This window comes from Sciurus vulgaris (assembly GCF_902686455.1).
Source record: "Sciurus vulgaris genome assembly, chromosome: 2".
NCBI lineage: Eukaryota > Metazoa > Chordata > Mammalia > Rodentia > Sciuridae > Sciurus > Sciurus vulgaris.
Window position 1 is genome coordinate 189,199,194 of NC_136462.1, and position 68,860 is coordinate 189,268,053.

At 50.8% G+C, this 68,860-nt stretch overlaps 1 protein-coding gene and 1 long non-coding RNA gene across 4 annotated transcripts; one reads left to right on the forward strand and one right to left on the reverse strand.

Moving 5' to 3' along the window:
- Window positions 1–625: 625 nt before the first annotated feature.
- On the reverse strand, window positions 626–25,393 carry LOC306653862. The gene is made up of 3 exons (XR_013761801.1): window positions 24,680–25,393; window positions 6,533–6,714; window positions 626–1,310 (listed from the first exon to the last, which is right to left on the reverse strand). It is a non-coding gene; the product is annotated as an uncharacterized lncRNA (long non-coding RNA).
- Window positions 25,394–28,955: 3,562 nt separating this feature from the next.
- Window positions 28,956–54,146, forward strand: HNF4A (hepatocyte nuclear factor 4 alpha). 3 transcript variants are annotated; one of them, XM_079126925.1, is made up of 11 exons: window positions 28,997–29,136; window positions 30,065–30,172; window positions 32,979–33,153; window positions 34,097–34,191; window positions 38,853–38,959; window positions 39,580–39,735; window positions 42,955–43,042; window positions 44,077–44,232; window positions 46,713–46,949; window positions 49,989–50,141; window positions 51,066–54,146. In XM_079126925.1, the coding sequence occupies exons 3-11, from the start codon at window positions 33,140–33,142 to the stop codon at window positions 51,206–51,208; spliced, it is 1,149 nt and encodes a 382-aa protein (XP_078983051.1). In that variant the 5' UTR covers window positions 28,997–29,136; window positions 30,065–30,172; window positions 32,979–33,139; the 3' UTR covers window positions 51,209–54,146. The 3 variants fall into 3 exon arrangements, with proteins under 3 accessions (XP_078983049.1, XP_078983050.1, XP_078983051.1); XM_079126923.1 differs by lacking the exon at window positions 30,065–30,172 and having other exon boundaries at window positions 28,956–29,136; XM_079126924.1 differs by lacking the exon at window positions 30,065–30,172 and having other exon boundaries at window positions 28,957–29,136; window positions 49,989–50,111.
- Window positions 54,147–68,860: the final 14,714 nt, after the last annotated feature.

Consider the following 68,860-nt stretch of genomic DNA (forward strand, 5'->3'; position numbering starts at 1 on the left):
ATGGGCAGGTGGATTAATGAGTAGCTAGGTGGGTGGGTGGTTATGGAGGATGGTAGACGGGTGGGATGGATGGAGATGGGGACACACGTGATAACTGAATGAGTAGGTAGCCGGAGAGATGGGTGGTTAGGGGTTGACTGAATGGAGTAATGAGTGGGTGGTAGATGAAAAGATGGATGGATGGGTGGGTGGGTGAGTGGGCGATTGACCTGGGATGGCTGAAACAGTAGCACTTTCAAGAGCTCAGGACAGGACAAGCCACTGGGCAACAATCTCGTCAAAAGAGTGCATTACTTTTATCTTTCGTGTGTGTGTGTGTGTGTGTGGTACTAGGGACTGAACCCTAGTTCAATCTACCACTCTACCAGTGCTCTCCCACTGAGCTTCTTCCCCAACTCTTTTATTTTATTTTGAGGCAGACTCACGAAGTTGTCCAACCAGGCCTCAAACTTGCAATCCTCCTATCTCAGCCTCCTCAGTCACTGGGATTACAGGTGTGCACCACCATACAAGGCTGGGACTTTAGCTGTTTGTAAGTGCCAGAGGAGGCTGGTTTTTCCTGGGTATAAAGACCTAGTTAGTCCCTTTGCCCTACAGCATCGACTTCGGGCCAGGTTCTCATCTGGTAAGTGATGCTTTGCCTTAAAGCAACGTGATGCTGGGCTCTTTGATTCACATCTGTTTCTCAATTTCTTCATCCATCAAATAAACCTTGTTTGTTGTGAAGATTCCGTGAGCTCATGAGGGGAGCAAGTGTTGTCATAGCATGCTTCGTCCCTGCGAAGGGTGGCAGGCCTGAACTGAGAAGGACCACAGGTGCTGGCCAGCCCCCCATCTCCCTCTCCACCTCATCTCCATCCCACCTGACTCAGCCTTCAGCCCTGAGGTCCAGTGGTTCACACCTTGGGAAACGTTCTTAAACCAGCCTATGTGGGGGCTGCACTCCAGACCTGGTGAACAGAATTCCTGGGATTTCTAAGCATCTGCAATTTTGTATTGAGTTCCACCTATGGTTTTGGGTATTGAGGTCGGCTGGAATATGGAAACAGTTGTCTCTTTTTGTCCAGTTTAGTAAAGGGAGGGATGTTCGGTCACCTGGAGAGCATCCTGTCTGCGCCCAGACGCCTCCCTGTTGATTGACTCATTATTGCTTGTTCGTTTCTTTGACAACGGTCCACTGGGCCGTAACATGCAAGACATTCTGGAAGGCCCTGGGGCAGCTTAGGAGAAGAAAGCTTGGTTTCAAATCTGGGACTGTGCTCAGTTTGGCGGGATCACAGACAAGCCAGCAACCACCAACACAGAGGACCCTGAGAGGGACAGATAGGGCACTGTGGGCACACAAAAGGGACCTTGAGGAGGAGAAAGGCTGGGGACCTCTTGCCCCTGGAGGAGCAGACTGAGCCCTCAGTTGAAGCCTGAAGGCTTAGCAGGAGTCATTCAGGAGAAGAGAGGAAGGGCAAGAGTATCCCCAGCCAGGGAGCAGCAGATATGAAGGCTACCTGGCCACATACTATGTGGACTTTATTGATACTTGAATGCAAGGAAGTCCATCATCTATGGAGAGTATCTGGGCACTGTTCTGGTTGTTTCCTTAGTCTTCTGTGCCTTGTGCTGTTCACCTGCTGACTTGGGGATACCGCCAGCATGCCCCTCAGGGGACACTGGCAAGGATTACTACGACTCATATCTGGAAAGTGCTGAGTATCTGCACACAGAAAGTACCCTGTACGCCAGGCAGAGTGGCACACACCTATTATCCCAGGTACCAGGAGGCTGAAGCAGGAGGATCAAAATTCAAGGCCAGCCTCAGCAACTTAGTGAGATCCTAAGCAACTTATGGTGAGACCCTGTCTCAAAATAATTTTTTTAAAAGGAAAAGGATGCAGTTCAGTGGTAGAGCTCTTGCCTAGCATACAGGAGACCCTGGGTTTAACAACTAGCACAACAATAATGAAAGAAAAAAATTAAAGATAGATGTATAAATAGAATAAAATAAGACAAAGCAAGAGAAAATTTAGCTTAACAGTAAAGTCTTTGAATTGTAACTCTAACACAGCGATTGGCAAACCTTCTCTAAAAGACCAGACAGTAAATATTTTAGATTTTGCCGGCCAGAGGAATCTGTGGCAAACGCTCTGCTGTTGTAGCACAGAAGCAGCCAATAGACAATAAGTAGATGAATGACTGCAGCTGTGTGCCAATAAAACTTTATTTACAAAACAGGCAGTGGGCCACATTGACCCAGAGGTTGTGCTTTGTTGACCCTTGCTTTAATACATGAATATTATTTACTAAAAGACCCTTGAAGCACACAGTTTTGTCTTTAAGTAGATATATTATTCCTAGAGTCCAATTCAGCAGTCTGCATTAGAAATTAGGGATATGTTACCATACGACCCTCCAAAACCTTACTGTGCAGGATGAAATCATTTCAGTCTACTTGCCGTTTGCATAATTTACTGACTTGCTTTAATTTCTTATAAAAGTACCAGTCTTAAGTAAAAATGTACTCATTTAATAAACAATTTTCTACCAAGTACATGTGACCTCTACAGCTGAAGACATGTATGAATCATAAGTGGATAGAACTGTATTCAATTGCATAAAAGTGACCATTTTCTAAAAAATAGAAAGATATAAAATAAAAACATATCATGGGGCATCCCATGTAGTAAGAGAAAGGTAAGAATAAGGTGCGTGTGTGCGCGTGCGTGTGTGACTTTTGTGTCTTCCGTGTGTGTCTGTGAGTATGTGCTTATGGTGGTGAGAACAGCAAAACCTGTAGACTGATGGGAAGACACGGAGGCAGCGCGAGGCTGTCCTGCGTGTCCTACAGCCAAAGTGACGTGGGCTCACTCAGGTGCCCGCTCAGGCAGGTGGGTCCTGGGGACACGCTGTCCTGCCCGCCTTTACCACCACTGTACCTGAAGTCTGGGGAGCAGAAGGTGCTTCATCCTGAGAGTCATGGTCAAAAGGCTTAAAAGCCACTGGACAGAATGTTCCCCCAGATTCATTTCAAGCTTAAAATTAGCAGACCTTCCAGTGGGTGCACCCACAGGGCACAGGGGCTGATTCTAAGTGGTAAGGCACAGACACTTTTAAATCTTCGTGAATTCGTCTTATTGTATGTTGGAAAAATGCATAGCCAGCATTTTAAGGCAATAGTAGGAAATATCCTTCAAAAATTAACAAACGTCTTCAAGGAAAGAAAAATACCAAGTAAATAGTTTCTGGCCCATAGCATACAGGTTCAGCATCTCTGGACAGAATGGCGGAGAGGAGTGCGCAGCTGGCCTGGGGCAGCCATGGACTTGCATCTGGCTCCTGGCTCATCCAATCCCCAGCTTTTGGGTCTTGTTTGTTTGTTTTGTGAATGTGTTTTCCTCTTTCTTTCATTTCTCACTTTTAAAAAATCACTCTTGCAGTTCTCCAGTCCTTACGATGGCCAAACACTGTTCTAAGAACTTTATAAAAATTAACTCTTTGGCCAGACGTGGTGGTGCCTGCCTATAATTCCAGCGGCTCAGGACACTGAGGCAGGAGGATCACGAGTTCAAAGCCAGCCTCAGCAAAAGTGCGAAGCAACTCAGTGAGACCCTGTCTCGAAGTAAAATAGTAAATAGGGCTGGGGATGGGCTTGGTGGTCGAGTGCCTCTGAGTTCAATCCCTGGTACCAATAATAATAATATCAACAACAACAACTCTCTCAGGCCTCACAGCTGCTCATGGAGGGAGTCATCAAACCATTTCTCAGGAGAGAGAACAGGCTCAGAGAGGTTACATAGCTTACCCCAAACCACACAGCAAATGGGAGGCAGAGCTAGGACTCAACCCCGGACACCCTAGTAAGGGTGACTCTAGCTACTGGAATGAACGAGGGGGAACTGCAACATGAGCGTTTCTCTCCTCCACACAGCCGCCTGGGCCCCAGCGCCTTCCTCCCTAGCTAGAAGGTGGGCTTTGCTTTAATCTCCACACCGCACCGTGATCAGGGCGATTTTCTTTACACTCTGGGCTCTGTTTCCTTCCTCTGGGGTGGACCATGCAGTTCTGCTGTCCCCGGGGACAGCTCTGAGATGAGGAGATGGATGTTTGAGTCTTTCGCAGGCTGCTAAGAGGCGCGCTGGACACGCTGACGTGGCCACGGTGAGGGTTGGTAGAGATGACGTCTGGGGAGACGCTGCTTCAAAAAGGGTGAGGGAGGAGGACGTGGACAGGGAAACGTGGACAGGGAAACACTGATTTATCCCCAGACTGGGGTAAACTTACACAAGATCCTTCCGAATGGCAAGTTCATGCATTCCATCTAAAACTGAAGAGTCAGGAAGCAGCCGGCCAGCCATGACGCTGAGAGATGCGGAGGAAGACCCAAGGGGAAGGGCCAAAGGGCTGCCCTGGGTGGCCAGGCTCAGGAGACGCAGGTGCGTGATCGCTGCTGGAGGCCTGGGGGGACGGCGCCTTCCCAGTTGCGCATATGTGTGGCTTCGATCAGGAAGGAGAAGGGGAAACGGTATTCCAGTACCTTGGAATGTTCCTGGAAAGGAGCTGGGACAGGAAGCCCTGGAGGGAAGGGCAGAGTGGGAGCCCCTGCCGAAGAGGCCAGGGCTGTTTCAGGCCTGAGCTCCTTCCTTCCACCACCAGGCCACGGGCTCACTCCTCTCCTCCCTGGGCTCACTCCTCTCCTCCCTGTGGCTTCTCCCTCCAGCCACTCTGGCCTGCTCCCTGGCTCTTCCCGGGGACGATTTCTTCTCATCCTTTGGGTCGTGGCTCAGATGTCCCCGACTAGAGGTCACCCACATCCGTGACTGCCCGCCCCATCCATCACCACTGACCCCATTGTCCTGCAGCTTCGAAAATTTCCATTCCGCCCTCCGCTCGCCCTCTCTGTCCCTTTCACTACAACTCAGGGACGCCAAGCAAGGGATCAGGCTATCTTGCTCCCTACTGCGTTCCCAGCCTGGAGAACAGGGCTCAGCACACAGTAGGTGCTCCATAAATATTTGGGGACAGTTGAGTCAGGCTGCAGCCCAACTGGATGGCCAGTGGTCTGGGGAGGAAGCGGTGGCCTCTGCCTGGGCCCTGCCCTGGGTAAACAGGCCTCCCTCCTCCCAGACAGTCACTGTTTGACAACTGTCTGCCGTGGCACCAGCCAGGCCTGGCCGCCACACTGCCAAGGCCCCAGGATTCCCTGGGACAAGCAGCGGAGGCAGCCACACCTCAGGGAGGGCTTGTGGAGGAACAGGTCGGAAAGTTATCCAAACAGGCCTGAGGAGGGCGGAGGAGGCGAGCGGCCCGGACCCCACCCGGAGGAGCTGCGAGGCGGTGGCCTAGCCTGGGGCAGCTCCCAGGCAGGACCCAGCTGCCTGTGTGCTCAGCACCAGGAGCCAGGAGCCCCAGGGTTTAAGGACAGTTGTGGCTTTATTTATTTTCCATTTTTTAAATAAAATTTAAATTGTTAACTTCTAAAAACTTTCCATTTCTTTCAAAAATTAGAAGCTCTAGTACCCTGATTCCCCATACCCATGAGACAATGGTCTATGGAACTAATTTTGATTAGTCTCTCTCTCTCTCTCTCTCTCTCTCTCTCTCTCTCTCTCTCTCTCTATCTCGGTGGTTGGGGGGTGGTACTGGGCATTGAATCCAGGGGTAATTAACCACTGAGCCACATCCCTGGCCCTTTTCATTTTTATTTTGAGATGGTGTCTCTCTTGCTAAGTTACTGAGGTTGGCTTTGAACTTTCAATCCTTCTGCCTCAGCCTCCTGAGCCACTGGGATTATAGGTGTGTGCTGCCATGCCTGGCTTTGTGCACTTTCTCAAATTTTCCACAGTCCCCACTCTTCCTTAGTGTCTCTACACTGAAGTTATATTAATGAATGCAAACTATTATGTTTACTGCATTGTTTTTCTTATCAGGAAGGGTGAAAATTGCCTATACCCTTCTTGTCCACATGTTACACTTAACTATCCATGCACTGAGGACTCTTGACTTTGGGACCCCTGATTTAAAGACCAAGGAAAGCTTATTATTATTATTATTATTATTATTATTATATCACAGATTGAACCCAGGGGCACTTTACCGCTGAGCCACATCCTCAGTCTTTTTTATTTCTTATTTTGAGACAGGGTCTCGCTAAGTTGCTCAGGGCCTCACTAAGTTGTTGAGGCTGGCTTTGAGTTTGAGATCCTCCTGTCTCAGCCTCCTGAGTCCCTGGGATTACAGGCGTGTGCCACCGTGCTCAGTAGAAGCTCACTGTTTGTAAAAGCAATCTCCTGCTTCATAGAATCACTGTTTATTTTTTATTTTTTAATGTGACTACCAGAACATTTAAAGCTACATTTGTGGCTCACTGTTTCTGCTGGATGGCGCCGGTCTGGTCCCTTGGATTCCATGGCAATGACCACTGACCTGTACTTCCCTCTTCCATTCTTGAATGGACCGGTCCCAGCCAAACTCCTTGGGCCTGTCCCCAGCTGGGTCTCCCCACCCCACACTTATCTTTGGTGTCTCCACCCTTATTACTTACCTGGCCGCCTACTAGGAGGATTCAGGCTCCAGAACTCCAGGTTTGTCTTCTAGAATTCTCCACTGTGGGAAATCTCACTCCCAGCTCCCACCTGGCAGCCTTTGTGCTTTCCTTATCAGATATTCACATAAAACAATAGTCGATTTGAAACTTAATTACACATCCATTCTTCTGTCTCCAGCCTGTGGAATTAATGAAAAATCCAGTGATTTGGGCGGCGGAGTTGGGGAGGAGAGAGGATTATTTTTTCCCTTCTCCGGGGCAGGTCAGTGTTTTCCTGGAGACTCGCTAGGTTGACTTTGGGGGAGGGACTCCCGTCCTTCAAGGCATTGACTCTGTTTACAGAAAAGACAGTGTCTGTAGCTCCTCTGAGGAGATAGCTTAGGAAGGAGGGAGGGAAAGGAATCTTGGGAGAGGCGGGGCCACTTCAAATGAGAAGGCCGGTGATGGTAGAGGCTGAGAGGAGTCAGGAAGACCTGGGTTAGAGTTACACCAGCTGTGTGAGCTTCCGTAGGCGACTTTACCTCTCTGACCCTCAGTCTCCTCATCTGTAAAGGGAGGCTGAGAACAGAACTCCCACATTATCAAGGTGGTTGACTTCACTGTGAACATGGATGTACTGCCACTCGGTTCTGTCAAATCCTGCTAGAGAGTCACACTTTCTTTGGGCTTATTTTTGTTTTAATGAGAAATGACATGTGACACAGAATGGAAGACCCTGTCCCCACTCTGATCCCTTCACCCTTCCGCTCAGCTCAGAGGTGACTGCTGTCCCAGACTGGTGATTATTGTCACCTGACATGTTTTTGGACGTTTACGTAGGGTAGGTGAGCAAGAGAAGCATCATTTTGTGTGTCTGGGAAATGTATTCGAACGGCGTGCTGTGGGCATCCTTCAGCAGCGTCCCGTGATTCACCCCTGCAGTGACTTCTGGGCTTCCCCTTATCGATCCACACAGTGCCATCGCTCATTTAAAAGGGCACGTATCTTTATTTCACTTTGTGACAATGGAGTTGTTTTAAGTTCGTCACCACCTTTTTTTGTTCTTGGTTCTGGGAATCAAACCTGGGCTCTTAACCACTGAGCCACACCCCCAGCCCTTTTTCATATTTTATTTAGAGACAGGATCTCACTGACTGGTTTAGGGCCTCCTTAAGTTTCTGAGGCTGGCTTTGAACTTGCGATCCTCCGCCCCGGGGCCCAGCCAGTTTATTACTATCTTAGAGCCACAAAGAACATTCTTAGGCCTGGGAACGAGAGTTTCTCTAGGGCATCACGCTGAAGTGGGATGCGGGGGTCTCAGACGGTGGGTATCTTCCTCTCTGAGGTCACCGTACATATCCCTCTTGCCCAGCCCTAGCTGGTCAGCAGTGTTGGGGAGTTCTCCTTGCCCCGTGTCCCCCAAGCGAGATGAGGTAGATAAAATGATGCTTCATTTTTTCATTTGCATTTCATCTATTGCTAGAGAGGAAGCAATTGCTAGAGAGGGAGGGGTTCTCTCTGTCTTGTGGTTTCCTCCACTAATGTGTTTGTTTATATCGTTTCCCACTTTCTTATTACATTATTTACCTTTTCTTATCAATTTGTAGGAGTTATTATTTTCATTACTGGGGATTGAACCCAGGAGTGCTTTACCACTGAACCACTTCCCTCATCCTTTTATTTTTTATTTGAGATAGGATCTCACTAACTTGTTGATGTGGTCTCCAGTTTGTGATCCTCCTGCCTCAGCCTCCTGAGTCACTGGGATTGCAGGCCTGCATCAGCACAGCCCAACAAGAAATGCCTTTTGTACATGTGTTTTTGAATAGTGCACTACATGTACTTCAGTATGGCCAACATGTCGTTCACCGAAATGACACTGTTCTCTTTTTTTGATGTGGAGGGTGGTACTGGGGACTGAACCCAGGGGCCCCCAACCACTGAGCCACATCCCCAGCCCTATTTTGTATTTTATTTAGAGACAGGGTCTCACAGAGTTACTTAGCACCTCGCATTTGCTGAGGCTGGCTTTGAACTTGCGATCCTTCTGCCTCAGCCTCCTGAGCTGCTGGGATTACAGGTCTGTGCCACTGCACCCGGCAATGACACTGTTCTCAACATAGTGTGTGAGTTATTCATTCTTTTTTTTTTTTTTTTTTGCCGTGCTGGGGATTGAACCCAGGGCCTTATGCTTGCAAGGCAAGCACTCTACCAACTGAGCTATATCTCCAGCCCTCATTCTTGATACTAATCTTTTTTTGGTTATATTAATGGCAAATACCATTGAGCCATCTATAGCTATTCTTCTCACACCATTTATTTATTTGCTTATTTATCTATTTATTACTTGTGCTGAAGATTGAGCCCAGGGGCGCTCAACTAATAAGCTATACCTTCCAGTCCTTTTTTACTTATTATTTTGAGACAGGGCCTTGCTAAATAGCTGAGACTGGCCTCAAACTTGCAATCCTCCTGCCTCAGCCTCCTGAGTGGCTGAGATTACAGGCACACAGCATTGAGCCTGGCTAGATGCTTATAATTTTAATGTAGTTGTATCTTAGTTAAATTATAAAGTCATTAAATATAACATTTTCCTGTAGGGTATGTAGTTTTGTGTCTTGTCCATTAAATCTTACAGAGCCCTGAGATCAAGAAGATATTATCCTAAATATTTTCTATAGGTATGTAAGCTTTATGTTTCATAATTAGGTCTTTATTTCATAGGAATTGATTTTTGTAAGAATGTTATCTTACTCAATTTTCTGTTGCTATAATAAAATACCCACAACTCAGTAATTTATAAAGAACAGAAGGTTAGTTGGCTCATAGTCCTGGAGGCTGGGGAATCCAAGGGCGTGGCACTGGGGCCTGCGGAGAGCCTCCTTGCTGTGTCATAATATGACAGGGCCATCGCATGGAGGGGCAGAGGGAGTGTGCTTGCTGGGGCTTCTCCTTCCCTCATAAAGCCACGAACACCCACCTGCATGACCTCATCTAACCCTCCATCTACCGTCAGCCTGTGAATTTCCACACAGGAATTCCTGGGGGACACATTCAAACCAGAGCAGAGGATGTTTCTGTCGTTTGGAAGGCCACTTGGTCCCCGGTCCTTCACTGAATAGGGCCGCCTTTATTGGCCGGTTTGCAGCACCGTGGCTTTTGCCTTCAGTTTTTAAACGTGTGCAGACCTTCCTGGGGGCTCTCCACACGGCTCCACTCACCCATGTCCAGTAGCCACATTTAGACGACTTTTTAAAAGGAGTCCACCTACAAGAGTACCGAAACCAAGCTCAGTTTTAAAAGAACTAAAGAAACAGTTGAAATTAATTTTAATGATCCGTATTTCTTTAACCCATTCTAAATATATCATCTCAACATCTAATCAATAAAATTGATAGTGAGATATTTTCCACTTCTATGCAGGCCTTCCACGCGTTTCACACTCGAACGCCCCTCCTCCTCTGGGGGGCGTGTGGCTGCCATATTGGACGCCGTGGCTGGAGCTCTGTGGACTGTGGAGGCCTCCCTGCCTTTCTAGAGTTATTCTTAAAACCGGCCTGTCTGTTCCCTTTGCCCATTGACATAAATTTTCAGACTGAAGGAGGCAGAACAAAGTTGGGAGACTCCTGGTGTATTTGCCTCCTCCACTGAATTTCAGTGACAATAATGACCGTCTTAATAATCTGCAAGCTCTGTGCTGACTTTGTCCTGTTAGGCCTTTAAGTGACATTTCATCGAGTTCATTGATTAATTTGGGAAGAGTTGACACCTCTATATAATGAATCTTTTAGCCATAACCATCGGCACCTTTGCATGTCTTCCTTTGTATAGATTTTCTTTTATTTTTTATCTATTTGGCACTAGGGGGTGACCCAGGGGTGCTTCACCACTGATCTACATCCCCAGTCCTTCCTATTTTTTATTTTAAGACAGGGTCTTGCTAAGGTGCCCAGGTTGGCCTCAAACTTGTGATCCTCCTGCCTCGGCCTCCTGAGTAACTGGGATATAGGTATGAGCCACCAGGCCCAGTTCTTTCATGTTTTTTAAATGAAGTTTGATCATTTTAATACATACGAGCTTCTTGTTAGATTAATTCTTAGATAACTTATCAGTGTTACTGTTATAACTACATCTTTGTAAATATTTTTGTTAACTGCATCTTCTCATTTGTTGATACTTGTATATACAAACCTACTGATTTTAATATATTGGAAATGTATCCAGAAACCTTGCTAAATTCCCTATTAGATCTGTTTTTTTTTTTTTTTTTCTCATCTTACTGCACATTATTAGGGTTCCCAGTAAAAATATTAAATAGGAGCAGTAATCAATTCATAATAGCTAAACTATGGAACCAACCTAGGTGCCCTTCAACAGCTGAATGCATAAAAAAATGGTGTGTGTGTGTGTGTGTGTGTGTGTGTGAATGATGGAATATTACTCAGCCTTAAAAAAGAATGAAATTATGGCATTTGTCAGTAAATGGATGGAGCTGGAGTATATCATGCTAAGCAGAATAAGCCAATCCCCAAAAAACCAAAAATTGAATATTTTCTGATATGCAGATGCTAATTCACAATGGGGGGGTACTAAGAAAGAATAAAGTTACTTTAGATTTGGTAGAGGGAATTGAAGGGAAGGGAGGGGGTATAGGGATAGGAAAGATAGAACGAATCAGACATAATTACCCTATGTACATATATAACTATAAGACCAGTGAGATTCTACATTACATGTAACCAGAAGAATGAGAAGTTATACTCCATTATATATGACATATCAAAGTGCATTCTACTGTCATGCATAAGTAATTAAAAATTTAAAAAATAGGAGCAGTAATAGTGGGTCTAGGGCGGGGAAATAGCTCAGTTGGTAGAGTGCTTGTCTCACAAGCACAAAGCCCTGGGTTCAATCCCCAGCCCAGCAAATAGTAATAATAATAATAATGGGTCTATCAAATAGGGCTTCACTTGTCACAAGTAGCTGAGATTCAAAATAGCAGCAGCTTAACCAGAGAGAAGGCCACTTCTTAACTTCTGTAAAGTTCCAGAGGTCAGCATCCTAAGAGCAATATGGCAGCTCTTCCCCACTGCAATCTCAGGAACCCAGGCTCCTTCCGGCCACTGCTCTTCCATCCACTTGAGGTCTTCCTCCTCACAGTACAAGGTGGCTGCCAAAGCGCCAGTCATACACTCATGTTCAAGGCAGAAAGATGGAACAAGGGGGGAAAAAGGTAAAAGTCATGTTCCAGCTCTCTTACATTCCTGAGCCTGGCGTGGTGGTGCAGGCCTCTAACACCAGAACTCGGGAAGCTGAGGCAGGAGGATTGCAAGTTCAAGGCCAGCCTCAGCAACTTAGCAACCCTGACTCAAAAAATAAAAAGGGCTGAGGATGTAGCTCAGTAGTAGAGTGCCCCTGGGTTCAGTCCCCAGTATGAGAAAAGAAAAAAAGAAAAAGGGAAAAAATTTCCTGTAAACTTCACAACTACTTTCCTGATTATATTTCAGTAGCTGAACATGTCTGTGTGGTCATACCGAGCTGCGAGCCTTCAAGGAATGTTGGAGATGATTCTCTGGGGGGCATCCCTGTGTCCAAATGAAAATGAGAGGGTCTATCACAGAGGAAAACTCCTGTACATATATAAACACACATATTACCTAATACAGGACAACTTACAGCTTCTGCCCTAGTGGGTTCCCTTGTTTTATTCTTGACTTTAAAAAGAAACTCAAAGGTCTGGGCATGTAGCTCAGTGGGAGAGTGCTTGCCTAGCAGGTTCAAAGCCCTGATTTCAACCCCAGCACCATCAAATAAATAAATAAATAGATGGACACTTTAACACTTTTAAGTATATCTGCTTTTGACCTTTGGGCAGTCAAATCCATTAAAAGTTTCTTTCAAGTAAGTCAGAAGTTTGTTCCTTTTCTTTCTTTTTTTTTCCATTTATTCATGTCTTAATCGCAATGAATATGGAATTGTCTTAATTGCTTTCTATGCATCTACTGAGATAACTGTATTTTTTCCCTCCCTTAGTCTGCTAATTTACAAATAGATTTTCTAGGATTAAACCATCCTTGCCGTCTGGGAATAAACTCAGTTTGGCTCATTGTGCAGTATATGTATTTTATACATTGCTGAACTATTTAAAATTGTTGTAAAATGTAGGGAACAAAATTTACCACTTCAACTGTGTTAAAAGGTACAATTCAGATGCATTGAGGCTGTTCATGTGGCTGGGCAGCAACCGCCACCAATCCTTCCCAGACTGGGACTGAGACTTCACCCATTCTTTTTTTTTTTTTTTGGTACTGGGAATTGAACCTGGGTGCTTTACACTGAGCCACATCCACAGCCCTTTTTATTTTTTGAGACAGTGTCTCGCTAAGTTGCCGACAATCTAAGTTGCTGAGGCTCACCTTGAACTTGTGATCCTCCTGCCTCAGCCTCTGGAGATTACAGCTGTGCACCACAGTGCCAGGCTTCTACTTTCTACCTCTACCGATTCGACTACTCTAGGTCATGTAAATGAAATCGGCAACTCCACCCCACATAAGGGGGATCATCCTTGCTTGTCCTTTTGTGACTAGTAATTTATATCCTCAATGACTAGTAATTTATATCCTCCAGCTTCATCCATGTTGTAGCACGTACCAGAATTTCCTTCCTTTATCAGGCTGAATAATACTTTGTTGTGTAGAGGGACCACTTTTTACTTATCCAGTTGTCTGTTGGTGGACACTCGGTGGCTTCCACCTGAGGACTTTTGTGAATGGTGCTTTGTGAGTGTGGTGCACAAATAGCTCCTCCAGGCCCTATTCTCAGTTCCTTGGGACCTTTACTCACAGATGGAATTGCTGGATCATAATTCTTGGTTTTTTGAGGAGCCACCATCCTGCTTTCCATGAAGGCTGCACTATTTTATATTCCCAACAGTAGCACACAAGTGTTCCAGTGTCTCCATATCCTCACCAACATTTGTTATTTTCTGGGGGATTTTGTTGTTGTTGTTTCATAATATCCATACTAATGGGTGTTTTTGTTTGCTTTTCCTTAATCATTGGTGATGTTAAGCATCTTTTTATGGGGCTTACTGGCCTTTTGTAAAAAATTTTTTGAAGAAATATCTATTCAATGACTAAGTGGTTTATTTAAACTAAGTGGTTTATTTTGTTGTTGTTGAGTTGTAGGAGCTCTTTATATATTCTGGATACTAACCCCTTATCAGATATATGACTTGCAAATATTTTTCTCCCATTTTGTGTCTAGTCTTTTCACTCTGCTGATAGTGTCCTTTGGTACGGAAAAGTTTTGTATGGTAGAGTCCAATTTATCGGTTTTTATCTGTTGTGGCTTGTGTATTTGATGTCACACCCAAGAAATTGTTGCCAAAACCAATATTGTGAAGTTTGTCTTCCATATTTATAACTTTGGGTCTTTAATCCATTTTTTGTTAACTTTTGTATACACTGTAAGAAGCGAGTCCAACTTCATTCTTTTGCAAGTGAATGTCTAATTTTTCCAGCATGGATTTGGTTTCGATGGTGTTTAATTGAAGACTTTTGTATCCGAGAGAGGCTGCTTTGCTGGAATCCCCTCACCCTCCTCCTGGACAGGTGGTCATTGTGCCTGAGCTTGATGTGTCCTTCCAGTGACTACTTGATACAGCAGTTTTTGCCCTGGTAGAACCATAGTAACTGCTAGAAAGGTCTTCTTCATTCAGAGCCCCAACTTTTCTCTGTGTGGCATCTATTGGTCCTGGTTTGTCCACCAGGGCTGTAGGAATCCATGAGCACTCTTTCCCCAGAGAAAGCACTTTGCACATTCAGAAAATAGTGTAACCGCATGCCTGCCAACTACGTGCCATGTCAGAAGGTTTATTACATTTATTCCATGAAGCAATCAGTAATAAAAGGCCTCTTTATTGATTCCTATATTGTAGATGAAGCAAAGAAGACTTGCAAAGCATTATGTATATATTTTTGCATTGCTGGAGAAGGAACCCAGGGACTTGCATGTGGTAGGCAAGTGCTCTACCCGTGAGCTACATCCCCAACAAGAGCTTATCATTTGGGGGGCGGGTGCCAGGAATTGAAGTCAGGGTTGCTTAACCACTGATCCACATTCCCAGCCCTATTATATTTTATCTTGAGACAGGGTCTTGCTAAGTTGCTCAGGGCCTGACCAAGTTGCTGAGGCTGCTTTGAACTCGAAATCCTCCTGCCTCAGCCTCCTCAGCTGCTGGGATTACAGGCGTGCGTCACTGCGCCCAGCAAGAGCTTCTAATTTAATAAGGTCAAACAGCTATATAAAGGGGGCCACTGCTGTATTTTAATGGCAATGCCTTTGCCCTCTCTGCTACACTGCATCTCTCCTCTTCCCCAGGACCCAGCCCAGATCGCCTTTAGATCTCTGGTTGTCCTTCAGAGGGCAAAGCGTTCCCACCCTGTCCCATCCTAGGAAAATGTTACATGTCTAATTTTAAATTAGAACCAAGTGCAACCGTCCCTCTCTGGTTCTTTCTGGGTAGAATGCAGGGGCCTCAGCTCTGGTGACATGAGCACTATGTCCTCGTCACTAACACCTGAGTCTAGTGGGCAGCAGCTGCAGGGTGCAGCCTCTAGGCTGCTGTCACGTCACCTGCTGCTAAGGCAGCAGTCCAGTCACACTGTCAGGTGATTTATTTTTCTCCACTGAAGAGGATTTTTTTGTTCCTCTCCAGCAAGTTCAAACCCTTCTCCTGAGTCCCTTGGCTCTCGACCCTGCCTTGTCTCATAGCTGAGACCTCCATAGCAATCACTGTGCCAGGCCAGTTCCGAGCCCTTTATGTAGATCAACACCTATAAACTCACACACCCAATCCATACTCATTATCATCCCTATTTTGAAAATAAGAAAACAGACACAGGGCTGGAGGTGTAGCCCAGTAGTACAGGGCATACTTAGCATGTGCGAGGCCCTCTGTCTCCAGTGCCAAAAAGGAAAGAAGGAAAAATGAAGAAGACAGACACAGAACAGTCAAGTAACTTGGTCAAGGTCACACAGCTTAGTCCATGGCAGAATCAGAATCCAAGTCTAGGAAGTCAGGTTCCACAATTTGCAAACTCAGCCTTACCCTGTGTTGCCTTCAAACATTCTGACTATATCAGTCAGAGTCAGGGGCCTCTTGCCTTTTTAACAAAAAGAGAACAGACCGAGGGCTCACAGGCTTTGAAAAGCAAAAGATATTAGGTCAGGATATAATACAATGGTGTATTTCTGTTTATTTTTCCATCCTTTCTACCAACAATATTGATATTTCATTTGGTAATAATAACACTTCCTCCTAAAAGCTAAGTAAGACAAAATGAGTAGGTGTGGGGAAAATGTTATGTCAGTAAGAGGATGGGTGGTTTTCAGCTGGGCCAAGTCACAACAGACTTAGGAAAATCCTTGTGAAGCTTTGGGAAAACTATGTTCAATCAGGTCAGGTGAGGTGGTGCTGCAACAACAACAAAGCCCCAAGTCACAGTGCCTTCACAGAGTGGCAGTTTATTGCTGTCTTATGTACATGGCCCCCTTGGGTCAGCGGCGGGGATTTCCTCACCAGGGGGACTGCCCGTCTACACTTGTTTCCACAACAATTGCTGCACAGCACTCTTAAGCTGCTGTCCACCTATAGTCTAGCTGGGGTTTGCTCACATCTCATTGGCTGAGACAAGTCACATGATCATAGCTACCGTCAAAGGAAGCAAAGAATTGAAAAGCTCCCACATGCTGGAAAGGAGAGAATTAGAATCACTGAGAAGAGTCCACAGATAGACCATGAGTCAGGGGCCTGAAAGGCGGGCTGGGAAAGGTGGGCAGAGTAATGACTCACTGGATTTGTCTGACTCTGACTACCAGGACCAACCCCTTCTGGTGGCCTTCTGCACCTTCTCCCAGACAAGGAACTTGTTCCCCAGGAAGCAGACCATCTGCCCACACCTTGTGATAAGCAGATCTCCCAGGAGCAGCTCAGGATGTCTTTGGTTGGGGGACTATCTTTCCACAGGTGGCTTCCACTGAACTGTGGTCAGTGTGTGCGTCTGCTCTGAAGGGAGACAAGCAGTGTGGGCAGGATTCGGTCCTGTCTCTCCTTGGGAAAGTCATCCAAGGAAGGGGAGCTGGAAAGGAGAGGAAGTCAAGAGCAGGATCCCCGTGGGCGGGGAGCCTCCCACGGTGCCTGCCTCTCAGGTTATCAGGAGAATTTGGAGGAGTTTTTAGAGTGGAGTCTGAGAACATCCTGCACCAGAAGCACCTGGAAGCTCATGAAGCATCTGCTGCTGGGGCCCACTGCTGACCGCCCCCGGCCTGAAGGTAGGACCCCAGGGGTTTGGATTTTCAATAATGGCCCCAGATGATTTCTTTGGAGACTAAAATTTACTGGAAGAAAAATTTCTTGGTGCATCTAAGAGGTCTAGCAAGGTGGTTCTCCATCGGGGAAAATTTTGACCCCCACAGGATGTTTGTAGATATCTGGAGATATGGGGGGTGCTCACACCTTGAAGGAGGGGCAAAGTGCTACTGACCTCATTAGAGTTGAGGCTGGAGATGCTGTGGAGCAGCCTGCAAGCCCAGGGAGCCTCCTCCATGTGTCCATGCATGAAGTTCACAGTGCTGAGGTCAGGAAACTGGTGGACAAGCAAGTGCTTCTCACCTCTTGAGCCCACCTACAGGTAGAAGCATCTTTGATTTTAATCCCCACCTTCCCAAACTTCTATAAACATGAACTCCTTTCTGTTGACTGCCCTCCTTGCTATTGACTACCTACTGTACATGAAGCCCTTCATGCACACGATTGGCAGTTTCTGCCCCAGAATCTTTTTAGACATGTGTCCAACAAATATCTATTAAGTGCCTATGATGTGTTTCATTCTAATTTGTTCAAGTTGTGCGATCTACCGTGGGGGAATACAACACAACAGGGTCCTCTCTTTAATGGAGGATGAAGAAATGGAAATAGTTAATATACAAGTAACCAAACATTGTGCCACTTCAAATTAATATAGAGTGCTAAGAAGAAATAATAGGTACAGAGAATAAAGAGGTGAAGGATACAGAGACCCCGCATAAACATGTAGGAAATTCATCCCAGAGACAATGAAAATTAAGTCCACATCTGAAGGATATATTTTCCCCCACCAGGAATGTAAAGGACCCAGGAATCATTCCAGGCAGAGGGGAAAGAATGTGCAAAGGCCCTGAGATAGGAAGGAAAAAAAGGTTGGGGTGGGGGAGTGGGATGAAATAAGGTTGGAGAGGTAGGGATATAAAAAGGAGGTTGTGCCCTATCTCAGTCTATGGCAAGAGTTTTATTTTTTTTTATGTAAATGCACAGAAAGTTGTGAAAGTTTAAGTAAAGGAGGATCTGATCCATTGTAGGCTTGTACAAGATCACTCCTGGTCCCTGACTGAAGAGTGGGTGGTAGGTGAGCCCAAGTGGAAAAGAGAAATGAAAGATTTTGCAGATAGTTGTCCAGAGATGATGGTGATTCTGCCACGGTTGGTTCCGTTGGTGATGAAAAGATGATGAAAATTCTAGATACTGGTAGAGGTGGCAAGAATTGGGTTTTCTTGACTTGGGTGGGTTACAAAGATAATGACTCCCAGTATTTACCCTTGCATTATTGAAAGAGGGAGGGGTGACAGGTATTTCGTGTAGGTATTACTGTTGGAAGGGGAAGCACAAAGCTCCCTGCTGCACAAAACTTCAAGTGTGTCCAACTCCAAAGGTCATCTGCCCCATACCCGCCAATTTCCATAATGGAGGATGATATTTAATGACAGCAATATGTCATTCAATATGCCTCTGAATGCAAACGTGGGCTTCCGCAGGGAGCCAGCACAAAGCCTGGGACCTTCCTCAACGGCGCCTGCGCACTGGCACCAGGTGCCAGGAACTGAAGTTCACAGAGGGTGGAAGGGCAGCGCGGAGGCGGCTTTGGGAACCGGTTTTTAAGTCTTGCATCCTGATTGGTGCAATGGCAGCGAGCTGTGATTGGCGATTGTGTTGATCTGGCTTCCGCGGGTTTGGAGAGACTTAGACCAACGGAGCCTGTGATTGGTGGGTCTGTGGCGCGGCCCCGCTGGGATCCGTGACGGCTCGATGACAGCTACGAGCTACCTGAGTCATTCTGAGCGCCAGTTCCCGCGCGGGCCACTAGGCGGAGCCCGGGAAGCGCGAAGCGCGTCACAGGTGCGTCGCGATCGCCTCCTCCCGGACGCCCTCGGGCTCCGTGCGTCCAGCTGGTTCCGCGGAGCCAGGGGTGGGGCGGTCCGGGAAGGGAAAGTGTGTCAGGGCTCCCAGCTCTGGCCAGGTGGCCACGCTTCTCTGCACAGCTCCTTTGGCCTCTTCCCCTGGCTCCCAGCCCCGCAGAGGACATTGGCTGACCCGAGGGGTGGGGCTGCGGGTTCGCGCAGGTTCGCGAAGGCCCAGGTCCAAATTGCAGGACCGTGGAGTCTGTGGAGTGAGATTCGGCAGCCCCTCTCCCCAGCTGGCACCTCTGTCCCCTCGGAGTCTCCCCCGTGACCTTTAATATCCTCAAAGGGCTTTTCCTAAGCAACACCTCACTGGGCTTAAAAGTGTCCCCAGCAGGTGACAGCCTGCAGTTCGATCGCCATCCAAAGACGCCCCCTGCCTGTCGCGCTGTGCTGTCACAGCGTGCTGTGTCATTGTTTAACCACTATTCCAGATGCGCCTCGTTGTTTATTTACATGCTTGCGGTCTCCACCCGACCCTCCCACCAGGACCTATGCTGTGTGCCGGGGGCGGGGGAAGAGGGCTTCCAGGTACAATCGGGGACTCTCGTCTGGGTTTGAGATAAACCACAAACTTTCAAAATCTGAGTATGTCCACATGCACATTATTTGGGACATACTTATACTTTACAAAATCACTGCGTTTATCGGAAACTAAAATTTGGCCGGGCAATTTGGCTGGATCTGGTTTGCTGACTTTAGCAGTGAGGCAGGGCTCTTGCCGGTGGCTTTCGCTGCGGCACCTGCAGCGCCGCTGTCGCTCCCAGGGAGGGGCTGAATCCGTGCTGAAGGCTGGGGGGCGGCAGTTCCTTGGTTCGTTCATCCAGCCGCCGGGTTGTACTAAGCTCCAGCTGGGTCCTGGGAGTGCAGTGGTGGAGGGGACACGTCCAGAGGAGGAGGCAGGCGAGCACCGTCTGATTAAACTGTGATGATGTAAAGCTCTGGGGGCTGTGGGAAGATGGTCTGCAGGACTTCCCCGAGGCAGATGACCAAGATGGGACTTGGAGGAAGAGCAGGTAGGCAAGGAGCAATGTGACTGCTCTCTGCCAGGGACGAGGGGGACTGGTGGGGGGCAGCAGAAAGAGGTGAGGACACTCACATCCGCTGAGTGTCACTATCCACCACTCAGACCCGAGTGACACCAGGGTGGCATTACAGTGCCCGTCCTAAAAATGGGGAAACTGAGGCTCAGAGAAGCACAGTGCCTGGCCTGGGGCAGTCTGGAGGGAAAGGATGAGCTTCAAACTCAGACTCAGAAGTAGCACCCTTCTAGAAAAGCTGCCGCACGGAGGCTCAGCACCCCAAGTGGAGGACGGAGGACCTGACTCAGAAAGGTGACAGGGCTCACAGGAGAAGCAGGAGAAGCAGAGCGCGGGGGGGCCAGAGCCCGCCTGCCACTCTTTCGGTTGGGTCTCTGGGGGCCCCTGGGGAGGCCTGAGGTTAATTCCTTCTGTGGGTCCTGGGCAGGTCTTCGGTTTCCATGGAGACCGCCTCCCACCCCCCTGAAATCTCATTGTGACCAGTATTAAGGGATTAGCTCTGCCCAGCAGTGCTTGCAGGGCTAGGGTGCCAGGCTGGCAGCAGGGCCGACTCAAGGATGAAGTCTGCCCACTGTGCGGGACCCACGGCACCCGGAGGAGCATGCCGGACGGGGGCCAGGGCTCCCCCCAGGACCTGCCAGGTAGGGTCCTTCCCCTGCGTTTGCCTGGAGGGAGCACGGGCAGCAGGAGGGAGCCCCAGAGCTTGGGGAGGAGGCTGGACTTTGGAGCCGAGGCGAGACCTGTGTCGCCAGCGCCCATCCCGGAAGGTCAGGGGCCCTGATAGGTGAATGATGTTCTGGTCAAAACGGGCTCCAGATCCCCTCAACAAGGAGGGGGGCCCCGCAGACTCCTTCGGGGGTGCTTCAAGGCTGCCGTCTAATCTTCATTTTGCAGCTGAGGCCTGACTTGCCCAGTCAGTGCCCTGCGCAGGTCAAGAATCCAGGGGGCCCGAGCTGGCCTGCATGGAAAACGCTGGCTAAGCTCTCCTGGTCACTTCTGTCCTGGATTCCAAATCCTGCCCTCAAGGAACGGGTCCCCAGGGCTTTGCCTTGGCCCTCCCATTGGCCAGGCTTCCTTTCCTCCCTGCCCCTCCTCCTCGACCTTGCTGCTGCCAGCACACTGGCAGATGCTGGATGGCAGGGCCACCAGGCCCTGACCTCCCATCCAGGGGACACCCCTCACTGGGTCCTTATTTGGATGACTTATTCCATACTTCAGACTCTCTTTGGGTTTTCAGGACCCAGAAACGGGATGGTTCCCTGACAGCCCACCCACCCCGCCCTCCCTGGTGCCTGGGAAGGCCAGGCCTGTGCTGTGCACGTCCATGCCCTGTGGCTCCGAAGCTCTTGAGGCCTCGTTTCCTGGAAGGCCATAGGGGAGCAGGGGACAAACACGGCCTCGGACTTGGCTGAGTGGGAAAACAACGCTCCCCAGAGCCCGTTTCCTCCCCGTCAAAGCTGGCTCAAGGGCTATGGGAACATCTGAAGCCATAATGGTCAAGGAAACAGGCAGGAGGCAGGACCAGGTAGAAGGTGGTGTGACATCGCACGATCTCACAGGGTCCCTTCCTCCATGAAAGCTTTTCAAGAAAGTCAGAAAGATCCATGAGAATGTCAGGAAAATGAGTTTGGGGGAGAGAGAGGTGGGGAGCGCAGGCAAGCGGCAGGCAGGGCGGAAGCGGGCTTCTCAAAGGACACCTTTTCACGTTTGAGTCCAGGCCATGTGAAAGTCATAATGACTCAGAAATAAATGTAAAGCGTTCAACGAATCAGATCATCATTGTCATCGTCATCACGCATACTTCCATAATAGGACAGGTGTGCGAGAAGATGGGGACCCAAGGAACAGAGAGAGCTTAGCTCCAAGTCACTGAACTCTTGGCCTGCAAGGTCCTTCTACTTTACTGACAATAACAGTAACAGTCATTGGCACCAAGTATCGGGAGCCATCTCATACCAACTCAGAGGGCGCCATCCACTGACTCAGCGTACCGACACTGAGGAAGTTGTGGGTCCATTTTACAGATGGGGAAACTGAGCCTCCCTGAAGTTCTGACTAGTAAGCTACACTCAGAAAACCTGGACCCACGTCAAGGCCTTTCCGCTTCCAGATTTCAAGCCGTCTGTGACGACTTTGAATTGTGGTTGCACATCAGAATCATGCAGGGAGTTCAAAAAATATTGATGTCCAGCACCACTCACTGCAACCCTAAGATTTGATTGCTGGTGTATCATGGGGCCTGGGCTTCAGTGTTTTATTTTGGGGCCACGTATGGCACCAAGGACCCTCTGCATGGTAGGCAAATGCTCTACCACTGGGCTACCCAAGCATCCAAACATCTATATATATTTTAAGTTCCCAGATGCTTCTGTTTCACTATCTGAATTGAATCTCTGCTTTATGCCAGCCAAAACTTCCCAAATGGTAAACCAAGACCAGGGAGGCAAGTGACTTTATCCAAGGTCACACAGTGGCTGGAACCAGAGCTGGGGCAGAGCTCCCAGTAACTTACACAGATTCTTTGTGCAAATAAGAAAAAGGCATCCCCCTCCGGCCAAGCAAAGTTCATGGGCTTTGGAGCAAGGGCTGGATTTCTACCCCCACTCAACCATCTTGGCTAGAGAATATTTGTGCAGTGAGCAACCTGTACAATTGTACACAATGATCCTGGACTAAGTCTCAGGACTTCCAAATCTTTCACCTCAGTGACCTCCAGACAAATCCCTGAAGCCCCTCAGGACAGGGACACAGGGAGGCTAAGGGTTTCAGATTCATCCCTAATCCCTAAGGCCAGGGCTTGGGCCAAGCTGGGGCTCCCTGTTACCCTTCAGGCCCTACTAGAGCAGGATAGGATCCATCTAATTCCCAAGGTCACCCCTGCAGATAAAGTCAGGAACGCAAACAGGAGAGATGAACAGAAACAGGAGCAGCGACGCCCACCTGGCGGGCAACCCGCAGGCGGCTCCGCCCACGTGGACCTGCGTCCTCCTGACTTTCTTCCTGATCGCTCTCTGGTCATCCTCTCTGTCCACCTCTTGTGCCTCAAAGTCAGCAGCTCCCAGAATGCCTTGCTGTCTGACCAGAGGGACTTCCATGCCCCTCTGCTGGCCAGCTTTCCTTGAGCACTTACTATGTACATTCCTGGAAAGGCAGGGTCAGGAGCGCAGATTCTGCAGTCGGGGTGGACTTGAATCCTACCTTCTTATCAGCTGCGTGGCTTGAGCACATGACTCGATCGGTCTGTGTTTGTGCGCCATAAAACGGAGATGAAAACCCTGCCTGGGTCAGAGTAAGACTTCATGGCCCGAACGCTGCCCACACATGGCCTCACTGTCAACGGACGCCTTTACTCCATTTATCCTCGAGGCGACCCTAGGGGTTAGGCATGGTTCCCCATGTACAGGGGGAGAATCTGAGTTTCAGAGCCATCGCGAGTCAGGGCAGGCTGTAGCTAAGAGGGATGTGAAGGGAGTCTGGTTGGCAGCTTATGCTGCTGGTCCCGCGCCTCAGAGGGCCGCAGAACACCGTCCAGGGGAAGTCGCCTGCCCTGGGCCCTCTCGGGGGCTCTCAGGAACCTCTCTGCTTACTCCACCCTGGGGGTAGAGGGTGGCAGGGGAGGACGTACATACAGCCACCTGGTTCCCTGATGTCCTTCAACATAGCATTCGGGCCCAGAGAGTGCCTGTTACCCTGTCCCTACTGGAGACCCAGGATACTTGGGTGGCCTGTGTTCTTGTCTGAGGCGCTCACCCCTGCCCCTGGCCTCCACTTTCCATCTGCACACCGAGGGCTGAGGCTGCACCTGTGGTCTCCCCGCTCTCAGTGGAAACATTAAGACAAATCACCCCTAAGAGGACATCACCAGATATATTCCATGGGCTCCCGGGAACACCAGAAGCTGCTTTGAGGAACAAAATCAAAATCAAAAGCCCAAGCCCACATCCTGCCAAAGGTTCTTGTGGCCCTGACACGGCAGGATTCTAGAAACCCAAGCTCAAAGCTGCTGCTTCACATCCCCATTTGGAAAGCTTCCCCCACCCCCATTCCCCACTGTTTTTATCTCTCTTTGGTAACAGAGCAAATTTGCTCAGGACCCGGCAGGGGGACAGGCAGACTGTTGACTCTTGAGCAAAACTCCCCTTTAGAGGACGGCAGAGGAGGCCGTGGGATGCGCGTGAGGAGGCCAGCGGCCTCTTGCATAACCCAGGCGGCGTCCTGCCCACCCGGGTCTTTTCAGGGTTAGGGGTGAGGCAAACCGCAAACTCATGCCCAGTTAATTTTTTAAGGCAAAATCAACAGTCTCAGCAATGATTAGCAGGCAGGTAAGTTCATCTTAATCACGCCGAGGAGAGGGAGGGAGGAAAGAGGCCTGTGGAGGCCCAGGGATGGGGCCCAGTTATCAGTTAACCATGTGAATGTGGTTTTCTTCCAAATCCACTGGCCTTCAGCCCCAGCTCCCTCGTCTTCCTCTCGGAAATGCTCCTGGGGCAGCCCAGTGGCCATCAGTCATTAGGTGGACAAACACACAGAGCCATCCACAGTCTGTAGGAGAGGAAGCTGAGGGGACCTCCTTGTTCAGACCAAGCTTACCTGCCACCACCGAGTGGCCTGGAGCAAGTCCCAAGTCCCTTCTAGCCTCTGGGGCTCAGGGAGGGGCCCCAGGTCTATGGCCCAGCTCCGACTAAAGTGCAGCAGCTTCCATTGGCCGACAGCCGTGGCCTCTCCATCTGCCCAAGGAGTGGGTCCCCTCAGGGCTGAGCTCCTGGGGTTCCTTGGGATTAAGCCATGGCAGCATGAGCAGCAGGGGCTCCAGGAGTTGCTGAGAGGCCCAGACAGCCAGGTTGCCTACCTGCCTTGTGCAGCCGGGACCACAAGTGTCAGATCCCAGCTCCGGGCAAAGAGCGATCCTCTCGGGTGGGAGGTGGGGGTCCCTGGCAGACCCCAGTTGCCCTGGGCCTCCGACCCCAGATCTTGGGAGCTGTCAGGAAGCAGCCAGGCCAGGCCAGCCCCGGGCCAGGTGGCGGCCAGACTGGAGTTTGGTCAGGCAGTTGGGGACCTATATTGTGAGATAGTTAGGACTTTGTCCACAAACTGGAATTTGAAATTTCAAAGGGGCAAAACTGAAGGGCCCTACCCAACAGGGGAGATGGCTCTTGGCCTCTTTCCCCCACGACTTTTGTTCCTTTTCTTGATAAAATTCTGGTTTTCCCTGCCTTGCGCCTCGCGTGGCAGGGGGAGGAGAAAGAGTAGGGGTTAGCCGAGTGGCGAGTCCCCAGGAGCAGGCAGGCCCCAGGTGGCCCTGGGGTGGCCGGCCACCTGGGAGATGCCTCTCAAGCTCCACGCGCCTGGGGACCAGGCCTTGACTCCTCAGGTCCTTGGGCACCCCAGCTGTGTCTGGAGCCAGGTCTGAGCTCCAGGCTTCTGAAGTTCTTCTGGGGACTCAGGAGTGGGGCCACAAGGAGAGGGCAAAGCCCCTGAGCTCTAGAGCCACTGCGCTCTGTGGCCTTGGGCCAGTCACTTTATCTCTCTGAATCTCGGTTTTGCCAGCCATCAGGGGAGGAAGTCTGGGGACATCAGATAAAAGGAAGAGTGGAAGGTTCACCCATCTCTATAAACACTCGCCGTTAGTGTAATTAAAAGAAAAGTGCTTCTGTCTGGAGTGGCAGCTCCTTACCGCCGCACAGCGGAGGCATGACTTCCGGGCCCGCAAGAGGCAGCCTCTCCTTCCCTTCTCAACAGGCCCTGTTAGCTCCTGGAAGCTGCTGCCCTTCGGGGCTGGTCCCTGACAGCTCAAGAGGAAGGGACAGCAACTGCCACATCGATGGCATCGAGGCCAGGGCTCATTCAGGGCCAGGCAGGCCCTACCTGGGCACTCTCCAGAAATGGGGTCCCAATTCCCAAAGATCCTGTGGCCAGCAGCTCATGGAGTCCATCGCTAACAACAGCGATCCCTGCTGTTTTGGCCTGCAGGGGATTGGTCCCTGGACGTCCTTCAGACCAAGATCCTCAGTGTTTCAAGTCCTCCATATAAATTGCTGTAGTATTTGCACATGACCTACAGACATCCTCCCACGCACCTTAAATCACCTCCAGATAGGCTACCCAATATTGTGCGAAGCCTACGTAAATAGTTGTTATACTGTAATGTTTAGGCAAGGAAATAATGGCAAGAAGAAACCTCTGTGCTGTAGCCAGGCATGGTGGCACACGCCTGTGGTCCCAGGTCCTTGGGAGGCTAAGGCAGGAGGATCACTTCTGCCCAGGCCTTGAGTTCAAGGCCAGCCTGGAGAACATAGTGACACCCCATCTCAAAAACAAACACTCTGCACACGTTTAGCTGCAGACACAATTTTTTTCCCCAAGTATTTTCCATCTGAAGTTGGTTGAATCTTCTGACACAGAAACTGTACCCAGTGGGCCTAGACTAGGCCATTTAGTGCCGGGCCCCTCCCTCTGAGGAGGGGATCAACCCCATTTTTCCGATGCTGAAAGTAAAGTCAAGAGAAGTAGAACCTGGATTTTGACCCAGATCTGTCTGACTTTCAAGATCTATGGTTTATATGCCCCTAAAGGGAAATGGTGGGGCAGCAAAGCTGCAAACCATATCGTATTTTCTCATTTAAACTTAAAAAAAAAAAAAGCTATAAATTAGGCCCATTTTCTGGAAGGAGAATCTAGTGATTCAGAATAAATTGCCTGAGGCGCAGAGCTAGGGGATCTCATGGGTGAAATGTCATTTATAGGAGGGAAGCAGATCTGTAGGATGCTGTTCCAAGTTGGCTGAAGGTGGAGTAGATCGTGTAGCTGCTCAAGGATGCAATTTGAGTTGATGAGTGGATAGATTTACTTCTGGGGTAGGTGGCATGGATCTGGCATGAGTCTCACAGGTGGTCCCCTGTGCTGTGCCGTGGGTAAGTCACGTCTGCCGTGGTTGGTGCACCTTATAGCTCCTGGCGTCCCCCTGGAGTCCCTGCTTGATGGTAGACCTCATGTCATTGAATCTGACCCGTCATGTATGGGAAGATCATGGTTATTTTGGTTACCTAACTAAACTCCAACTTGCCAATGATGACATTCCATTTGATCAATCACTGGACATGCAGGACAAGTATCACTGGGCTGTGTAAGGAGAAGCTGCGCATGGGATGTCACAGGGGGAAGACAGGTGGGCACGGACCCCCAGGCCCCTGCCAGAGCTGCTGTACGTCTCTCCTGTGTTTATCCTCTGACTGGGTCTTTCCAACTTCCCACCCAGTCCAGTTGCCCCAAAGGCCACTGGAGCTGGGACCAGATGTTCTGTGCTGGAGCACAGAAGGAACCCACTGGCATCTGAATTCCAGGTGTGGTTTGGGGGGAGCCTCTCTCTCCTTCCCTCCTGGAGGGTTGTGTCCTAACCAAGAAACAACTGGACTAGGATTGCCTCCCCATTTTACAGATGGGGAAATGGAGGCCCTGGGAAAAAATTTTAATGTAAACAAAGCCATCAGAATAGCGTCAGGGCTGATTTCTAAACCCCGGTCTCCTGGCATCCAACCCTGCCTCTGTTCTACTCCTCTTCTTTTTTGCCTCCTCCTGCACCCCTACCACCTCACCTCCAGGGGTAGGAGGGAAGGGAGAGAATAAAGTTAACCAGGGCAGAGGAGGGGCTTCTGGTGGTCAAAGAACATGGAGACAGTGCCCCTTCTGCCCGCATCCCTCTTAGGTTCCCCTGCCCAAGCGCTCACCCCCAGCTCCCCCACGCCAGACTTCACCCACTGCAGGCTCTCCTGGGCTGGCCCTGCCACCTGCCTGTCCTCCCACTCTTTCCCTGTGTTATTACCACGTCCCCCCGACCTGCCTTCTGGCCAGCAGAGCAGGACAGGCCCAGGCCTCCCGAGTCTCTGCATTGCAACCCTACCTCCCCAGCTGGCTTTGCAGCCCTTGAACGTGTCTGCAGAGAAGACACAGAGGGCTGCAGGTCTCGAGAAGGACCTGGGAGCCCTGAGCTGAGGACAGTCAGGGCAGGCTGCAGGATTCTGAGAGTCGATCCAAAACAGAAGTGCAGGGCACCTTGTTCAGACATCACATGAGGTGTCCAAAACAACAGCACAGCGCTGACCACACGTGGACCTTTCTGAATGTGATCACACAGCGGGTACATCCACGAAGCCCCCGCTGCACGGAGGAGCTGTGACCAGAGGGACGGGGAGACAGGGACAGGGATGTAAAAGGGGGAGAGGAAGGACAACAGGAGGGACACCGGCCACTTGGTGTCCATCTCATTTAAAACTCAAACCGCCTTTTGAGGTTGATTGTACCTTTTACAGAGAAGGAAACTGAGGCTCAGCAAGGAGAATCATTTACCTGGAGTGACGACTAGCAGGTGGCAGGCCGTGGGGCTGCACACCTTGTCTGTTCTAGGAAGGGCTGGGGCCCAGGGAAGCAGAGGACCAGACCAGGAATCTGTGGAACTGTGTGCGGCTGGTGACCACTGGGAGTCACAGGGAGCTCAGGAGTGGCCTTGAGTTGAGCTCTGTCCTTCCAAACTTCCAGTCTATTCTGTTCCCAGGACCAGTGGGAAAGTGGAAGAGAAACGGATGGGAGCTCCCAGGATCCCCAGGACTCGTGTTTGGGCCGGGGACTAGGTTTCCACTCAGGGTCCACAGGGAGTTTCACCTCTGCAGAGCACGGAGGGTCGCCGTCGACGCTTTAGGAAGTGACTGAGTTAGGGTGCCCTAGAGGTGGGCAGTCAGTGCCTGAGCATCCCAGGCTTGAGGCCCCACTTGGGGTGACAGTGACTATGGAGTGGCCGAGTCAGGGGTCAATGAATGCCAGCGTGTGTGGCGCCTGCCTTGCAGAACCGATAACTGAATTCTGGCGAGTGAGGGCCCGGCCTTGTAATTAGCACCCCAGGTGTCAGTCAGAAACCAACAAACAACCAAATCCCTGGGGCCCCGCCCAGCCTATCCGCCAGCGGGGGACGATTAACCATTAACCCCCAGCCCTCCCCAGCATAGCCTCCACCCCTTCACAGAAGCTAGGCCAGACTCCAGGCTGAGCCTCCCAGAGGACAGTTTGAAAGGAAAGCAGGCAGAGAGGGGACCTGGGAGGAGACAGGGGGAGGGTGGAGGGCGGGGGCTGGGCTCGGCCCAGAATCTTCGGGGTGGGCATCCTGGGTAGGGCGGGTGGCCGAGGTGTGGAGGCAGGTGAGAATGCGCCTCTCCAAAACTCTCGTCGACATGGACATGGCTGACTACAGTGCTGCGCTGGACCCGGCCTACACCACCCTGGAATTTGAGAATGTGCAGGTGTTGACCATGGGCAACGGTAGGTGGGCCCAGGTCTGGGAGCGGATCTTTGGCACTCCACTTTGGGGTGGGAGGAGAATGGTAGAAAGCAGTAGGTGGGTCCTGTGGGCTGCACAGGTGTTGCCAGGTGAGGTCCAGGTACCACCACCAGAGGCATCCTGGGTGAGGGCAAAAGTGGATCCCAACATCTCCCTGCCCCAGGCGCCTCCACAGTCCCTGCGACCTCAGAGCTGTCCTGCTCTCCTTGCCACTGGCAACACAGACGTAAAGAGGAGCTCCTTTTTGGTGTCCAGTTCCAATACTTCAAACCAACACAGCCCCCGGAGGTCAGAGAGATGGAAAGCTGCCTGTCCCTGGTTGGAAGTACAGCTGCCTTTCCAAGTGTCTTTGGGACTTGCCGGGGGAATCAGTGTAGAAGGGAGTTCTTGGGCAAGATTAGCTAGCCGAGAGGCCAGCTCAGCTGCGCGTTGTGTGTTTCTGTGTGAGAGCCCAGGTTTCTGTGTAGTGCATGGGTGCGGCAGATGCATGCCTTGAAAATACATTTGCATACTTGTGGGCCGGGGCCTGTTCTGCATCTGTTCCCACTGGTGTTTGTTCCCCTCGTGGTTCTGTTTGTGTCCAAGGGCTGTCTGCGTGTCTTGTTTATGTAACGTAAGCAGCCTGAGTGGGTACGAGCGTCCGTGGGTGTCTGGACACCTGCACCATATTAACCGAATACATCTGTGGAGGTAGCACCAGTGCGTGCCCTGTGCCCTGTGCTGCGTGTCCTGTGTGCCAGTCTGCCAGGTGCCCCTGCCTGCACCTGCCGTGCGTCTGTGCACATCCCCCATGTGGAGGTCAGCCTTCTCCGACACGCGTGACCTTGCAGATCCATCGTGCAGATCTCTGCTGTTGCCCTTCACCAAATGAGAGTCACACCAGCAACATCTCCGTCTGTCTCTGAGCAGGTGTCGTTGCCCACGTGTGACTCTCTGGGTTTTTACACCACTGAGGACATATCTGCAGGGGCTGGGTGTTTGTCCGAAGCAGGAAGATCTTGGAGGCACAGGGCCCTGGTAGGTCCCAGGCCTGCCTCTGAGCAGAGATGGCAGCTGGCCAAGGTCATCCTGCCATTGCTCTGAGCCTCTTGGTGTCAGGCCATGGCTCTGGCTGACGGCTGGAAAGGGCTGGTCCATGCAGCTAGGAAGAGGAGGAAGCCGCCGGGCACTGCCCAGGGTCTGTCTCATGGGTGCTCACCCACCCCTTCCAACCACCACTGTGCAACCTCGGGCGTGCCACCTCCTCTCTTAGCCTCTTCTGAGAAGTGGGCTTCTCCACCCCAGGAGAAGCCCCTCCATCTTTTAGAAGGATCTGGGGATAACGTGAGGCGCTTGAGGGGAAAATGCTCTGGAAAGAGCAGACATGCTTCTGTTGTGCTGGACAGGATGTCGTGTGACCCCTCAGGGACAGTGTGTGCTCTCACGCTCCTGGCCTCTGCCCAGCCCCATCCAGAGCCCAGGAGTGATGTGTTCCTGAGGCAGAGGCCAAACCCCTTGCCTGGGTGTCCCCAGGACACAACATCTCCAGCTCTGGAGCCCAAAGGATTGGAGCTCAAATCTGGCGGTGATTCTTCCCACCTATGGGAACCCAGCAAACTATTTTCCTCCCTGAGCCTCAGTTTTCTTATCTATAAAATGGAATAGTAGTAGTGCCTGGCTCCCAGGGCTAACCAGAGGATACATAAGATAAGGTTCCTGAATGCTTAGCCCTGGCCCCAACACGGGTCATCTCAAGGACTCTGGGCATCTGTAAGCAGGATCTGTCTTCTCCACTGGAGTTTGCAGTAGTCTGGGAGTTGGGGTTATGTGAGGTTGTCCTCCAAAGATTTGGGGGTACATCCTGAGCTGGTTGCTCAAAGGCTCCAAGGATACACCCCCCACTCCCCACCCCAATTCAAAAGCAGCAGCAGAAGGGATCCTTGTTTCTTTTTTTTTTTTGTTTTTTTTTTTTTTTTTTTTTTTTTTTTTTTTTTTTTTTTTTTTTTTTTTGCAGTACTAGAGATCAAGCCTAGGGGTGCTCTACCACTGAGCTACATCCCAGCCCTTTATATTTTTATTTTGAAGACAGGGGTTCATTAAGTTGCTGAGGCTGGCCTCCAACTTACAATCCTCCTGCCTCAGCCTCCCAAGTCTTTGGCATGTGCCACCACACCAGCTGGGGTCCTTGTTTCTTGAGACTCCAGTGGGCAGTGCGGTGGAGCAGTTCAGCACACTCACACCATAAAATGGCCCCTCTACTTAGCATCAGTGTGATGGCACTGGGCAAGTCACTTGTCCCCTCTGAGCCTCAGTGTCCTCACTGGGAGAATGGGGGTGGTCAGCTGACTTCAGGGGGAAGATGATCTTCCTGGGCACCCAGCCCATCCTGCCCAGGAGGGGGCCCCTTCCATCTTTGCCTGAATGACAGGGGAGTTTCGGGGTCAGCTCTCCCTGGGGGTCTGGAGAGGAGAGGCTGAGGTAGAAAGGGCACCAGACACAGCTTAACAATTATCCCCATCTCCAGGAATAATTCACCAGGTGCAGGGTCCGCACTTCTGGGCACACTTGGGAGTCCTAGGAGATGTTCAGTCAGGCGACGTCGGAACCGAGAGCAGGCTCAGGTCATCTGCTGTGAGAACCCCCTTCTGCAGAGAAACGTTTATTGCACAGTCACTGATACAGCGCTTCCTGTGTGCCACGCACTTCACATGTATTGATATGTGAATCCTCAGAACGACCCTACGGGATTTTATTAGGCTCCACGGTTTACAAGTGAGGAGACAAAGGCAGCCAGCATCACAGGACCAAGTGGGCAAACTGGGCTTTGCTCCTGGACCATCTGGTTTCAGAGCCTATGCTCTGGACTACAGCACAATGCCCACCTCCAGTCCTTAACCGGAAGTCCTCTTGGGAATCCAAGAGCAGACTCAGAGTTTCTATGGAAACACTGTGTGTGTGAGCTCTGCCTGTGAGCATGATGGTGGGCTTCTGGGGGAGGCTGGTCATGAGTCTTAGCATCTTCTCTGAAGCCTTGATCCTTGGTGGAAGATTTGCTTATAGAAAAGGAGGCTGAAGGCCTGAGATTTTTTTTTTTTTAAATTTTGAAAAGAGCCCGCCGACCTGTCGAACAGCTCCCTTTTGTAGTTGGGGAAACTGAGGCCAGAGGAGATTAAAGCAAGGAAAGGGAACTGGCCCAGGGCTGCCTCAGCAGGAGGGCTGGGACCCCCGTGCCACACGGGCCCAGGTCTCCTTCACCTGCAGCCCCAACCTCCCCTCTGCGCTTTTACACGGGTGTGGCAGCTTTTGCCCCTGGGACAGGAGGTATTTGAGAGGTACCCAGACCCTGGCCAGGACCCTCCCAGGAGGCAAAGGAGTGAATGTCCTCAGTGTGTGTCTCCCCTGCTCCTTGGGGGTGTCTGCAGGGTGTGTGGGCACCAAGCCGAGATGCACCCAGCCCTGGTCACTTGGTGAGGAAGAGGGACAGGACCTGGTTCTGGGGAGAAGGTGGGAGAGTACTTGTCCCTTCCACGTCCCCTCTGCCCAACGAGGAGCCTCTAGGGGTCAAACCCACCTCTGGAGTGGCCAGGTGTCATTCCTTCCTGGCTTCTGGAAAGCCAGACTAGCAGCTTCCTTGTGAGGGGACAGCAGCCCCCACCCACTAGACGACTCTGCAAAGTCAGAAGTCAGTGGATGCAAAGTAATGTTCCGAAAGGCCAAGGCAGGGCGTCAGGGTGGAAATAGCCTCTGAGTCTGGCCTGGGCCGAAGCCTGGGAAGATCCCCAGGTTCCTGTGGCTTCTGACTCTCCACCCCTCCTGAGGCCTCACTCCTTCTCTTCTGGTGCAGACACATCCCCGTCAGAAGGCACCAACCTCGCTGCGCCCAACAGCCTGGGTGTCAGTGCCCTGTGTGCCATCTGTGGGGACCGGGCCACAGGCAAACATTACGGTGCCTCGAGCTGTGACGGCTGCAAAGGCTTCTTCCGGAGGAGTGTGAGGAAGAACCACATGTACTCCTGCAGGTGAGGAGCCCTTCAGCCTTCATTTTCCCAGCTGAGAAATGGGCACACTCGGGCTCATGTTCCCCTGGGTCCGTCCCCTTCCCAAGTGGGTCCCAGAGGCATCTGCCCTTTAGGGCCTTTGAGGCTCTTCTGGGTTCTTAGGCAGGTGGGAACATCTACTCTACCAACCTGGCTTATTAACCATAAAGAGAGGGGACCCACCTTCCCAGGTGACACCATTTCCAGGACAAATGGGGCATTAGCCTTAGGCCTTTCTGCCTACCCTAAGGGCTTCCCCAGGCTTTGGAGATCCCTCTTTTGAAAGCATCTCTCATTTTGGAAAACAAAAATGATAAACTCACAGCCATGAGTAGATCCTGTGCCAAGCCCCATCCGGGTATTAGCTCACTGTCTCCTGCCAGCTTCCCTGTGAGGTGGTTACTATTGCTTTTCCCATTTGATATGTGAGGAAGCTGTGCTTTGGAGGATTCCGAATTTGCCCAACATCAGCCAGCTTGAATCAGTGATGGAACCATGGTTGACCCTCAGGTCCCCACCCATAATTGCTGTGTGGCCTCACCTTTACCTCAGATCCTCCTCCCAGAGATGCTTCTGTGGCCCAAGCATTGACTGAGCCCTAACGGGGACCCTGCTGTGGGCTCTGGGCTCTCACGGGATGTGGAAATAGCCGTGCTTGGACACTCGAGAGACTCAGGTTCCCACTCAGCGTATCTCCAACCAGCTGGGTGACCCAGGGCCACTGCTGCCCCTCTGAGCCTTGGTTTCCCCGTGTTTGGCAGGATGGGCTGCACGCTCAGAAAACCCACAGGACCCCTCCCTCCATGTCATGAGCATTCCTAAAGTGCAGAGATAGGGCTGGGGTGGCCAGACGGTCAGGGTCCCCATTCTGTCCTAAGATGGGGAAGTCGTGTCTTCTCCATCCAACCATCGAAGTCCTCTCCAGATTTAGCCGACAGTGTGTGGTGGACAAAGACAAGAGGAACCAATGTCGCTACTGCAGGCTCAAGAAGTGCTTCCGGGCGGGCATGAAGAAGGAAGGTGAGCCTCGGCCCTCCCCTCCCCGCTGCCACCCCACCTGCACCCATGGCTCCCAGACCGTCATTTACAACTGTAGCCACACTTTATGGCTCAGTGACAGGCCCCAGGGTGACTGGCTAATGGCTGAGAGGAGGGAGGGCCTGGAAGTCTGACCATAGGGAGCGGCTGGGCTTGGTCTTGAGAAAGATTCAGAGATAAGCTCCCACTCAGGTACTTGGGCTCCCAGCAACCGCCACCTCTGCTTTCCCGTCCCACCAAGAGGCAGCCAGGCTGGCTGATTTTTCTTAATGTAACATTTCACGAAAAGTGTGGAGGGTACTGTTACAAGCATCTAAGGACCCACCACCCAGACTTCACTAATGTGCTCACTATTCCTGGGCTTCTTGTTTGAGGGACAAGCGCCCCAAGTCCCTCGGCCCTCATTCTCGGGTATCAGGTGATCTCTAAAGTTTCCCCACTGTAGACAAAAGGAGCAAGGGGCCAGACTCCTGGACAGAGGAGGGGGAGGAGCAGGGCACAGCATCTGTGATGGTCTCGCCAGGCTCCGCCCCCTGCGAACACCAGTCACTGGGCTGACTTTTCCCACGTTCCACAGCTCGCTCAGGCTCAGGCGCACTCTCTGGCTGCAGCTGTTCCTAACCCCTCTTCCTGGATGAGGGAACCGAGGCCCCCAGTGGGGAAGCACTTGCCTGAGGCCCCTCAGCCGGTCCGTGGGAGGACCCAGGTTTGCACCCAGGCCTCGTGCTGTTTGGACAGCCCCTCGGTACTGCGGCCCCCCCACACCCTCCAGGTTGAAGGGATGTTTTAAATGAGTTCCATCTCAAACTCAAAAAGCAAAAATCTTTTAACTGCTCTTCAAAGTAACTGGAGGTCACTTTCAAATCTCTTTGTTTCCTTCTCCTCTCAGCTCAGCCTTTGCAGCTCTGGGACTAACCTCAGACCTTCACGTCCGGTCTTGTACAGGATGAATCTAATCCTGTTCACACGCACACACACACCACCCAGAAGCAGGAACCTGGGACCCAGACTGCCCCAGGTCAAATGCAAAGGAGTGAAGCTCAGCCTGGGTAGCCTGCTGTTCCCTGTCTCTGCCACTGAGACCTTGTTTCCTCTGCCACCTCCCTCAAAAGTGTCTCCTATGGCTCATCCCTACAGGCCCTTAGTCTGAACTCGAAAGTTCTGTTGGAAAATCTGGACTTATCGTTACTGCGCCAGACCCCATGATTCTAACACTTAGTGGTTCTCCAACGCAGGAGGGGTTTTGCAAACTGCCAACATCCCCTCTTCACCCCATTCCACAGTTTTCCCTGGGGAGTAAGCTCTCTGACCCTCTGTCATCTCCAAGTTGAGAGTCATTTTATGGAATGGGGGATATTATGAACGGGGATGTGGTACACGTGAGTTTTGGCGAGGAGGCTGAACTACAGGCTGAGGGCCTCACGTTTTAGGGTTCTGATGGACAGTGATCCTAGGCCCCAACAGCCGAAGATTTAAAGCTCTATGATTCTCCAGAGGTGATATTCTGAGGACATCATGTCTGAGAGAATGAGTCTCTCGTGTAGAACTATCAGTGGGTGGGACAGGACTGGCAGCTACCTGAGCTGAGGTCACCTGCTTGAGCTGTTGCTGTCTGTGACCTGGTCCTGCCTGTGGTCAGTCTTTATATATGTCTCTTGTAAACAGCCAAAGTAATTTTCACCTGTGTAGCTTTAGGGACATTTCCACCTCTTCTGGGCTCCTAGGTTCCCACCTATAAATTTAGGGAGCTGAACCATGATCCAAAGAGCCAGTAATCCCATATCCCAGTTCCTGGGAAAAAAGTGGGCCCCAGTCTTAGCTCAACTTCAAAAATAGCTCTGCTTCTTGGACCAGGAAAGCAGACATTTTCCAGGAGAACAGGAGCTTCACCAATGGCCAGTGAGGGAGGGTGAGCCAGTAAACGCGGCTGCTTATCTGCATGCCTGGGTTATCTGGAAGACCATGGGGTGTGCTTGTTGCTTTGAGAACGGGACAGGAAAGCAGCTGTGGTCAGGGCCTTGGAAATTAGGGTGTTGCTATCTCTCCCTGGGTCTTTCAGCTCACGATACCGCTTCTCAGGCTGATGAGAAATTCCCAAAGCCAAGTGAAAGTCAGTGCAAGCTCACTGAGCAGGAGAGCTGGGGGAAGTTTCCTTTTCCTTGACGTCTGTAGGAGGATTGGGGAACTGACACCCAAGAAAGTCCTTGAAGACCCAACGGTAGGAGCTGGAGATGGAGGGTTTAGGGACTAGGGGGGTCTAGAAGAAGTCATCACATCCACCCGCTCCTGACTGCACAGGTGGGAAAAGTGAGGGAGTCAGGGTTAGAACTCGGGCCCCCCAGGGATGATCAAGCAACAAGCTCCCGAGGCTGAAATTTGGAGTGATGTGTGTGGGAGGCATGTTCTGGTCCGGACCCCTGAAACTCCCTCTGGACCAGAGGGAAGAGCTGGAAACCTCACAGGCCCATGAGCCTTGGTCAGAGGATAATTCCACAGCGTCTAGAAAGGGGTTCCCTGGTGGTGTGAAGACTTGGGCGGGGGTGGGGGAGAGGCAGAGGATCAGTGCACCCAACAGCAGCAGAGAATGGCATGTAGTCGTCCAGGCTGGAGAGAGAGAGGGACACCGGCCTGACATGTGCTCGAAAGCCCAGGACAAACATCTGGCTCCTGGCATCAGAAACCCAGGCCAGAAAGCAGGACCAGGGATTGCAAGAGGGGCGGGTTGGTGATGGGCTGGGGCCATCTGACGGACCTTCCCCAGAAGCCCGGCTCAGCCCCTCCCCAGCGTTCTGTAGGAAGAGGGCTCATCTCCTCTCTGCCTCTGCCCTGGTTGGTTAATATTCAATGGAAGTTACATTAGGTCCCGACCCTGCTAATACTGAGCAAACATTTGGAAAACATCATTCCGTGACTGAGCTCGCGCCGGGCACTGATAAGGCCAGCCTAACCTTGAGGAGTCCTGTCCGCAGCTGCTGACGGCAGCCCTTTCATTGCGCTCGCCTCCCATGGCGCCCTGCTGGGTGCCGGCTGCCAGGGAGGGGTGCGGTGGCCCGGTGAGACCCACGGGACAGGGATGTGGGTTCGAGGAGCTTTCAGGATCTCTACTGTACCCCACTGACTCCTGGGCTCAGTTTAGACTGTTTGACTTTCATCCTCAGATGTCAACACTGTGAAATCAAGAGGAAGTTGAAGAGTCCAGGTTGTCCATGTTCCATGGAGAAATAGGGTGTTAGTAAGAATGAGAGCGATCTCCCCAACATCTTCCACTCACTCAACAAATATTTATTGAGCACCTACTGTGTGCCCGGCTGTGTTTTTGGCGACAACAGAGAACAAGAGGAATAAAGTTCTGGCCTTCTAGAGCCTTCCATCTCATAGGAGGTGGATAATAAAGAACTTAAATAATTCTATAATAAGTGCCTTGAAGAAAAATAAAGTAGGGTAAGGGGGCAGGGCCTGAGGAGGGGACACCGCATTGGACAGGGGATTGGAGGGGTAAGGCGATGCTCTTATGGAGACGTGAAGGAAGTGAGGAAGTCACTAAGCCACAGGGAAAGGGGACTCCAGGCAGTGGGCCATCAGCAGAGGCCTGAGGATGAGTGTGGTGTGTCTGGGTGTCTAGAGGTGCTGCAGGTTTGGTAGGACTCGAGGGACAAGGCCAGGAGCGGGGAGGCCCGTGCAGAGGGGAGGGAGTGGGCCTGCTGTGGGCCTGTGTTGAAGGACTGCTGACAGCAGGTGGCTGAGTCAAGGTGGGTGGGTGTGAGCAGTGTTTAGAAGCCTCCCAGGGTTTGGCCTGAGGGGCTGGGAGAATCCACCTGCCGCTTTCTGAGATGCAGGGAGCAGGCTGAGGGGGCTAAGCTCTGGAGGGGAAACTGAGGCCTGAGCAGGGATACCATTCCTACCAGCACAGAGAGCGAGGAGGAAATTCCAGATGGGAACCCAGGTCTCTGCAGCCTCCTTTCCTGCTTTTCCTCCTTCCTGCTTCGGCCAAGCCTTGCTCCACAGGGAGGCCTCTTAGACTCCAATGAATGTGTTTGGGACAGTGGAAGGACCATCTGATATCTTAGGCCTGTACTGACTCCTGGGGTGGGTGGTGGGCTTAGGCCTGGATCCTGGTTCTGGAGGGTGGCCAGCACGGGCAGGAGGGAGGCAGCCTCGCCCTGCCAACTCTGAGGTCAGCTCAGGGGCTCCGGCTAGTGGGGCCTCTGGGGACCCTGCCCAGGGCTAGGGCTTAGCCTGGTCTTCAGGAATCCCTGGCCATCTCTGGGTCACCTGGATCAACTCATTTTGCTCGTTTCCCACACTTTTCACTTGAAAATCTGTGATCTCATAAGACCCCTCCCCAGCACCCCAGACCCATCTTCGGTCCTTGCCAAGTCTCCACTGTCTCACAGGCCCCTGGGATGGGCACGTCACTCCTGCAGCCTCCCCTTGCTGATTTAGAACCCGCCTCCCTCCCCCCCACATGCTGGGCTGGGCCTCGTCCTCTGGACGTCCCTCCACCACTGCCCCCTGAGCCCCAGATGTGCTTCCTTCACCCCGGGGCAGCCTGAGTTGAACTCTCCCCTCTTGCACCTCATGGGTCATGGGATGCCCCCCCCCCCACGCTCCCTGCTCTCTCCTCACGCTCTGCCTCCTCACAGCTGTCCAGAATGAGCGGGACCGGATCAGCACTCGGAGGTCCAGCTACGAGGACAGCAGCCTGCCCTCCATCAACGCGCTCCTTCAGGCTGAGGTCCTGTCCCAGCAGGTAGCCACCTGGCATGCCCCACACTACACAGGAGTCTTACTTCCTCCGCCTCTGTCCTCCCCGCCTGGCTCTGGAACAGCAGATGGAAGGGGCTTTAGGTGTCACAGAAGGGAAACAGTACAATGTCACCCAGCCTGTTTCATAGCAAAGGCAGAATTGGAACCCGATCTGGTACTGCGGGGCCCTCTTTAGATCATCCCACATTCCACAGGCCAAGCAGGGTCTTTGCTCTCACCGAGGGCTTGAGATCAGCCCCAGGAGAACAGAGGGGTGGACTGCCAGACCGAGGTGTCACACTCGGGCTCAGTCATTCCCTGGCTGTGTGACCTTAAGCAAGTCACAGCCCTTCTCTGGGCCGTGGCGGCTTCCTCTATGAGATGAGGCGATGAATCTTTCCCAGCTTCTCCTCTAGAGCTGAAGGATTCCTGGGGCTCTAAGGAGCTGGAAGAGGAGGAGGCAGGCACTGGCCACAGGTGACGGTACAGAGGGAGCCCTGTCCCTCCTCTCTGTGTCCTCCCTTCCGTCCTTCTGAACTGGAAGGCACCCATGGTCCAGTGCCCTCCGCAGGGAAGCTTTATGGGGAGGGCTGCTGTCCTCAGCAGTCCCTTCATCTCTCGCAGATCACCTCCCCCGTCTCCGGGATCAATGGCGACATCCGAGCGAAAAAGATCGCCAACATTGCCGACGTCTGCGAGTCCATGAAGGAGCAGCTTCTGGTGCTGGTCGAGTGGGCCAAGTACATCCCAGCTTTCTGCGAGCTCCTCCTGGATGACCAGGTGAGGGCCGAGTCCTGCGGGTCCACTCACGAAGTAGCCTTGGATGGGCTCGGTTTTGTTAAACAAAACACACAGCGTTCATGCGTGCCCAGAACTGTTCAAATCACTCTGTGAAGAATGATTCATTTAATCCCTCCAATGACGACGAGGTAGGTACTATGATTCTTCCCATCTTTAGGTGAGGAAACTAGGGCACAGAAAGGTTAAGTAACTTGCCCGAGGTCACACAGATGGACTCCTGCTCAACTGGGATTAGAACCAGCCAGGGAAACTCCAAAGTTCAGGCTCCTAACCACCATAGTACACAGCTCTCCTGGGGATGGTGACAGGGATTCAGAGAGAGAGAGAGAGATCAGGAGGTTTGGGCTTAGGACCAGTTCCCTGGGTGATCCGAGATAAATTACTTCTTTCTCATCCTCAGTTTTCTTATCTGTCAAGTGGGAATTACTCACATCAGACTGTTGTGGAGAGGACAGAGGATGTTACTGTTTGAAAAGTGCAAGATAGCGTAACAGCCCGTACCGCTGGGCCACGGCCAGCCTCCCCACCGTTGGATTCTATCTTGTGTTCAGCAAGATGGTTTCAGTCAGCATTTTATCTCGGAACACTGAAAATCTCCCTTGGGTGTAAAGGGCTGAGGAAGATGGCATGTGTCTGAGAGCAAATGACTTTCTGAGATGCTACCTGCACAGCTCCCACCAGAGTCCCCCATCCCTCCGCCAACTGCATTGGCCTCACAGACAGTTCCTGGGGCCTGGGAGAAGGGAACTGGGCCCCCAGCACAGTTTCAGAGGAAGCAGCCCGTGCTTTGCCCAAGACTGAAGTCTTGCAAGCAGGCAGGTCTTTCTCTTTGTGGAAACCAGGGCTCACGGAACTTCTTGGACCCATGACTCTAAGGAACACTTGTGAGACAGCCCCATGGGGTGCTCTTTGAAACCCCTAGTTTGGCTATTCTGTAGCCTCACCAGGGGCTGGACCAGAAGCCCTCTCCCCTGGGTTCCTCCCTCCTTTAGGAGAAGGGTCAGGCAGGGATCTTGTCCAAGCTGCCCCTGGCTTCTCCCCTAGGCCCCAGGCTCTGGCTGAAGTCCCCCTGCTGGAGTGTCTGCATTAATGTTTAACCCCCTGTTCCTTCCCAGGGGCTTAGCAGGGCAACAAGATACCCCCAAGCTGAGCAATTGTTAACCTCGATTTCCCACCCAAACCTCTCTGGCTGGGGCTCAGAGCATTCTCAGAGGGCAGTGATGGGTGGCCAATAACACCAGACAATCATTAACCCCCAGCTGCCTGCCCCCAGCACAGCTGCCACATCAGGGTTGGACCTGGGAACCCATCATGGTGGAAAAGGAGCCCATCTTGCCCAGTACAGGCAGGACCCACCTGGGAGCGTCAAGGACATTGTCCACCAAAGGACTTGGCATTCCTGTTGATGTTGCCCCAGGAACCAGCTTCCAAGTTCATGAGTTTCCTGGCTTCTTTTGGACATGAATCTGCTGAGCCCTAAAGCCACAGATCAAGCTGGCCACAGAGCTGGGATCTGAATCCAGGTCCTCCGCCTCGCAGTTTGAGAGCCACTGGCTGATTGATATAAGCCCTGCCCGGCGCCTGGCGGGCGGGCGGTGCTCAGTGATGGGCATCCTTTGCCTCCTTCTTACTGGTCTTGGAAAGTGGATTCTCACGGTTTGCCATTTTTCCTCTTTTTTGGTTTTCCTGCTGGCCACAGGGGGACAAAAGAGGTTAGGACAGGGGTGCCCAGGAGGGGAAGAGGAAGTTCTTTGCACACGTGCCTGCATTCCTCCACCCGTTCCTTCTTTCATTCATTCAGACAAATGTCTACCGGGAGCTTCCTATGTGCCAGGGACCTGCCAGGCCTCGCTGCACCTCACCTCCTTGGAGGGGCTACACATAGCCCTGACCACCCAGTCCTCGGTCTCCTTTTCTCCCCCTCCCCCCTTCCTATGAAGCACTATGGCCCACTGTCCCATTTCCTTCTCTTCTACCTTATTATCTGGCCCTCCAACAGAGAGTTAGCTCTATGAAGCTAGAGATCTTCCCCTTGGGTCCCCATCATCTAAACGCATGTCTGGCACTTAGTAGGACCTTAACGCTTAATAACTGAGAGAATGAGCAATGCAATGAGCGCATGCGTGACTACACGTCACCCTCCCAGCAAGGCTTGCTGTAGCGCCTACAGAGCCCCAATTCCCACTTTGAAGACAAGCTCCTCAAGACAGCCAGCCTGCCACTGTTTTTCCAGCCATGTTTTGTCCTCATGCAGAGCACTAGGACAGGTGACTTTGAAAGACCGACGACGTCCTGTGAGCCAGCTGGGCCCTGCACTGGACTTCCACCTTCACAGGCTCTGTCCTTCCTGTAGGGAAGCAGCCTACTGGTTGACCCGGCCACACACTTGCCTTGGGTTGACCGTCTTCTGAGAACCAACCCCTGCATCTAAGTTCTCCTAAAGCTCTCTCAGAATCCTAGACTTTTCCAATGTCAAGTGGACAGATGTCCTGGAGATCCTCCAGGCCAGGGATTGCCAAACTCAGTGGAGCTTCTGAATCCTCTGGGGAGCATATTTAATGCAGACCCCTGGGCCCACTCCGTACATGAAGAATCAGAATCACCGGGAGTCAGGTCTCAGAATCTGCACTTCCACGTAGCAACTTTCATGATTCTTGGAAGTTGGTCCATGGGTAGGAACTTGGGATCTACCATTTTAGAACATTTGGGGCAATAGACTTTTCTGAAAATCTGATGAACATCTGCTCAAGGGGGATGCTGACAGGATGAGCCATAGGGAGAGCAGACATGATCAAAGCAGGATATACCATTTCATAGTCAAACCCATTAACTTGTACAGTTAATATGTGCTAATAATTATAATTTTAAAAAGAATACACATAGAATTTTGCCTCTAGTTACCTCAGGCACACAAATGGGGAGGGACGGGGGAACAGCTACCTGTTCAATGACACAGCAGTTCAAGGGCAGAATCAACAGCTGAGAACCTGTTCTTTCTCCTTCTGGGTTTCTGCCAAACCCCAATCAAGCCCCTCATCTGTCCATCAGAGAAGGAAGACAGCGGTTTCATGATGCCCATTTCATAGTTCAGGCAAGTTAAAGGCAGAAGGAACACTAAGCTACCTGTCCCAGGGTCACTGAGTTGGCCAGGAGCAGCCACGTACTCAGATGCTAGACGCCATCCCTTCTCCCTTCCAGGTGGCCCTGCTCAGAGCCCATGCCGGGGAGCACCTGCTGCTCGGAGCCACCAAGAGATCCATGGTGTTCAAGGACGTGCTGCTCCTAGGTGAGAAGCTGCCTATCCCCACCAGGGCTGTGTGCAGGGGGGCCCACCCAAGCAACAGACAGCTCCGTGGTGGGGCACTTGGGGCAGGGAGGCAGACGGAGCACGGCCGGGTTATCTCTCCAGCTTGCTTTCTGCTGCACACCCGACTCAGACACAAGGAGCTGTGGATGTGAACAACGAAATCTCCCAGGTCTCGAAGCTGAAACTCCGTCAGGGCGACCCCTGGAATTGCCCTTGCATTCTGACATTCTTTCTGGACTAGGAACAAGAGGAGCCAGGAATGGCACAGGCCCCAGCCCATGTTGTCTGTGCCTTCGTGACCTACTTATTATTTTAGATGCTTTTATAGAACACTTCCTATGCCATGGACTATGCCAACTACTTTACCAACTTAATTTTATTTATTTATTTACATATTGGGGATTGAACCCAGGGAAGCTTTACCACTGAGCTACATCCCCAGGACTTTATTTTATCTGATTTTTTATTTTGAGACAGGCTGTTGCCAAGTTTCCCAGCCTGGCCTTGACCTTGCCATCCTCCGGCCTCAGTCTCCTGAGTCACTAGGATTATAGGCACGGGCCACCGTGCCCGGCTCATTACCTCTTTTAATAAAAAAACTCTGTGAGGGAAGCTCTATTATCTATCCCTATTTTATAGATGAGAAAAGCGAGTCACAGAGAAATTGAGTGACTTATCTAAACACAGCCAAGTGTGAGTGGCAGAACCGCTCAGCCAGGACACCCAGCTCCAGGATCTGGTCCCTCAGCCTTGACATGCCTCCAGATGGCCCTCGAATGGCCTCAGTCTTGAGTCCTGCTGGCAAAGGGAGCATGGGTGATCTGAAAGGGGCCCTAAACAGCCCGTTCCAAGCTCAGCCTGCTGCCTTGGGCACCTCGCCCTCTCACTCTTACTCTGTGAAATGGGTGCCTCCTCCCGGGGCACCACTTGCCTTGCCACCTACAAACCACAGCTCCAGGAGAGGGTCAACCCAAGGTGATGGCCCCATCCTCTCTCCCTCCCAAACCACTCAGGCAATGACTACATCGTCCCTCGACACTGCCCGGAACTGGCGGAGATGAGCCGGGTATCCATTCGCATCCTGGATGAACTGGTACTGCCCTTCCAGGAACTTCAGATCGATGACAACGAGTATGCCTGCCTCAAAGCCATCATCTTCTTCGACCCAGGTACTACCCCCACTTCCTAACCGGTCCCTGATGCAGCAGGCCCTCTGTCAGACTTCCCGCTGGGTTCCTGACCTTCCTCGTTGTCATGACAACTGGGAGAGATACTCCCCATCAACCCCACTCAATAGATGAGGCAAGTCAAGGTTCAAAGGGATGATGGGACTTGGCAAGGCACACTGACTCCTAAAGACAGGTTTTTTTTCCCCCCTCTCTCTTCCTTTCTTCCCCTCCTCCTTTCTCCTGATTTCCTCTCTTTCTTTTCTTTGCTTCTTTTCTTTGAAAAATTTTTGAGATAATATCTACATGTACTAAAAATGTAAATAATTCTTCCCATCAGACCCCACTTTTCCCAAAGCCCAGTCTCCAAGAAAAGCATTTCTGCTTCTTTTAGCTGATCCTTCGGGCAGTCATCTAGACAATTGGAAATAAACCACTAAGTTATATTTCTGGTATTGGTTTTGGTTTCTCGCAGTCTGGGAAAAGAACCCAGGTCCTTGTGCATGCGAGGCAAGCACTCTATCCCCAAACTATATTCCTATCCCCATATTTCTTGCTTTATTTTTAAAAATAATTTTATAGATGTTGATAGAACTTTATTTTATTCATTTATTTATATGCCATGCCAAGAATTGAACCCAGTGCCTCACACATGCTAGGCAAGAGCCCTACCACTGAGCCACAACCCCAGCCCCTATTTCTTGCTTTATGCATTGTAGATGGTATTTCTCCGCCCAGCCTGGCTAAGGATGCTCTTCTTCTCCATTGCTGTTCCCAGCTTCTCTCTCCCATCTTCCCCATATATTTTTATTGCTATTTTCATGTGTCCATTGATTGCCGTTGGAGCTTTTGGTTGTGTCTCTCCTGCTTTTATGTCTTGTCCTATCAGCGGTCCACAGAATCTTCTAACCCTTCACTTGGCAGAATGAAGATCCTACGTCCTGTGCTCACTTTGGCTCTTTTTCTCCTCTCTCCATTCTGTCTATTGACTTTTGCACCTGCATTTTCACAAGAGTGTGAGTCACATCTGTGCGCAAGGCACCTTCACAATGTCAAGGTACCTCAGCCCAGAGGTTTGCTTGTGTCCCTCCTCTCTTACATGTTAAGAGAGTGCCTACTGGGTGCTGGATCCGTCTATAGAAATGAGTGCCATTTATCGAATGCTCACAGAAGCACAGTTTTAATCACTTTATGCACATTATCTTATAACATGGTATCTGCAAGGTAGGAATTATTATTACCCTCATTTGCAAATAAGGAAACTAAGACACCGAGATCATATGATTTGACCAATTAATCATTCAATTGGTCACCCAATCAGGAAATGGCAGAACTCAGGTCTGAACTTTAGACTACCTATCAATCTCTATCTCTCAAGCCCATGTTCTTACCTTCCACACTCTATTCCCCATTTCCTGGAGGTTGAGAATTCTGGTTCTGGTTTTGTCTAGGGCCTTGCTAGGGCTGCATGCCTGCAGGGCTTGGCCTGGGCTGGGCAGGTGACATTTACTGGGTAACCCAAGTGGGTTAGTAGTGCTGAGTAAGAGTCAGCAGCCTGATTCAGAGGGCTGAGGGCCCGGCAGGTAGGAGCGGCATGAAAGTTTGTCAACTGAATAAAAGAATTAACAAACTTGGGGTAGTGGAGAGAGCCCACCAGAAACGTAGGCAAATTCTTTCTGCCACTTCCTTTGTTCCTAAGAGAGGAAGTCAATGCACTACTTCCATGAGGCTGGGATGAAAGTACTGAATGACTTACCTCCCCTTCTAGGATAAGGATCTAGAATTCAATCAATGATTTTTTTCATTCATCCTTTCCTCCATCCATCCATTCCTTCATCCCGTTACCTAGTCAACAAAGATTGCCCACACATGGTGGGTACGGTGAATGGTGGGTTAAAATGGCAGTTAAGACATACGCCTGCCCACCTGGAGCTCATGGTTTAGTGGACGAAAAGGCGACATCCCGTGTGGGCAGTAGTGATGGAGGAGCCACAGACACTTGGGAACCTGATGGACACGAAACGTAGACCTAGGAAAGCAGGATGGAGAAGGCTTCCTGGAGGAGATGGAACCTCAGCTGAGTCCCCCGGTGGCAGCAGGCAGGGAAGGGGAGACAATCCTGATGCAGCAGAAGCTGTGTATACCAAGGTCTGGCCCAAGTTCACATCATGGTTCTACCAACAACTGGGTGCATGACCTGGGGTAGATCCTTTCCTTGCTCCGTGCCTTGGTTTCTCCATGTTACGATGCAGAGGTTGCCCAAGGGTCTGCCGGTCCTGTTCCTGAAGTCCCACCCTCTGTCCCCTCTTCCCCACTCCCACAGTTTGCACTCTTAGGAAATGTACCCTGGTTGTAGAGAACCCCGAATCCTTGCCCCAGAATTGCTAAAGAGTCCCTGCGTGATGTCGGGTGGCAAAGCCCAATCTGGGCCCCACAAGTCAGGGAACAGCTGCTGCCCTCCCTGCCCACCCCTCCTATTGCAGATGCCAAGGGGCTGAGCGACCCCGGCAAGATCAAGCGGCTGCGTTCCCAGGTGCAGGTGAGCCTGGAGGACTACATCAACGACCGCCAGTACGACTCACGCGGCCGCTTTGGGGAGCTGCTACTGCTGCTGCCCACACTGCAGAGCATCACCTGGCAGATGATCGAGCAGATCCAGTTCATCAAGCTCTTCGGCGTGGCCAAGATTGACAACCTGCTGCAGGAGATGTTGCTGGGAGGTCTGTTCTTGGCCCAGGAGGAGGCTGGGGCACCTTTCTGGGAGACAAGCCTCAGGCAGACCCAAGCTCAACTCTGGGCTCAATCATTGACTAGTGTGTGGCTCTGAGCAAGTTGCTTAAACTGCTTGGGCCTCCATTTCCTTATCAGAGAAATGGGAAGAGAGGGAGAGCCCTTTGTTCAGGTATAGAGAGCCTGGCGTTTGCCAGACAATGTTTGAAGTGTTGGAGACTCAACAAAGAGCAAGACCTCTGTCCTCCTGGAGGGTGTGTGTGTGTGTGTGTGTGTGTGTGTGTGTGTGTGTACGTGCTGAGCTCATGAGCATATGCTGCTGGTGTGCACGCAGCTGTGTGTGTATAAAGACTCCAGGGGACAGGAAAGGACCACGTCTATAATAAAGAAGGTAACTCTAGATTTTGAGAGAAGCAGGTACACGAGATAGTTTAACTGAAAAGATGCTTTGTAGATGGGTTGGTCAAGGGCGACCTCACTGAAGTGGTGATTTCTGTGATGTAAAAGCCCAGGGAACATTCTAGGCAAAAGCAACAGCTCCAGACCTTGAGGCAGAAGAGCTTTGTGTGTTGAGAAGGGAGGGCTAGACTGTGACTGGGGAACTGTGTGAGATGCAGATGGAGATTAGGCAGAAATCAAATCATACACACATGCTTGTAGACCATATGATGGGAGGCAAAATTTGGATTTTATTTTCCTTGCACCTATTATAAGTGGACTAAAAATCAGACTCTTTCATGTGAAATACTCTGTTTGGTAGAGAGTGAATGTCAGGGGTGGGGTGAAGTGGAAGCAAGAGACCCCTGAGAACGTTACTCTCTGCAGTCGTGTGAAGGACAGTGGAGGCCTGGACTGTGGCAACAGAGCAGCAGATAGAAACTGGATCATCTATCTGGAGGACGAGGCCCAAGGACTTGCTGATGGATCAGAGATGGGGAGCGATGGGAACAGGGTCAAGTATGAAGCCTACACTTTTGCTTTGAGTTTCAGAAATGCTGATGGAGTAATTTACTGAGACGAGGAAGACTGAAACAAACAGCTTGAGGCTGGGTCTACGGGTGGTGGGGGTCAGGATGACCCAAGACTTGGGTCTCATTTAGGACTTGAGTCAACTCTGGAAGGACTGTTATGTATCCAGTTGGTTAACAAGGAGGCAGTTGAATGTCCAAGTCTGAGGCTCAAACCCAGGATGAGAGGCAGCTCTATGGCTTCCCAGCATTTAGGAGATAGGAGAGGAGGACATGCTGTGGACGGCTATGGAGGAAGACTAGCCAGGCGGGTGGGAGAAAACAAGGGGAGTTCCAGAATCCAGGAGAAGGGTGTCTTTTCAGGAAGACAGAACATCATTAAGTGGTGTAAATTCTACGCTGGGTGTGGGGAAGGGAAAAGAAGGGAGGAAGGGGCAGCGTCCACTGGATGGCCACATGGGGGCCACATGGGGGCTCTTCGCTGTGCTAAGAGTGATGCTAGAGGAACTTGAGAATGGAATCCAGATTTGATGGCTATGAGGGAGTTGAGGGTGACTAAAAAGCAGTGACTGTAATGATGGACCGTGGGATCTTGCCTGGACTGGAAGAAAAATAAAGAGAGGGTTGTAGGTAGTGAGAACGGGAGTCGACAAATCAGCAGTCTCAGTAGGGTGGCGATTTTTCAGGGAGGGTACCAATGGAGTGACGGGAGGCGAAATCCAATGAGGATGCCTGGGCTGGAGGTTTGGGAGGTGGGGCAGTTACCAGTGATGACATGCACCACGGTGTTTGGAACTGGACAGTTCTTTGCCATGGGAGGCTGTCCTGCGCATGGTTGAGCAACCTCTGTAGCCGCTACCCGCAAGATGCCAGTAGCACTTCTCCAGTGGTGGCAACTAAAAGTGTCTTCAGATATTGTCAAATGTCTCCTGAGGGGACAAAAATCATCCCACGTTGAGAACCACTGTCAAATGCTAGCTCATTCCATTCTCGCACTGATCCTGTGGGCGTGGAGTGGTTATGAAGCATGCATTACTGAGATCAGAATCAGGGGCTTGTGGTCTGTTGTGTGTAAAATAATCCCTCTGGCTGCTGTGTCGTCATGTGTAGAATGGGAAGTGATGGCATCCAACCTCTAGGTTTGCTGTGAGGAATTAATTATGTAAAACATGAGAAGTGCTTTAAACCAGTACCAGGCACAGGACAGGTACTCAATAACTGTTAGTTACACACAGATGTGCCTTGAAAACCAACAATAGTCGCATTATTGACCATGATCTATTATACCACTGTACTTTATATATTAGCACGCCCATTGTTTGAAGCAGTTACTGTGTTCCTGAAACTTCACTGGGCCCTCAGAGAGAAAAAAGAAAAGAAAAATACCACATAATTGTAATACTTACGGACAGAAGAAGTGGTTTTTCCCAAAAGTTGAGTTATAGATAAATTACTACGGATTTGGATTGTTCCCAAATTGAGTTACAGATAAATTACAGTTAAAGAGAAAAAGAAAGTGGGGAGATTCAGAAGGGTCTTCCAAAAGGAGGAAATGGCTGGGTTTGGGTTTGGACTGTGGACACCAGGGTGGAGAAGGCATCCTGGATGGAAGCCACAGTGTGAGAGAAAGCTCAGAGATAGGAAAGCACAGGGGACACACAGATGCTCCAAGTAGGTCAGCTTGGCTGAAGCAGAGATGTGAAAGAGGAGGCTGAAAGGTGAGTTGAGACCAAATGGCTGAAGGATTTGCACGACAAGGAGCTTTGAGAGCCTTTGATTAAACTGACACACTGTAATATTTAAGTGACCTTGGGGTTCCTTATATGCTCCTAATTTCTTTCAAGTCACTTTTATTCTCTTGGTATTTTGGACCTTCTCAATCCCATATGAAGCCTATGGATGGGAATGGTGAGCCCTGGTTTAGTAACCCTGGAACACCCGATAGACACCATCATTGTTGGATGGGCAGGTTAATCGGCCACTCCTGAGGAGGATGGTACCTTAGACCTGTGGTCCTTATCCTGGACTCTCCATCCTGACTGATTCACTCTCTACCTGCAGGGTCCTCCAGTGACGCACCCCATGCCCACCACCCCCTGCACCCTCACCTGATGCAGGAGCACATGGGCACCAACGTCATTGTTGCCAACACTATGCCCACTCACCTCAGCAACGGACAGATGTGTGAGTGGCCCCGACCCAGGGGACAGGCAGGTGGGCAACCTGGGCTATATCCAAGGATGGGGCTAGAAAGGAGGCAGGAGAAGTTTGAGTCTAGAAGGTAGAACTGGGAAACAACCATTCTCTGTGTTCTAGAGCAGAGTAGGGGTGGGGTTGTCCATTTGTTGAAGCTGTTTAGTCAGCAAGGTGATCGACAACCTCTGCCAAATAACACTGTCCTGGGAATGAGGCAGTTCATTGGATGAGGTTACCCCTGGGTGAGAATTCTGTAAGATGACACCGTTCACTAAGTATGACTGCCTAGTTGAGTAAGGCTACCATTACACAATTGGAAGAGACTGTCCATGGGGTAGGGATGACCTTTGGGATACACCATTATCTGAGGTGAGCTCCTCATTGGGTAAAGCTCTTCAAAAAATTAAATTATCAACAGAATGAAGTGGTCCATTGCAATTAAAGAGCATTTAAATGAAATTGTTCTTTGGGAAAGTTTTCCATTGAATAAACCTTGCCACTTGGGTCAAGTTATTATCCAACCTATGTTGGAAACGGGGACTAATTAGTTTCTTTCACGCATCTCCTAAACGCGAGTGATAATTTTTGAGCCAGTTATCCCTGGATCTCATTGACTGCTGCTTTCTCCAAGAAAGAGTATCCCCCTCACACAACTCATTGCCTTTGGGGACAGTCAGACCTAGTCCCTCATTTCGGAGACACAGCCCAACCCTCCACAGCAATTGGTGGAGCTTCGAGATGTCGTAGAACTTGGATTTTATACTCCAGAACCCATAGAAGGGTTGAGCCGTGAGACCTCAGGGATCATCTAGTTTCATTCTCTCATTTTATCAAAGAGGAAATGGAGCCTTGAAGTGAGGGAAGAACTTTCCCAGAACTCTTCTCTTACTCCCAAAGGGCTGGAATATTGAGCAGCTTCTGTCTGTTTCTTTGTCCCTTCAGCCACACCTGAGACTCCACAGCCCTCACCGCCAGGTGGCTCAGGGTCCGAGCCCTACAAGCTCCTGCCAGGAGCCATCGCCACGATTGTCAAGCCCCCCTCTGCCATCCCTCAGTCCACCATCACCAAGCAAGAAGTCATCTAGCAAGCTGCTGGAGTCAGGGCTTCTGCTGGCTCGCCTCAGCCCCCTCAGAGAGCTCCTGGCGACCACTTGATCTCAGCAAAGGAAGGCGTCACAACAGGACCAGTCCCAGAGCAGCAATGGAAAAAGTGAAGGGGCAAGAATGTGGGCTGAGGGCTCATCGCCATCTTGATCCATGCTCTGGTTGGCAGAGCTTTGACCCAGAGAGACCCCAGTTGGGAGTCCTCTGCTGACTTGGATGACATTTCTCATGCTGAAGCCACTGCCTTCTCCTTCACTCATATCTGCCCCCAACTTCCTCACCTCCAAAGAACACTGTCTGGAGATGAGATGGGACCTTGCTTAAACACAGCTCCCTTCTCCCCAGCTGGGACTTCTTCTCTCCTGGGCTTGGTCAGGTCATGGTGCTCAGGCATGGAGCCCTGCGAGTCCTCCTCCCTCTTCTGCTGCCTCCACTTCACATGCCCCTCTCTACCTTGCTGTCCTTGGCCATCCCATCTTCTCCAAAGCCACTCTCCAGAGGTAGAGGAAGACTTGAAACCCTTCCCCCGGTCATTCTAGGAACATGCTGGAAGCATTGCCTGCGGCTAGGCCGAGGGCAGGAGACAATGGAGCAGGAAGATGCCAATCTCCTTCCTCCAACCCCACTGAACTTCCCTTCTCCAGGGACTGGCATGGGTGTTTGGAGCGATGGTCCCTATAGGCTTTCAATAACGAGAGGACAATCCAAGATAGCATCTGCAACAGGAACTCGTGGGGAGGGGGCGAGCAGCCAGAGAAGGCACCCAGGAAGAGGCAGATGGACTTGGTGGAAGGACAGGATTCTGGCTGGTACAGCAGGAGAGACAGGATGTTCCAAAAGAGAACAGCCTAAACAGAGGCCCGGAGGCAGGGAGGTCGGTGTGGGAGAAAGGCACCGAGGTGACTGGGCTCTCTGGAGCCAAGAGGATGCATTGGGGAGCATGGGACCTTGAATGCTCAACTGAGGCAGGGACAGGAGCGCTGGGCTGTCAGTAGATGAACACAGCCTCCTGCAGGGTCAGAAGGTTGGGAGGGAGCAAGGGGGTTAGACAGGAGTCCACCACGTAATGCAGCTGAGTGCTAACGCCTGCAGATGGAGAAGGCCAGGAGAATCCTCAGGTCAGGGTCTGTTGAGGAGCAAGTCCCGCAGGGCCTGTCTCAAGCTCTCCTTATTCCCCGGCAGGTCTTAAGGCACAGGACATCCATCCTCTGATCGAATCTTCCCTATGACCTAGAGATTACTACAGAAGACAAAATTGAGTTCTGAGAAGTTAAGGGAATTTTTTCCCCCTGAAACTCACACAACTAGTCAGTGGCTAGATCAAGACCCAGGTCCCCCTGGATCAGATTAGGAAAACTTAATCAACTGAAGGAACCCCCTGCCTTCTCTATGACCAAACTGGGAGAACCCCAAGGCTCATTCTTTCTAGAAGCTTTTCCCACTCCCAGGACTAAGGTTGAATGGAGACAGTTCACTGAGGGTCCAGAATCCTGTTTGCTGATACATATTAAGGAGAATTCATGACTCTTGACCCCTTTCTCTCTTTACTCCCCAAGTCTCGGGGAGGGGCAGTAGGAGTCTGGTTTCTGGGAGACAGATCAATCTGGTCTTTCAGTCTAGGGGTGAACAGTTTGGGTGAGGAGGAAGGGAGAGATAAGAAAGTCTGGGTTTCAGGCTTTCTCTGCAGAGCATTATTCGAAATACATTCTAGAAACCTTAAACCCCAGGATGGAGCAACCAGCAACTGCAGAATCTTGATGGCTTTGGGAAGATTCTGGAAAGGGCCACTGACTGGTAGGAATAAGAGGGATGTGTCCTGGGGCTGGAAGTGTGATTAGATAGGAGAGTGAACTGTTAAGATGGGAACCCATCCTCCACCCGAGACCAACTATTCTGAGTGGATGGGGACAATATACTGCCATGTCCAGAAATTCCACCATATGTGATTGTTCCTGTTTGCAAGAGAAGCATGAAGAAGGATTGGAGTTTTATGCTTAAGAGGAATCTCTACACCTCTGGGGCTGTCAGGATTGGATTCCACCCACCCGAAGCCAAGTCCCAGGTCCAGAAGAGACCATTTCCTGCGCAGAGCTCTCAAGTCTTCCTCAGTCACCCTCCCTCCAGTGCCCCAGAGATCCCAGACAGAGGGCCTCAACTGGTCTGCACAGGGCAGTGAAGCTGGGATCATTCTGGTCATTGTGGTTATTCCCACTCTGCTCCTCCACCCCGCCATGTTGCTTAGCCTTCTGTCTTGGGATAAGAATTTCCCATAGGATGGAGCGGGGTAATGGTAGTCTTTAATGGTAACAATTTGGGGGCATGGAGGATTCATCCTTTTTGAAGTAGAAATCCATTCCACGTTAATAACTTTATCGCAATGCAGGAAACACAAAATAAAGACAAGTTTACTTTCCTAATTCTAAGATGAGAACAGTATATTGGAATTTGTTTTTCTGAGTTTAGTGGTCCTAAAACATAAAGTCTGATGGACTGAAGAAGGGTTCATTGTAGGGGCAAATGTGGGCACTATAAATTCTCCTTCAAGACACCTCTTTCCTTCAGAAGGTTCTCAGGAGCTCCAGAATCCACAAGCTTTCCTGAGAGTGGACCCAGGAGAGGAGAGGGTTGAAATGGATGCTTCCCAATTTCTTGCAATGACTAAACCAGTTCTTTGCTTGATCTGCCTCAGTTAAGATGAATTGTGAAATTCACATCAAGCGATTCTGGAAGTGGCCTGGGTCCCATTAGACCAATTTGCATCTTCCTGTGGGTGTGTGGATGTCCTTAGGTCCCATGCTGATCCCCAAGTCCCTGTCACTGCCACCGAATGGGGCAAAGAAGCAAAAAACATTTCTTACTCTTACATGTTTTAACAAAAGTTTATAAAACAAAATAAATGGCACATATGTTTTCTAAGCCCTCGTGTGGGTGTCTTTTTTTCCCCCTTCAGGTGTTTGAAGTAAGAATAAGGACAGTCTTAGAAGCCTTTACAGTGGACAAAATGCTTTGATATCCATTATTTAGTTTTGCCTTTATATCAAGATGTAAGCACAGTAGACTTTATGATTACTCCTACTGTATAGATGGAAACTGAGGCCCAGGGAAGCAATTTTCCTTGAGGGGCAGAGGAGGAAATTCAACCCTGGTCTCTTGACTCAGTATACAGAGAGAGTGAAAGTTGACCCTTCTCCTGAAGAGGGGAGGAACAAGGGAGAGAGTGATGGAAAGATCTGGAAAAATAACAAGAGAGTCCGAAGGTCTGACATCTGCCCTATCATCAGGGTCCAAGATGGAGACCTGCTCTGGGTCACCTCAATCTGCTGGCTATAGGAGACATAGACATGGGGAAATTTCATAAAAGCAAGAGTTGTTTTGAAAAAAGAATAAGATCAAGGAACACACCTGAGACTCTCCAGCCCTGTCTGTGACCACTTTGGTCCTTTCCCGTTAGGGAGGTGGCCTTGAGTCTTGGCCACCACAGACCATGTGCTGGAACCAGCTTGTGAGAGCCAATTGTTGGCTTTTCTTCTAGTTGTGTTGACAATATGAAATCAGCCACAGCAGAAGCCTTCACATTCCAACTGGCAAATGGCACAAACCAAGGCTTTTTTCCCCCAAGAGGACCTGTTGTTCTGGCACACCACTGTGGCATATGGTGACGACCACACTGTGGGCTGCCTGGCTATGGTGACAGGTGAGGGTGAACTAGCTCTTCCCAAAGGAAAGGGACAGCTGTTCTGGTCTGGGAGTCATGGGGCAGTGTAATTGGGTGAATCTCTCCATCTCTCCAAGCCTCATCTGTAAAATGGGAATGGAATCTCCCTTTAGGGATGTTGCCGGACTTTGGCTGAATGAGCTAACTGTAAGAGCTACCGTGGTACGACCAGTGCACATGAACTTCACATAGCCACTTTCTGGTGAGAGGCTAACCCTTAAGCTCTCCAGCTTCAAGAGCACCCAGTATCTGCTTGCCTGATCCCTGGGACCACTTCTGCCTTCCTGTCCCTTCTCTGTACTCGTCAGCACCAGGAAATGTTTTCCATGATGTTGCAATGGAGGCCCTGTCTGTGCCTCGCCAGCATGGCCATGGGGGTGGGGGCCAGAGGAGGTTATTTCAGTCCTAAATTGTGCTTAATAAATCCATATCAAAACCATAAACCCTGGGCTGCCATAAATTCCCCTGACCTTGGCTCTTCCACCTCATCAGTCCTTTGCCCCAGTTAATCTCAAATCTCGGCACAGGGCAGCCAGGGCATTACATTAAGTTTCCATTTCAGTTGCTTAAATGGAAACAGCATAATCCACCTCCTCCTTTTTTTTTTTTTTTTTTTTTTTGAACTGGGGATTGAACTCAGGGGCACCAACCACTGAGCTCCATCCCCAGTCCTGTTTTGTATTTTCTTTAGGGACAGGGTCTCACTGAGTTGCTTAGTGCCTCACCATTGCTGAGGCTGGTTTTCAACTCACAATCCTCCTACCTCAGCCTCCCAAGCTGCTGGGATTACAGGCATACACCACCATCCCTGGCTCAAAATTCCCATTTTAAAGATGATGAAATCTAGACTCAGAAAGATGAGGGAACTTGTCCAAACCCACGCAGTCAGTGAGACGCTGGGCCAGGACTTGAGCTCACGCCTCTACTACCATTCCACAGGGGCTAGTTAAGAATCAGGGCTTCTGGGAAGGCTCCTCCTTTCAGTCCTTCTCCAAAGGCTGTTTCCTGAGCCATGCTTCTAGAAGCTTCTCCCATCATCCTCAGTGGATAACCCCAGTGCTGAGTGGGAGCTAAAAGCAGAGGAGATCCTGGGTGACAGGTTGCTAGAAGAGTCAAAGAAAGTTCCATGCAGCGTGAAGGATCTGTCATTCTAAATTGGCGAGGTCTTCCTGCTTCCTCGTTGTAGAAGCCAGGTCACCTTTGATCAGCAGTTCTCAAATCAGTATGTCATATGTAAATCCCAAGATGTGATCTAAGAGATCTGAGTCCCAGGATCTTGTGCAGCGTTGGATCACGGAACTGAGCACTGGATCACGGAACCAAGGACAGTGTTTACCCAGTCTCCCTCTCTCACAAACACCGCGGGACACCATGATCCCTCAACAGCCCTCTGAGGCCGTTATTCTTGTTCTGTGGTACGAATGAGGGAACCAGGCTCAGTAGGAGGAGGGAACTTACCCAGGGCCCTTAGCTGGTGTGACAGCTGATCAGGTGCCCATTGTCTGACTCCAGAGGCCACCGCAAGGGGACTGAGGAGGACCCTGATTATTCAGGCACTGTGCAATGGGCACAGCCATATTAACACAGGGGAAAGTCTGTCCTTTGACAAAGTCAATGGGCACAGTCCTGTGAGGAGGCGATTCCACGAGGTGCCACTCTCCTGGAGCTTACGTTTTGTCATGTGAAGGGGGAAATAGTAGAGGCACGGTAAGAGCTAAAGGAGGAAGAAGAGGTGTTGGAAGGGAGCTGTGTGCGCTTGGAAGGCATGTGTGCACACGCTCTCGATCCTGAGCTCCTTCAGGCAAATGAAATCAGAAGTGTGAATGGGATTCCACGTGAGGGAGACTCTCTGTCACTGGCTTCAAAGACCGAGGGGCTCCCGAGGCAAGAATGTGGGTGGCCTCTATAAGCCACAAGTGACCCGTGGCTGACAGCCAGCAAGGAATTGTCGAGCTCCGTCCTCCACGAGAACTTGGATCCTTCCCTAGAGACTTGAGGAAGGACACAGCCCTGACGCGGGATTTAGGACTGCACAGAGAACCCAGTCAGCCACATCCAAGCTGCTGACCCACAGAACTCAGAGAAAGCCCATGGTTATCGTAAGCCACTGTGCGTGGCCATTTGTTATGCTGCAGTAGAAGGCAAATGTCAGGTAGTGGTAATCAGAAGTCGTCCGATGGGAGACTGTGGGAGCAGAATGCCAAGGAAGTGCTAACCCGTGAAAAATAACAATGGGGCGGTGGTACCGTTTGTCAAGGTGGGGAAGACTGGAGTGAGATGCCAAGAGTTCTGTTTTGGATGTGTTGCTTGAGATGCCAATGAAACATCCAAGCAAGGCTTGGGTATGTGAAGCTACGGCTCCGGGAAAAGCAGTTAGGGCTGGAGGTGAAAAGTCCACTCACGGCAGAGATGAGACACTCGAAAGTCTAGTGGGTCCACTGCCGGGCAACAGCCAGCAGCGCCCAGCTGAAAAGCCCCAGGGAGCTCAAGTGCTCTGGGCTGCGTGGAAGAAGGCAGGCTGGGAAGACTACCTCCCACTGAGTCCATCCATAACTTATTTTGCATGTGCAGACATATATTTACTGGAGGGGTAGTGGGGATTGAACCCAGGGTGCTGTACCACTGAGCCACATCTTTATTTTTCATTTAGAGACAGGGTCTCGTTTAGTTGCACAGGTTGACCTTGAAATAGCAATCCTTCTGCCTCAACTTCCCGAGTTGCTGGGTTTATAGGCATGCACCAGGCCTGGTTATAAGACACTCTAGAAAAGGCAAAACCATAGGGATAAAGCTGCAGTTGGCAGAGGCAAGGGCAGGGCGGCGGGTGTAAATAGGAAGAGCACAGAGGAGAGGGCTCTGAGGTGATGGGAATGTGCTGTGAAATCGTGACTACGGGTCGTTGCGTGACTGCAAGCATTTGTCAAAACTTACAGATGTTTTCACTCAAAAAGGTGGAGTTTAGTGTGGAGATGATGCATAATTTTACAAAAGGAAAGAAAAAAAGTCAACCAGTTGCTGGAGCACATTTAAAAAGAGGGCGTGGTGAGTGAACTGGTTAGAGGCGAGGACTCCGCTCCAGGCCCAAATACCACCGGGGTTGGAAAGAAGTGAGGAGCCAGGAAAGAGCGAGGAGGGTGAAGGAAGGTGGTGGGGACAGAGCACCAAGCCCCTCGGATGCGGGCCTACTGTGCGCTGGGCGTGCTGGCATCCTAGCTGTCAGTCGCCTTAATGAGGTGGTCAGAGGAACTCTCCTTGTTTAACGCTTGGGGGAAGCGACCTGTCCGCAGGTGGCATAGTAATGGCAAAGTGAGAAGATCCAGGCTGATGGGCCCCCGTGCACATTCCCGTTTGCCAAATGTGAATGTCACCGCGCTCCAGGTGCCGTGGCTTCTCCTGCAGAGTCAAGCTGAGGATATGAGAACGTGGCATTTTTAGAGAAGTTGGGGCCATAAAACTTGTTCCAGTCCCCAACTCGCGCCACGCCCAGCCCCGCCCCCGGGCGCTGAGATTGCTCTTGGCCTTGGGAAGGGCTCCCTGGGCTTATCTCGGGAGAGCGAAACTGTAAAAGGCTTTATGACTTTGAGATCATGTCTGGCAGGAGCAGCGATTGTCGCCATAAACCTGAGCCTGCTCTGCAGCAAGGGCGATGCCCGACTGGAAAGACTCGGGGGACAGTTGAGTAATGTCAAGGGAGTGGCCCCGCTGGGCTAGGTGCTTGGGGCCTGTGGTCAGGCCTTCACGGACTTATTTCCACTTCATCCCCACACAAACCCCGTGGGTGGGGGCAGTTATTATGATATTTTTAAAATTCTACCACGTGTCCTTTTCTACTTTGTGGTAGCTCTGAAATTAGGATGTGTCTTTAAGTCAAGGGTTTCCCATGATCACTGTTGGTGGGATCGACTGGTGGCCATGGCCTCGTTGCTTCTGGGCATTATTCCTGGCCGCCTGGCTTCACCTTCTGTGTTTCATCACAATTTAAGAACCACGTGAGGAAGGGGCATGAGCCCTGATTGTTTCCTGAAACTTCTGTTGACATCATCTGATACCTGTAAGGAAGGGCCTGTGGTGTAGGAGGACGTGGGCTGGAAGAAAGTCTGGAGATGGGGTGGAGCATTCTTTCAAGAAATGCCGCGAAGTGGAAGGGTTCAGTGGTATGGAGGCGGACACGGCATGAAAATATGGACAATGAGCTGAGTACGGCGGCACACGCCTGTAAACCTGGCTACTCAGGAGGCTGAGGCAGAAGGATCGCAAGTTCAAGTCCAGCCTGAGCAATTTGGCAAGACCCTGTCTCAAAATAGAGGTTTTTTTTTTTTTTTCTTTTTTTTTTTTGCGGTGCTGGGGATCAAACTCAGGGCCCTGTGCTTGTGAGGTGAGCACTCTACCAACAGAGCTATCTCCCCAGCCCCAAAATAGAGTTTTTTTAAAAAGGCCTGGGGATATAACTCAGTGGTAGAGATACAGCGAAGGAGTTTCAGGAGTTCTTTGATGAATTGATTGCACTTGTTTTTTCCCATTTATGCTTGTGCAAGAGTGATAAATGATTTTTTAAAAACCAAAAGTAGCTGGAACTGTCATGCAGTGGTACAGCCTATGCTTAGCATGAGTAAAGTTCTGGATTCAATCCCTACTGAAAAAAAAAAATGCCTAAAAAATGTAAGTCTAAGGAAGACTTTTATCAAATATAAAATAAAAATTCCCTACAACAAGAAAGCACGAGGTCATATTTAACTGGCAGTGTTCTCTCTCTGCGTAGTGTGTCAACTGCTTCTCCCTCCTGTAACCGAAGCCTCTTGGCTTAGGTTCCTCCATTTCAGAGTTGAGAAAGCAGAGGAGACAGAGGGCAGAGGACGAACGGGTGATGGAGCCAGGCTCTCCCTGGCAATAGATGCTGTGCTCTTTCCAACAGCTGGGACAGCTCTGGGACAGCTGCATTTAGGAGCCAGCAGAGACACCAACTTGCTCAGAAAGGGGGCGCCAAACTATGCCAGGTGAGGCCACCATCCCTATCAGACCACCCCCCTCGCTGCTGAAACCCCCCAGTGGCTTCTGAGCATGCTCAGAACAAACCTCAAACTCCTCACTGGGGTCCCAGCTGGCCCTTGATCACTTCGCCCGCTTGTCTCCTCTCACTTGGTCATCTCGCAGTGGTCACCCCTTGGCTCCCGTCTGTTCCTCAGTCCACTGGAGCTCACAGACTTCTCCCTAATGGTCTCTATGTCCAGAATGTTCTCTCCTCTGCTCTTCCCTGGGCTACCTTTTTCTAACCATCCTGGAGTCTTCTCAGATGTTGCTTCTCGGAGAGGACTTCTCTTAAAAAATGCTAAGTATACATTTGGCTCAACAGTCTCTGTTGCAACTACTTAAATCTGCCGTAACTGCGTGAGAACTCCATATGCAGTATATAAGGGAATGGGTGTGACTGAGCTTCAACCAACTTCATTTGCAAAAGCAGGCAGCAGGCTGGACTTGGTCATGATCTTAGTATGTCAACCCCACTTTAATCTATTGTCCTACTTGATTTTCTTCATTGCACTTAGAACTTCCAGAATCATCTCTGTATTTGTTTATTGATCTTTTGTCTTCTTCTCCCCTCCCCTTTCTAGACTGCTAACTCCGGAAGAACGAGTACCGCTGGTCTTGTTCAGTACTGCTATGGTAGCCACCTTCTAAGATGGTCCCCAGGGATCCCATTTCCTGGTATTCATACCACAGGAAGTCTCTCAAAACTGAGTAGAACTGTCCTGTGTGATTGCAAGGATGCTGTGGAACTGATGGAGGGTGACCTTTGAGGTTTGATCATAAAAGGCACGGTGGCTTCCATCTTTGCTCTGGGAAAGCCAGCAGTCACGTGGTAAGGAAGCTCAGCAGATCCATGGAGATGTGCCGAGGCTTCCTGCTAACTTCCAGTCACTCAGATGAGTGATATCAGAAGTGGATTGTCCAGCCCCAGTCAAGCCTTCAAATGACCATAGTCCCAACTGACATTTTGACTATACCTATGAGAGACATAAGCTGAAACTATGCAGCTGAGCCCTTCCTAAAGTCCTACCACACAAAAACTGTTTGTTGTTTCAAACCAAGGTAATTGGTTATGCAGACAGATAACTAACACAGTCTGATATTAATTAATACTGGTCAGTACAAACGCTTAATTTTGGTTAATAAAGTTGTTTAATTATTATAAAAAATAATAAAAGTAAAAATTGAAAGATAAGTGTAATCTAACATTTATGTAAATAAATGTAAATTAAATAACATTGCAGGGGATCTGGGAACCTAGCTCAGTGGTAGAGTGCTTGCTTAGGATGCATGTGGCCTTGGATTCAATCTCTAGTACTGCAAAAAAGTAAAAAAATACTGTCAAAGGGCACAAAGAAGACTTTCCTGACCCAGGAAGAGTCCTTGGATAGTCTGTCCGTACAAGAATTCTTCCAACTGAGATCCTAAGCTTCAAGGATTCTCAGTTTCTAAGTCCACGACTGTGTGGCTTGAGATTCCAGGCTTCTGTTTCACAAGTCTGTCCTTCTACAGTTTTCTGATTCTAACATCTTATGACTGATTTATCAGCACATGCCCATGCTTGGCAACTGCCTGGCACAGTGCTGGAAGCCAGGGATTCAGAAAAGAAAGACAACGGCAGCTTCTGTCCTCCAGGAGCTGGAGAGCACAGGGAAACATCCAGGATGCTCTTGAGCTCGGTCCCGGGCTGTGGGGAGGGCGTGGAGCGGGGAGTGAGGAGTGGAGAGGGACCGTAGCGCGTGCAGAGGACCTGGAAAAGCAGGTCAAGGAGTTTGAACCTTATCCTGAGGGCAAAGGGGAGCCAGTGAAGGGTTTAAGGGGAAGAGTGACACGGTCTGCTGGGCAGTTTGGAAAGATGCCTCTGGCCGCCAAGTGCGGGTTTGGAAGGAGGAGAAATGAGAGGGGAGGCTGGAACAGACCCAGGTAAGAGAAGAGGCTGAGCTGATGGGAAATGGGCCCAGAGACAGTTCGTCTACGGTGTGGCGATCAGGTTAGGGCAGTGTCAGGGGTGGGTTATACTGGCACCTGAGCCCAGGACCCCCCACCCTGCCCCTCCCTCCTTGGCAAGCCTCGGTTTCCCTTCTGTGCCCCTCGGGGATCAGCAGCACTTTTCTTGTGGAGCAGCCACAAGGGTGGGATCTGGGGTGTGGCTGGCATAGCACAGAAAGGGGGCCACTGTGGTGCCCGCTTGCCCTGAGTGCCCAACACGTGGCCTTGCCAGGAGAGGGCTGGGTCTTGAGAGGCCAGAGCAGAGCAGCGAGGAAGAGCCCTCCTCTGTCCACTCTTGGTCACCGACTGATCTGGCCTCTGGGCTTCTGCCTGGCATCTGCGGCCCAGATGTGCTTGTTTGCTTCCAGGCGTTGGCAAGTGTGAGTCGGGCTGGGGGATTTCTACAGTTGGCCAACTCGCCCACCTCCTCTCCTGGCCTTAAGTTCCCCCCAGGGTCTTTAGACACCAGCTGGGCACAGCCAGGCAGGACCTGGTCTTCCCTGGGGCAGGGAAGCCATACCGAGTGAGCCACACCGAGTCCAGCAAGTTGCTACCTGCCACCAGCCCGTGCCCGCTCCAAGTGAGCCACACCGAGTCCAGCAAGTTACCACCTGCCACCAGCCCGTGCCTGCTCCAGGCCAGGCTGTAGGGCATTCCCTCCTTAGGCTACTGTCCAATGGCCCCAGCAAGAGCTGGTCTTTGGAGACAGAAACTCCTTGGTCTCCCCTAAAAAGCAACACACGATCTTCCAAGCCACACCGAGGTTTATACTGCTCCCATGCACAATTCCTTCTAGCCAGTGATTCAGTTTTAATTCAGTTCAATCCACAAAATATCCATGGACTAACGTAACTGAGGGCAAACCTGAGAGCTGTAAGACCCTTGGAGACCTACTCGTTACATGGAGGAGACAAAGGGAGGCCAAAAGGGGTGTGGAGGTAGTGGAGGAGTCGGGTCAGAGTCCAAGACTGGACCCTGGTCCCTTTGCCCATTTCTTGGCACACAGCGGGAGGATCCAATAAAATCAGCCAGATCAAGTCAAATGAGGAGTTGAAGTGAGACAGGTCCTGTCCCTCTCCTGGCCAGCGTATGCGTAGCATGTGCATTGAGTTCCGACAGGTTGTGAGAGACTGGAGAGAAGAGGTCTTTGGGAAGGGAACAGTGGGAAGCCAGGGGAGAGGGAGACCTACTTTCCATTTTATGCCCTTTTGGAACTTTTCAGTGTTTACTTTTCACCGAGTACACACAGCAGAGTCAATCAATGGAACAAACAACTACAATTAATAAACGATTTAGTGAGTCAGGTTCTTTGGTAACCCCATGCCTTTGGCACATGCTGTTCCCTCTGGTGAAATACCCTTTCCTGGTATCTAACGTACTTTTGCTATAGCAAAATACCCGTAACCGGGTGATTTGTAAAGGAAAGAGTTTTCTTTAGCTCATGGTTCTCTGGAGGCTGGGAAGCCCGAGAGCAAAGTGCCAGCATCTGGTGAGGGCCTTCTTGATGAGCCATAACTCAGGGGTGGCAGCTCATGGCAAGATGGGACAAGTGTGCCACAGAGAGCTTGTTCCCCTGATAAAGCCACTCCTGCAGTCACCCTGAATGGCTCTCCTCCCTCCAATCAACTCCCAAAGGTCCCACCTCTCAGCACTGCTTCGAGGGGACCAGGTTTCCAATACATGGCACTTGGGAGACGCTTTGGCTTTCTCCCTCTGGAAAACTACACCTCCTCCAAGGGGTCCTCAGTTGTTCTGCCCCTGGGGCCTGCCCTGCCTCCCTGCGATGTTCTCTGTTCATCCTGCACCTCTACCAGTGTACCATCTGGCCTCCACCTTGTCTGTTCCACCCCAGGCCCCAGGAGGCCTCTGTGCTCTGACTTCTATTTGACCCAAGGGGGACCTGCAGGACAGTAGGGCAGGGTAGGGGAAGTGTTTGCCTTGGTTTTGGCAGCGGCTACATTCTTCTGTGGCCTCAACTCCTGTATTGGCCTTCCTTCCAGGCCTCCAGCTGGCAGAAACTACATTCCTTTATGGCCTCAACTCCTGTCTGGGCCTCACTCCCGGGCCTCCAACTCTGTCTGGTCCAGGATCATTGATCTCTCTCGCACCCTCTGGTCTTGGAGTGCTAGCAGCTCCCTCTGTTGTTGGTCCTTGGGTGCCCCACCATTCCTTGGAGTTTTCCTTAGCCTTCCATACCCCTGGAAACACTCCCTCCATTAAACTCACTTCATTTATGCTTGTGGCTCTCAGCTTGGGCCAACTTGACCCTCCAGGGGACATTTGGCAATGTCTGGAGACTTGCTTTCTTTTTCTGGCACTGGCAAGTGGGCCCAGAGCCTGGCACGTGCTAGGCAAGCGCTCTACCACGGAGCTCCATCCCCAGCCCTTGGAGACTTTTTGTTGTGACTGGAGGAGGGGTGTACTGGCACCTAAGGGGTGAAGGCTGGAAGTGGTAAACACCCTGCCACGCACAAGACAGCACCCCGACACAGAACTATCTGGCCCCAAGCGTCAGCAGTGCCGAGGTTGAGAAGCCCTTACTGAGACTCGCTGCCTGGATCCCCGCAGCTGGAGGCTGGGGCTCTGGACTCCTGCTGCCCACTCTGTACTGTGGTGTGACCTGCTGGTTGCTGGTTTACACAGCTGCTGCCGAGCTCCTCTAACTAGCTCAGAGATGAGTAGATCTAGGCTGTGTCCTGGAGCCACCCCTGGAGCAGCAAGGAGAGACCCTGGGGGGCATGGTCTCCCCTCAGGACTGAGTCCTCGAGGGCAGGGTCTCGGTGCCGTTCACCAGGTGGCCCCAGAAGGAGGAGACACGTGCCATTAGACATTTGCTAAGTGAGCAAATAGTAAACCAAAATATCTTTCAACAGCCGGGCATGGTGGTGCACACCTCAATCCCAGAGATGCAGGAGACCAAGGCAGAGGAACCACAAGTTGGAGGCTAGCGTGGGCACCTTAGTGAGACGCTCTCAAAATAAAAAAGACTGGGGATGTGGCACTTGCCTAGCATGTTCAAAGCTCTGCGTTCGATCCCCAGGACCACAAAAAAATTAATAATCACTATACGAACGAAACGTGGTATATTCGCACTGTGGCACGCTGCAGGGTGATGAGAATGGATGAATGAATGCTGGCCGTGAGGAGCAGAGGTGGATCTCAGAAGTGTAGGCCAGGCACAAAAGAACCTCTGTCACTCCATTTCTAAGACTTTCGACAATAGGGAAAACTCATCTCTGGTGTTCTGAGGCAGGACGTGGTTACCCTAGCAAGGGGTGGGTGGGGAGGGGTTGGAGGAGCAGAAGGAGGGCTTCTGGGGAGTCTATTTTCTCTTCTCCATCCAGCCCAGTGACACGGGGGCATTCTCTTTGTGGCAACTCATTGAGTTGTGCACTTGAACTTTGGGCATATTTGATGTATATTATACTTCAAAACTTATATAAAAAATCTGAAATGCACATACACACAAATCATTACCATTTGGAAATATTTCTCTGGATGAAGTAGGATCGTGTTTGGGTACAAAGGAAAACAAGTGCTGAAATAATGGAATTCTGAGTACAGGAAGCTGATGATTTTGTTGAATGAATGAATGAAAAGAATGCAATGGTCAGCTAGACCCAGATCTGAAATTGTGGTGTGTAACAAAACAGCCCCGCTTTTCTCCACAGTTGCTTTATCTAATGTCAATATTAAGATTTGTGTCTGTTTTGCTCCTCTTTTGTCCACATTTGTAGATGTTCGAAGTTGTAACTTTCTCTGTATTTTATACCTCAAGCTTTCCTGGGAAAAATGTTCCTCAGTGAAGAAACAATAAGAACCTGAAGATTCTCAATTCTACCTACCAGAAGCAGGCTGTGAATGGCCTCTACTTGGGTGCCTCTTCTTCCATTACCTTGCTGCTTCCCGTGATGCAAACGTCCCTGACTCCCAAGAAACTGGTCACACAGAGGTTATGTTGCAAAGCTGGGGACAGGGGGACATGGCAGGGAAGAAGTGATTCAGTTGTGTGACATTGCTCACTGCTTGAATTGTGCACCAAGAGTATATTCAAATAAATCATTAACTCCACCAAAAATGTCTCCTTAGAGAGGTCTTTTGCTATCATTTCCATCTCAAATGTCACCCAAAGGCTCATAGCTGAAAGCTCGGTCTTCAGCCTGTGGCACTCTTGGGAGCTGGTGGGACCTTTGGGAGGCGGGGCCTAGCAGGAGGAAGTTAGGTCGCTGGGGGCGTGGCCTCGAGGGGATGCTGGGATCCTGACCCCTTTCTCTCCTTTTTTCTTCCCCGCCTCCATGAGGGGAGCAGCCTCCTCTGCCATGCCCTCCTGCCATGATGTACTGCCATAGGTCCAACGTGACCGTAGATTGAAATCTCTGAAACCATGAGCCAAAATAAATCTTTCTACCTTTACATTTGATTTATCTCAGGTATTTTGTCACAGTGTCAGAAAGCTGACCAGTGCACTTTGCTAGGAAGCACCTGTCCCCAGTTCCTTCCTTCCTCGCTGCTGCGATTTTCCCTTGTGTGTTGCTGTGATAGTCGGTAACTGCCTCATTTGCCGGGTGTTCCCCCTTGCTTCAGTTTATCACCTATCTCTTCGTGAGGAGAGGGACTTTGCCTGTCTTATCTACCACCTGGCACGTAGTAGGTGCTCAAAAATATTTACTGAATGAGTGAAGAAAGAGAGGAGGAGGAGGAGGGAAAGAAGGATGACTGAGTTGGTGATTGGCAAACCAGGAGAAGGCGGGGTGGGAGGATAAGGCTTAGAAGCTGATGGGATGAGAAGACGGGAGAGTCAGGATGTAAAGCAAGCAAGACTGCCCATTTTACAGATGAGGCTCGGAGATGGCAAGGGACTTGACCAAGTCATTCAGTGGGACAAGTCTGAGTTTCGAACCCAGGTCCTAACCCAAGATTCAACAGACTCTCAGTTATTGAACACCGACATGTATTAACTCATGAGGTGAGTACTGTTATTCCTTCCTCATTTGACTGATGAAAATGTTGAGGCACAGAGAGGTTGAGTGATTTACCCAAGGTCACCCAGCTAGGAAGTAGCCAAGCCTCAGGTCTTTCCCTGGTTCCAGATGGCTATTCTCCACTTTCCGACTCTTCTACAACCTCCAGCCTTACCCCAGACCCCAGCTGTAACCCCAGAGGGGACATGAATTCAAACCCTGACTTCTCCGCAGCTTTGGGCAAAGCCAGGAAATTCCCTGAAAGCCCCCAAAACCTGGTGTTCCCCCCACTCTAAACTAAATGAGAGCATAGTAGTCCTCTTGCAAAGCTGCTGTGAGAAAAAGGTGATAAAAATAATTATCGGGTTCCTGGCAAACAGCCTGAGCTGCAGAGATACTGGATGACGATAGCAGGAATCCGTGGCCCTGGGGGCCCAGCCTTTCGGAGGCTGAGGTGATAGCAGCTGGGGTCGCAGGTGGGGTCGCAGGTAGAAAACTCCCAGCAGCCTTGCCTGTGGAGAGGCCTGCCTGCTCCCCTTCCTGGCCGGGGCAGTGACTTCAGGGCTGGCAGAGGCCACTCCCCAGCCGGTGGGCACATCTGGTCAGGCCTGTGCCCTTGTCGCTCTTCTTGCTAAACACCTGTGAACAGTCAGCACTCCCGACTCCTTCATTCCCGAATTCTCTGGGCCCCAAGGGAAGGCCAGGGGCAGATGCTGCTGGTGGAGGAGGGGGACAGGCCCAGAGGGGACAGGATTCATTCTTCCTGAGTCAGGCTGACACCAGCTTTGGGCACTCTGACGGGAATGCCAGGGACTAACCCAGAACCGGGAGAGCCCTAGGGTGGGGGAACCGGATCAAACCCGGTCCCAACTCCAAGGACATTGGTCTCATCGCCACAAATAGGGCTGAGAGAGGTTTGTCCCTTTGGCCACTGATGCCCTCTGGGGATTCTGGACCTCCCTGTGGTGTTCACAGCTAATTCTTACACGGTAGAAATTCATCTCGGAGCCCTAGTGCTGCTTGTATGGAAATGGAACCTAGGGCTGACCTGGGGCCGGGGCCGGTGGCCGAGCGCTTGCCCTGCACGTGCGAGGCCCTGGGTTCCATCCTCAGCACTGCGTGGAAATAAATAAATGTCCATTGACAACTGAAAAAAATAGTTTTTTTAAAAAATGGAAGCTACTATTGTACAACAGTTCGTACGATCCATACCAAAAAGAAAAGAAAGAAAACTCAAAGCCAAGATGCACAATGAGAATGCTCAAAATGCCAAAGGTTTACCCCTGAATCACCCGCAGACAGCAGAGGAGGCTGAGCCATGTGATCACCAGCACGGCCCCAGGCCACCAGCCTGCTACCCGAGGCACTTGCACCCTAGCTTTTGCCCAACTGCATACTTCATAATTTCACATGTTACAATATTTGTGAACTGTCATTCCACAAATTTTTTAGGGGGGGCAGTACTGGGGTTGAACCCAGGGGCACTCGACTACTGAGCCACATCCCCAGCCCTATTTTGTATTTTATATTTGTATTTTATATTTTATATTTGTAGTTTTTAGAGACAGGGTCTCGCTAAGTTACTGAGCGCCTCGCCTTTGCTGAGGCTGGCCTTGAACTCACAATCCTCCTACCTCAGCCTCCCAAGCCACAGGGATTACAGGTGTGCACCACTGCATCCAGCCCACAAAATGTTTTTAATTCCAAAGAGCAACATACCCCACACATAAAATCTTTAGTAACAGTGTCTATCTGATGTTTGCAAAGCTAAAATAAGAAATAGCTTAGGACTCTCAACACGTTTTAGGATCTCACAGTAAGAGCTGAGTAACTGGAAGCCCTTGCTGAATATAGACAGCATTCATGTTCCCACTACCGTTATCCCACCCTAGCGTCTCTCCATTGCAGATTGGTTGGCGCGCCCCCATGTGTCTGTCTTAGGT

What these genes read in the sequence shown, in the direction of transcription:
- HNF4A (XM_079126923.1), top strand. Translation starts at nt 29,022, where the DNA reads ATGCGCCTCTCCAAAACTCTCGTCGACATGGACATGGCTGACTACAGT. An exon ending in AACCACATGTACTCCTGCAG is followed by an intron (nt 33,154 to 34,096) that starts GTGAGGAGCCCT and finishes AGTCCTCTCCAG; the next exon opens with ATTTAGCCGACAGTGTGTGG. An exon ending in GGCGGGCATGAAGAAGGAAG is followed by an intron (nt 34,192 to 38,852) that starts GTGAGCCTCGGC and finishes GCCTCCTCACAG; the next exon opens with CTGTCCAGAATGAGCGGGAC.